The 72089-nt window shown below is 44.9% G+C and overlaps 1 protein-coding gene and 1 pseudogene across 3 annotated transcripts; one reads left to right on the top strand and one right to left on the bottom strand.

Moving 5' to 3' along the window:
- Positions 1 to 11897: 11897 nt before the first annotated feature.
- LOC147885733 (selenoprotein O) lies at positions 11898 to 67540 on the top strand. 3 transcript variants are annotated; one of them, XM_087396612.1, is made up of 10 exons: positions 11898 to 12227; positions 14335 to 14702; positions 17968 to 18077; positions 18513 to 18569; positions 37487 to 37543; positions 37657 to 37956; positions 54100 to 54359; positions 65837 to 66143; positions 66363 to 66636; positions 66851 to 67540. In XM_087396612.1, the coding sequence occupies exons 4-10, from the start codon at positions 18538 to 18540 to the stop codon at positions 67103 to 67105; spliced, it is 1485 nt and encodes a 494-aa protein (XP_087252738.1). In that variant the 5' UTR covers positions 11898 to 12227; positions 14335 to 14702; positions 17968 to 18077; positions 18513 to 18537; the 3' UTR covers positions 67106 to 67540. The 3 variants fall into 3 exon arrangements, with proteins under 3 accessions (XP_087252738.1, XP_087252737.1, XP_087252736.1); XM_087396611.1 differs by lacking the exon at positions 18513 to 18569; XM_087396610.1 differs by lacking the exons at positions 14335 to 14702; positions 18513 to 18569.
- LOC147885734 (citrate synthase, mitochondrial pseudogene) lies at positions 60239 to 61099 on the bottom strand (annotated as a pseudogene).
- Positions 67541 to 72089: the final 4549 nt, after the last annotated feature.

Here is a 72089-nt window from a genome sequence, read left to right as displayed (position 1 = left end):
CATGTACCATGAACCACAATTGTTGTTTTAAAGCATTTCAAGGATTATCACATATTCAATCACCAAATTAATGTAATAGTCTAGCCTTGAATGCTAGTCCAACATTACGATGTTGTACAAAGCATATGTTTTGTGTGTGTGTGTGCACACGTGCGTGTGTGCACGTGTGTGTGTGTGTGTGCGCACGTGCATGTGTGTGCTTCATTTTATCTCTAAAGTTTTAGGTCTCACCTTTCATTTCTTTGAAGCCATGTATTGTAATGCAATGATGCAAGATGCAAACAACTCCTTCCATTTTCTCTCAAAATTAATATAGTTGAGCATGTTGGACACTTGCATCAGTGACAAATCATCTGGAAGGTAATTAATGCATTAGTGAGAGCTGCTAGCCTTGCCAACAAAAAAAATGCCACAATAACATAGCAAAGAGTTAAGAAAGTAATTCAAGAAGGAAGAACATAAGGGTGGACATAGAAATTGAAGGGAGATTTATTTTAGGTCGATATGTGTACCTTGTACCAAGAAGATAGCCTACCACCAATTGCCATAATTTATCCAAAACATGCTTTGGAGAAGTACATTGAACTTACATATCATAAAGTCCTTTGATGGGTAGCAAACATGGATGTGAATAGCAAACATTGTTGTGAATGCCACAAAATAGTTTGTTTTACTAGGAGTAATGAAGTGTAGTGGGTTTCAGCTTGATAAAGAATATGAAAAATCAAGAGGCTTAAGAGGATTGAATAACACTCTAAATCAATTGCGAGGAAGGCAAGGTAGAGGAGAACATGCAAAGGCCTAGCTCAAGAATGCCAAAAAGGAGATCACTATGCTAAAATAACAGCTAGAGTAGTCTATGGACATCAATTGAAGGCAAAAACATATGATGAAAGAGGCATTGCAAAATCTTAATGATATCACTAAGCAAAACATGGATCTCCAAGCTAATGCATAAGTAATCGAGGCACAAGTGGATGAGGTAGAAAGGGGTGCCTGCACGAGGTACAAATCAAGTTTACCCTTGATGCCACAAAAGATTTTGATAGCATTTGTTAGAAGTGGACAGAGCTAGATGTAGAGGTGAAAGAGTTGCTCCAGCTACTATTGACAAAGCCACCTGAACCTACAAATTTTAAAGAAATAAGATGGGATGACCAAGATCAAGATTTGTCACCTAGGGGATTAATGAGTAGATTGGTGCAATAAATCTCTAATGAAAGCCTTAATATTATGCCCAAATTGGACACTCTAGTCTCCTCTTTATATGCAAAAAACTTAGGGGGTAGGGGCCTAAGGGCTTTCGCTTCTAGTAGATCAAAATGCTAACCATGAACAATTGACACCTTTGAAGGGAATTGATATTCACTCAATGAAGATTGAATGGAGCAAATAAGAGTGACCAAGCAAACAACAATGCCTAGAATTGACCGCATGTAGAACTTGCATGTTGAGGATTCCTAAGAGAGATTATTCCTAGCCTTATGCAAGTACAAGTGAAGCACAAGCCGAGCTTTGTCGCTACTCTACACACACATTTTGTGCTACCTAAGTCCATGTTGACACAGAGACAACATACTCCTGGATCCATCTTATTACCCATCCTTGAGTTATGGCTTATTGTGATCATGGAGTTGGGATGCCATGCGTGTAATCCAGTGGCTGTGGAACTTGTGGCATGCTAGTCAATCCTGCTGTAAAGCCTTGGCACCATACACTTTTTGCTTTGTTTCCAAGTAGCCTGTATCCACCATTTGTTCGAACACAGATATGTGGCGTGCTTCTAAGAAGATGACTCTTTGATAGAGTTGGCTTGTAATTTGAGCATCGATGTGTTCATTGGGATTGAAACTGAGTGGAGGCAAATGGTAGTCGATGTGGCTGGGGACCTCCAGAATGTATTCCAATGTTCTGCAAAAGGTAGCACTTTGGTGAAGGATGCGGTCAATGTTGCCGCGCATTATTTTGCTCGTGCTATTGAAATGCTCGGATAAGTGTGCCTTGGATATTCCATTCCACACCAGAGTATGGCTCAATCATTGGCCAATTAATGGTGCGATCTTCACCCAAAGTGTGTATGTTGGCTCCCATTTGTGATGTAGTCGAACTGCATAAGTCTTGGGATGGGTTATGAGACATGGAGGTGCATGCAGGTACTCTTTCAAGAAGATTACATCAAAGAGCTTGGGGTGGAACCAATCAAGTTGGGGATCCAACTCGCTTACCCAATCTTCACTAACTTGATGATGAAGGTTGGTAGGGAAGTTGTCCAAGGTCCATCCACCTTGAGTTTTCATATCAGGATATTTGCTCCAGAAATTCTTGATGGGGTTAATGGGAAGTGGTATCACATCAAAATCGTACCCATTATTGGAATTTGGCATGGGAGTGCGAATTGGATTATCCAGATCTTGATATTCAAAATCAAATACTGGGTCATTTTCTGATGATGGCAGCACAAGTAGTGTCGGAGGTGATGATGGGGCAGGAGAGAATCTGGGGACATGGGGGAGAAATATGGAAGAGTGTTAGTTGTGGGAGGGGAATTAGAGGGGAGGGAGGGAAGAACTGGGTAAATGGTTTGAGCAGCTTGGTAATCCTCGAGGGTGGGATTAGCAAGGGAAGGGAGGAAGTTAGGTGTGAGGAGCTAGTAAGTTTGTGAATGTTGGGTTAGTTGAAAGTGGTGAGAGGCATGAGCAAAGAGACGATGAAGGGAGTAAATGTTAGGCTGGAGCTCAGGGAAAGTTAAGAGGGTGGTAGCAGCAAGGGTAAGTGAGGTTATGAGGTTGGCATAGAGAGTGGTTAGATATGGAAAGTTGGATGTGAGATAGGCCCTGTCATCCTTCAACACTTCTTTTTGCTGGTGTGATGGGATCATCAACTCTGCTGCAAGGGTGGGATGTCGATTATGTCATGCCTTGTAGATAATAGTAGTGTGATGGCCTTTGTAGCAATGGTAACAAACCAGTAACCCTGAGGGGAGGACTACCCATGAGGCATACAAGCATCTGTCCTGAGTGCTATAAACCTGGCATGTGTAGATAGGCAAAATATATTTTTTCCATCTTCGGACAAGTCTTAGAAAATTATGCATAGAGTTTTGGCCCTTATGGAACGCTCCTATTTGATTGTTGGATGAGTGGATATGATCCTGAGTTGGAGTTGCTTCCATTGGATAAGCACTCGTGCTTTGAGGTGATCTTTCGCTTGTAGAGCAGCCATAAGCTCTCGGTACACCACGTTTGTGCATTGTAGTGGGACTTCATTGGTGTTGTCTTCCATTGCCTCATTATTGTACACTAGCAATTGGAGTTCAAGCTTGGAGATGACTAACTTTTGGGATTGCATCTCATCTATTTTTTCTTTATACTTATGGTAGATGGATGTATATGCCTCCTTAAGCTTTTTCATTTGGAAGGTGACCTGTGCTTGTTGCTGAAGGGTATTGGACCATTGGTCCAAGACTTGTGCTTGAGAAGTGTTGGCCTCTTTAGCAGTAGCAAGTTAGTCCTTTAAGATTCTGCAGTCCCTTGTAAGCTCTTCAATGTTAAATGTGCGTATTGCCAAAGACTATTGCATGTCTTCAAGCTTTTCTTGGCAATCCTGGAACTCTTCTTCTTTGTGGATTAGAGTAAGTCGAGCTTATGCCAGTTCCTACGTCTGCTGAGCATGTGCAGAGGTCAAGTAGTCATAGGAGGTCTGTAGGATTGCCGTAGCTTGTACTGCTGCTAACAGCTATATTTGGTTTTGGTGGAGGTTGGAGGTCACATCCCTCACTGCATTCTCTTGAGCTTGGAGAGCTTCGTTCATGCACACTTCGTAAACATCTTTCTCCTCTATTTGCGCCTGAAGTGCCTTGACCTCTATGGTAATTCCATGGAATCGGTCTTCGATTGTTGCTACAGTCTGTCTTTCCAATTCTCGTGCATGTTCCTCCTTGGCCAAGCTAGTGAATAGTTCTGACATTTGAAGCATTTGGCTAGCTTGATGATGGAGAATGATAGACGGTGATGAGGATTGGCAATACTGCTGATACAATTGGTGGCCATGTAGCCAACTTGATGATTCCATAGTACTTGTTGGGGGTTGTTCCAATGGTAAGTCAATCCCTTGGGTACAGTAGTCACATTGTTGATCTGGCACTAGCTCCCCTTGTGGCTCATGGACTGGCATGGCGTTGATGGGTAGTGTTGGTGCCGATGTAGCCTCAAGCTTTGGCTATTGCTATTGTTAGAGATATATTGGTTGTAGTTGTGCGCTAAGTTGTAGCATCTCGTGGTGGGGCAATTCCTCAATTTCGATCTCCAGAATAGGCATTTCTTTTGAGGTATCAGCATTTGCCAATGTGATAGTAGAAGAAGTTGGTGACGGCTCCCATGCTGGTGAGAAGGGAATAGGTTTTGGTGACTTTGGGGCAAAGTCATTTCTCGTTTTTGTAGCTCTTTATTGATGATTACAGCCAATAAGCATGGAATTTTACATTTTTGGCCTGATGAACCATCAAGTATTTTGGTGAAGAAGATGACTAAGTGCTGGATCCAGGGTCTTCCTATCTTGCTTTAGCTTCCTACTCAGCAAAACAAATGTGCGGAGTGGAAGGGATCGATTCTTACCGCACTTAACCCCCAGGATTGTGGATAGGAATTGTGTTGCTTCCTTGAGGTGAGGGTTAATGATGGTGCGAAGTAATATCCCCTATGGAACTTTGTGCCCTTGGCGAGGAGAGGTGGTATTTCGAGAAATTTAGTGTCGACAAGCCATGTAGGGTATTTTGCACCTTGAGTTGGGAGTGAGAAGGCCCTTTGAATTACTATATTATTGAGGATAATGTTGAGTGGGCTCTGATGTACAGTGATGGTGCCGTACTTGCCAACCTGTGCATCGTTGAAGTAGTAAGAATGGAAAAAGTCCGTAATGTACGTGGTCATTGTAGGATTGTCCTCCAAGGATTTTAGGCTCTCATACAAACTACCTAAACCCCTTTTCTCTAAGAAAGATGTTGTTGCATCGGAAAGAGCATAAGTTGATGTGGGTGGCAATACAAGTTCCAAGGACAATGCCCTGTCAATGGTTGTGTTGGCCGGTGTGGTGAGTGGCATTTGTTCTTCTTGTGTTTCCATGTCATGCATAGAATCCTCCTCAGAGCTATTGCTCTGAACCACAAATGCATGTGGTCACCGTGGTTGAGAGGAGGTAGATGGCTGTGAACTTTGGAGGGGGTCTCGTGGAGGCGGTGGGCTCTTTCTTCGCATCCTCTTTAGTGGCAGCATTGTTTTTGAACCTGCATCCATGTACATATGGTGTACCATTGATCATTAGATTAGTTGGCATGCAAGTATGACATTTGTGTGTGTATTCTGAGAGATCTTATTTTTACACATGCTTTGAGAGTGTGGAATGAAAGTGTGTGGCACAATTATTCATGCAATCGACTATGTGTCTAATCGAAAGCGTGTGAGTGCACGTGACCTAGTAACTAGGTAGAGACTAGCTATATGCTTTTTTTATTGTTGCTGGGATTTCATAGGGTAGCTAGGACTCATGCATCACTTCTGAGCCCTAGGTTGAAATCGGTTCATGCTACCTATATGTGCAAAGACGTACATATGCAAGTGAGTGCTCATGATACAATCCAATACTAACTAACAAAGACTTGGGTTTCCCAAATCTTAATTTTTGTCGAGAATAGCTTGCGTGTTGATGTAGTAGCGCTTCAGTCGGCTCCCATTTATGGTTGTGTTGAATTGGACTCCATCCAATGTTTCTAGCAGCACAGCTCTGATGGGATTCATTTTTCTTACTCGATAGGGTCCTTGACCTAGATACTTGAGTTTTCCCTTGTGTACTTTGGCATTGTATAACATGGACCAGGTCACCTTCCTTGATGTCTTTGGCTTTAAGATTTCTATCAAACCGTGCCTTTCTTCTGTGTTTTTCTATTATCATGGCATGGTAGGCAACTAATCTGGTCTTTGTATGCTTCTCCAATTGATTGAGTCTTTCTTTCAGGGATGCATGATCTCCCAGGCATTCCTGTACTGCTATGTGTTTACAATTTCTAGTGGGACCACAACTTTAAGGCCGTACACCAATTGAAAAGGTGTATTCCTTATATTGACCTTGAGTGTGCTTCGGTATGCCCATAAGGCTGCATTTAGTTTCTCTGCCCAATTAGAACGTTGTGGCTCTACTACCTTGGTGAGGATAATGCATAACATTTTATTGGTGGATTCGGCCTATCCATTCCCTTAGGGTAGTAGGGTGTGCTTTTTCTATGGATTACCATAAAGCTAGACAAGAGTTCTTAGATTACCTCATTGACAAAATGCATGCCTCTATTTGACACAATTTCAATGGGGCATTAGAATCGGGTGATCACATTCTCGTATAAGAATCTTACTGTGCTTCCGGCATCTGCCTTTGTGACTGCTTTAGCTTCAGCCCATTTAGTAAAGTAATCAGTTCCCACAATGATGTAGCGTGCATGTGTTCCCTTTGCTGCTGGGTGGATGGGATGCACATAGTCAATTCCCCATTTTTCAAATGGTTTTTGTGCAATAACTGTTGTTAGGTGATTGAAGTCCTTGTGTTGTGGTTTAGTAGTCCATTGGCATACATCACAACCTTTGACATATTCATAGGCATCTGCCCAAAGTATTGGCCACCAGTAGCCTATGAGGAGGACTTTTCTTGCTACGGCTTCCCCTTGGAAGTCTCCTTCTATAGTGCCTTCATGGACTTCACTCAAGATTGGCATGATCTCATGAGGCATTACACATCTTCTTAAAACCTGGTCCTTGCCCATCTTGTACAGTTGTCCTGCAATGAGTTGATAGGGTGCAGCTTTTAAAATTAGTTTTATGGCATCCACTGCTTTCATTTCAGGGGGTGGTCTTCTTGCCATAACGTACCTAATAATATATGCACACCAATCTTGAACAACATCTATCTGAAATAGTGTGGCATCTGGCAAGTCATCTTCTACTCTAGTGGCTTCTTCTCCAAACTTGACACGAGACATGTGATCGGCAATGTAGTGTTTGGCACCTTTGCAGACCACTATTTTGAAGTTGAATTCTTGAAGCAAGAGGAGCCGTTTGGTTATTATTCCTATTGTACACGGACGGTTCCTATTGAAGCAATGCTTGATGGTCAGTGTAGAAGACAAAACCATTTGCCGATAGATAGTGCCAAAATTTCTTAACACTATACACCATTGCTAGGGCTTCTCTTTCTTTGCTCGTATAGTTGATCTTTGCATCATCGAGTTAACGATTGGCAAAGTAGAATGGGTAGTCTTTCTTATGTTCACCAGGTTGACAAAGCACACTCCCAATTGCATACTTGGTTCCATCAGTATAAACATGAAAATCAATATTGATGTGATTAGGCACCACTTTAAAATCTCAAAGGCTTGGTTGCACTCATCAAACTTTGAGGCTCTTGGGGACTTTCTTTCTCTAAAGTCTCTTGATCGAGCTTCATCCACACATGTGGCTTATACTTTCAAAACTTCTTACGTTGGGAACTGTGGGGTAACTTTTCCACTGGCAAAGTATTCCCAAGAAAGGGTTCATTTGTTGTGCATACTCCTTCAAGTCGATCAGGGAACCATTCAAGACGAGGTGCCTCATATTTTAAGGGAGCTGGCTTGGTAAGATGTTTGGACTTGTTTGAATTCATTGAAGTGTTCGGCCTTGGCTTTGTAGTGATTTCCTCCTTTAGCTTTCTTACGGGATCTTCTGCTTTTATTCAACTTTGGGAAGCTCGACCACCATTAGGGCATGTAGAATGGCTAAGTCATTGTCAAAGACTTGATCTTCAAATTGAGCCTTCTCAGCCTCAGTTTCAAGGTCCCAATGAAAATTTGAGTTCTTATTGGTATGGGTACCTTCTTCAGATTGACGGGACATTCATTTGCTGTATGATTGGCCATGCAGTGTGGACACCATATATTTTCTCACCGTGGATAAGTCTGAGGTGGTGGCTGAGACATGTGAAGCTTTTGTTCCATGGCCTGCATCATTTCTTCTTTTAGTTGGTCATGCCATACTCAATGCAATGGCTGCCACATGAGCAGCGCTGAATGTTTTGTAACTGCTAATCTTTTTCATGTCTTTGCGGATTTTCTTCCTAAGCGTTTCATCTTACCCAGGTACATGTGTACATCTTCTCGCTAACCTTGTTCAAGCTTGCTTACTTGGAGAGCGGGATCATCTTGTAGTCTCTCTGTTTGAAAGTGCCTCTTGAATTCAGTTTCCAGTAGGTCCCATGTGGCTCTTTCTTCCACTAGGAGGTCTAGGTACCATTCTGAGGCTTCATCAGTTAAGGCCATGGGGTGGGGAACGAGGCGACCTTGGTTTCATTGAATTGATCTCCACCCGCTCATCATGCGGCATCAAAATGCTGGAGGAATTGGGCTGGATCAGAGTTAAAGAAATTGTTTCCTGTGCTTCAAGTTCAAGGTCCCTATCATCGTGACGATGCTCGGCCATGTCGTGTCGCGGAGGAGTCAAAGGGATTTTTTGAATTTGAGGGGGGGAATTCGAGGCAGAAGGTTGTCAGATGCATTATCCAAAGCGTAGTTGCATCCAAATTTGGGGAGAGGTGGAAGGAGCGCCTCTGTCGCCGCAAGTGCAGGTGTTGATGTAGGTGTGTTAGGGGGGTTAAAGATCTATGAGTGTTGTAGGGACCATTGTGTTAATAATGTGCCTTGGATTGTCCCACGTGAGTAGGGAAATGTGCCGGTGCAGACGGATCATCAATCGAAGGTCACAACAAAAATTTATGAGCGAATTAGTGTGAAAAGGGGCCCACATGGGGGCACAAATTAACGAGTGCTAGGGATGCTGAAATGGTGTGCAATGGGCTGGAAAAATGCCCCATAGCGTGGTGTTTTTGTGAATGAAATTATGGTTCAAATGGGGTCCAGTTTGGGTGCCAAATGGATTAGTTTTAATGCGTTAAAGTAGAGGTAAAATGGGGCTCTTTTTGGTGTGTGTGTGTGGGGGTCCCTTTGGCCTTAAGCCTAGTGTGAACAATAGACTAGTTGTGTAACTAGTTAATGACAGTAACTAAAGTAATTGTTAGTTAATGTAACTAGCCTAACTAACTAGTTAGCCTAACTATGTGCAACTAGCCTAACCTAGCAGGTTAGTATAACTCACTAACCCTAGTTTAGACTAACCTAATGTGGGTCAACTAAACTATCATAGAGTTAACTAATCTGACTAAGCTTAACTAACCTAACCTAGGGTTAGCTTAGTTTTTTTTTTTTAAAGGTGGAAAAAATGGGGGGAGGGGTGCGGGGCTATTAAGAAGGTTGAATGTCTCTCATTTAAGAAGAGAGGTTTGAAGAGTAGAGTCATAAACCTATCCAACGACCCTAGGAAGACATTTCTATTTATCCATGCCTTCCTCGCCATGCTCACTATATAATACTTGTGCATCTATGATGTGTTTCCCTTGAAAGTTGACTATAATTTGTACAGAAATCCCACATATATATTCATTGGCTTTGCCATCTAAAAGTTTTAACTGAAAGGTACAATATAAAAGTCAATCGTGGTTGGAAATGTTTTAAAGGATCCAAAGTATAGGAAGATTGTACGTATCAATAATACCGATTCAAACCCACAAGCAATGAGGTGATGAAAATCTCTTAAGGATCCAAAGTATAGGAAGATAGTACGTATCAATAACACCGATTCAAACCCATAAAAGCAATGAGGTAATGAAAATCTCTTTCATCATGTGTTTGTGCAATTTAAAGTAGCTCCGTGTATTTGAACTTGGAATTAAGCTAAAGTTGATGGTAGGCATTGGTGAGTATTAAGTCTGTCATTTTTATCATTGTTCATAGCAATCAATCATAACGGCAAGGATAATAACTCATTACCAAATGCTCTAATCCATTCCAAACAAAAAGTAAAGGTGCATGTTACTCAATCAAAGACTTTGAAGATATACATAAAGTTGTCACAAGAATATGGCCTAGATGGGGTAGCTAAATTTAGTGTGTCACTTGAAACAAGAAGGTGCGTGTGGGCATGCTTATGCACAAAGATGTAGCATAATTTTTATTTCAACATCTTCTAGACTCACATGTATAAACTTGTTGCTTTTAAAGAAATGATGGAATCATCTAATAAATCAATTAGAATTCTAAAATAAACTTTAGACATGGCACATTCTAGTTATATCCCTTCAGTACATTATGGAGTTCCAAATGTATATGAGAATGACAAAACTTTGATTTTCATAGCCTTAATTCCAAAGATTCCTCTTCATGCATGTTTGAGGCCATGGTCCAAATGGCAACGTGTTATGCAATTAAAAGAATCTTTTTTCCTATTTTGAAGAATTCGACCAACTGTCGTGCCTCATGAAACAAAGAAAGTGTGAGCTTTAATAACCCAATCTATGATACATACCCATTCCTATGGAGTTATCCCCATCCCACTTAATGGTCCCCACATCACAATTTGGAATTTTAAGAAAACTAGAGTAATGTAGCATCAAGAGTTTATAATAGCTCCCACATCTTAATGGTCCCCTTACATCTTAACGGTTTATAGTAGCTCCCACATCTTAATGGTCCCAAGATCATAAATTGGTGTACAACTATAGTAATTGGATACAATTCTTAAAAAAACTAGAGTAATGGTAGCATCAAGAGTTTATAGTAGCTCCAACTATGCTTTTATTTATTTTGTCGTGGATTGGAATTGAGTTTGTACCCAAGAAAGGGTGTGTAGATAGGGAGGACTAGCTTGGTAAGCCAATTTATAGGTCGTGCTATAAGTCCCTTGATTGTTGTTGGGGATTGCATGATCTTGAATCGTCCTCAAGCAATAATTGAGACTGTTACATGAGGGGAAGAACATTTTGGGTGTTTTTGAAGAATTCATTGTACTGCTAGGGCATTGACACTTGAACTTCCTCTTGGAGATATATGATGGGATAGGTGAAGGTGCATGCCCCTCCATGTAATTTTCAGCTCCCCATTGAGGGAGATGCTTCAGATGTGTGAAAAAGAAAGCAAGAAACAAAAACTAGGAGTGAATAATTTGAAAGCAAAATAAATTAAAGTGAAAAACAAGCAATGAGAAATGAAATATTGAATAAATAAATTAGTATGAACACAATTGCTTTATCCCTCTAGCTTGAATGTGCAAAAAGAGAGAGAGAGAGAGAGAGAGAGAGAGAGAGAGAGAGAGAGGTGCTTGATTAACACATTAATGTGATCCCTTTGAGCTTAAAGATATTTTGATATAGACATAATGTCTGTGTGTGTGTTTGCATTTGTACGTATTTTGGCACATTGATTTGATACCTTAAAACTTGATGATATTTTGATGTAGACATAATGTCTGTGTGTGTGTGTGTGTGTGTGTTTGCATTTGGATGTATCAATTGTGCTTTCTAAGAGTGAGGTGAAACATATGTAGACCTGCACTTGTATTCAACCCCCCGTGCCCCCCTCCCCCCCCTCCCCCTCCCCCCCCAAAAAAAAAGAGAGGGTGTGTGTGCATTATCTATGTAATCTACATTTGTGCTTTGTGAGAGGCAAGCAGAGTCATTTGTGCATCTATCTACATATCTACATTGGTGCTTTGTGAGAGGCAAGTCGAGTGAGTGGGGAAGTAATTGGTGAGGGGAACAACCCTCTAGATTAAGGGTGAGAGGACTTTGATACTTGGGACGATGGATCCCTCTCGAATAGTAAGTACCCTTGTGGAAAGAGGACCCTATGGAAGAGAGAGTGCAGCTTTGGGGTATGAAGTTGAAAATGAATGAAAGATGATGGGGTGTTAAACGTGGAGGGTGGGAATTAGGGAGAGTTGAAGAGGACTCATCAAACATTCAACATCGTGAAATTTTTTATCAAACAAACACACACACAAACAATGGCACTCTGTTCCTACACAAGCACCTGTTGTTCCTTGTTAACTTTGTCCTCTCGGAGCTTCCCTCTGTCGCTTCCCCTTCCCCTTCGCCATAGCCATCGCCATCGCCATCGCCACCCTCCCTTCCCCCTCCTTCTCCCCCTCGCTGCCATGTCCCCTCAGCACCTCCAACACTCCCCCCCCTCCTCTCCTCCCCCTCCCCCCCTCATTGCCACCCCCCCTTCCTCCCCCAGAATCACCCTCGACCACATCAATTGGGACCACTCCTTCGTCCGTGAACTCCCTCCTGACTCCATGGAAGCCGGCCCCGTTCGCCAGGTTCGGATCTGCCTCCTCTCCACATCGCCCACCTCTCTTTTCCTTCCCCTTCTCGTGCTCCTGCCTCTGCCCACTTACGCAGCGGTCCACTTGCCCCGTCGTACGCCACAAGATTGCAATTTTACGTGTGTCTGGATTGGTTTCCTCTAAGCTCGATCATTACTTGCAATATCATATATCGATGAAGCTAAAGAAAATGTTCAATTCCAATCTGTCCACACAAGCTATCCTTATTTCGACGTCAATATTGCGATCACGTTCAAAAGAAGTAACTTTGAACGTTAAAAATGGTATGCTCAAGGTTAATTGTCAAATCGATTGACGTTTTACTTGTTCCTCTCTGTTAGACATGTGGCCTTCAAGAACTGGGCAGACTTTGCCTTTGATCGTCTTTCTGTCGTATGAAATATGGTGCCAAGAGAGCAATTGGATAGAGCCTCTTGTAGCTCTTGTAGAAAACATGAAACGATTCTAAGTGTAGGTGTCTTTGGGCTATCGTTGTTATGATCATGGCCAGCTCTGTACAGATTGAGCTTCTTTCCCTGGATAGAACTGCATGCTCAGAGATTGCTGGTGGCGGCTAAGCAAGTAAAAAAGAGTGTCGTTAGAAATACCTAGACACAATCAGGAAGTCCTTCCTAGTTAGATGTGAGCCAAAAACTGATCTTTTTGAGTTTATCAGTTTGTTCCTTTGAAGACGGAGGTTGAGCCAATGCCATTGTTTTGAAAGGGATATATTATTAAATCAAGCCTTGGATTGTTTATTCAAAATTGCAATGGGTTTTCTAACACTTCCATCCTAAATGTAGCAGCGTTTACAGATCTGGCTGCTGCTTCTCTCTCTCCCTCTCTCTTCCCCCCCCCACCCCAACACACACACACACACACACACACTTTTTTTTGGGGTGAAACCACTGTATTTATATCAAGAAAAAGTTTACAATGAGAATAGTCTAAAGAAAAGACATGAAAAGCAGTGGGAAAACACATCTAAAGATGATACATCCAAGTCATCATGATGACAAGCATCATACAGAGATTGCTGTAACGATGCGCTAAAAAACTCATAAGGTTGGAGCAATGGCTGCCCCAAGAACAGCTGATTCCTCTGCTTCCAAATGGTCCATAGTGCCCATAATCTGACCCAATGAAAAAAGAGAGAGTATTGGACCTGTACTGTAGTAAAAGACAGTGGGAAATACGGTCCAAGAGAGCTATGGAATGAGGACAAAGCCATAGAAGATGTGGAACAGTCTCAGAAGAACTGAAACAGCTCAAACAATCAGGATTTGCAATCCTGCGCTTAGCCAGAGTGACACACACCCACCCACCCAGCCACCCACCTGTTGACACCCACACCCACACCTGCACACACCTACATCCGGCAGCGGGTCACACATGAGACTCTCTCTGTGCCTCTCTCTATATACATGTATGTGTTTGTGTGGCCAGTTGTGGCCTATCTGTATGGCTGGAATGTGGAGGGGAATATTGGAGGTTTCTACATACATCAAGCTTCTGCAACATTCAATCAAATGTAGTTTGAAGTCTAGAGCATATAAACTATTTGCCATCTCATCTATTGTACATCTCTCATAATAGTGTGTGGTCTTGGGATTGAGTTCAATGCTTGTTGGTGCAAAAATTGGCCCTCAAAGCTGCATTTTGGCCACGTACCATCAATGATGGTAGGTTAGGATATATGAAATTTGTTTGGCTTAACAGGTGATTGCAGGGGTCGAAATGAGCCTCTTTTTACCATGTATGCATTTTAAAATGCGTTATGGGCAAACTGGTGATAGGTCCATGTACATCCAGTTTGGGAATATGGACTAGTATAGGTCTCTCTTGTTTTGTTTGATGGACTGACCCCATCTGAACGTATGAGAGACTAAAGTGTAAGGAATAAGAAAGAGAGAGAGAGCAGAGAAAGGAAGAAGGAAGGGGGAAGAAGAAAGGAAGAGAATGAATGTAATGGAGAGAGAGAGTGGGTAGAGGTCTTAGACAATTGCAGGCATACTTGTTTTATAACTATTGTAACCTTTGTGATTATAAAGACAAATTTTGATTCAGGCCAGTGACAAATGTGAAGCATTGAATGAGCCAGGTTGTGGTAGATCATGCACATGCTCTCGTTTGGTCTCCTGCAAATGGCACAGTAAGAGTGGAATCATGGTGGTTCTATGTATGGGTACTTGCCAGATACATTTCCAGCACGTAGTGGAATACTATCTGTGCCATAGGATTTTCAGAATTGGTTCATGAAGCTATGCAACAGACAAACTGGGTGCACGTATCTTCAAGAAGGAATGCATTTCTCAGCCTTCTTTGCATGCAGTTTCAGCTGTTTTTGAGAAATTATGGGTACTAATCCACCAAGATGCAGGAAACATGTTGCTGGAAACTATGTCTAGTTTTGGTATAACGTTGCAAAGGAGTTGGTTGAGATGGATGAAGCCACCCAAAGGAAAACAGGTCCAAATTTTGTTGTTTTAGTAATCTATGATGGGCTGGTGTTGTTTCGCAAAGGAATCAGGAATATGCAGAGCTTGGCATGTACTTACTCAAGAGGGGCTTAAATTGAAATGCGTGAATGCATCTTGCCTATTGAGTCATGAATATGTTGGTCACACAATGTAATAAAGCCTTCTGCATCCTTGGAAAGCATTTTCATTTGTGAGCTTGCCTGTCATCAATCTTGCCCTTCAGGACATCCATTCTGCACATCCGACTTAGTTTGAATGCACCGCGGGTCTACACCGGTTCAGGTGCAACTTAAACATGGGAACATTGACGTTAATGCTGCTCCAAGCTTACATGAGCATACCTGTCAGGGCTGGTTTGTTTTTCTTGGATTATGTGGCTATTGCCAGATGCACCGTGTTATGTCGAGAGCATCTCGAGACAAATATTTGTCAACACCTGAAAAACATGTTGACACGTAATGAGTGGGAAGGATGGTTCAGAGCATTCTACCTGACAAAGTATGAGAGCAAAATGAAATGTGCTGACATGCGAAGGCCTCATAAATAGCTGATTGGTCAGGCTGGTTGCTGACCCAAAATGGCTGACTGGCCCACATCTGCAAACTAGGTCTGTTGCTTCAGACCCTACTATCGACTGCTTCCTACTGTGCCCTTCTGACCTATATAAGGCTCCTTGGCAGGTGCCTATTACTGGACTGAACCGGCCAATCTTTCCTTGTATAGGGCCCTTTACCAGTTGAATGTGCTGGCCTCTGCAGCCGCCTCTCTCTGTCCCATTGGTCTGACTCCCCCTTTCCCTCCTCATATGGTGGCTCACAGATGGGGAGTTGACCTCCACATTCCAATCCACTATTGAATATGCCATATTATGACTGAACTCAAATATATCCCATCTATCACCCCCATCAATCCCTCATGATCACCTGTAACAAGTAGTAAAGCTGCAGAAGTCAATCTACGTTGTGTGTCATAGATATTGTCGTGTGAAGCAAGCTATTGTTCAATATGCTAATATGCTTTGCTTGTCATGTCACCTTGTTGCCATGGCCTATAACAGTTTTGTTTAGTAAGTATGTGCACAACACCTAGAGGTGCCACTTTTGTTTAGCAAAGTGCTGATGCTTGTGTCTCAAGCTGATGTGCCAAAGAGGCACTCCTAGCAACGTGGGGATTGTTTTGCACACGCTCCCTTTTGTTGACAAGAACTTTCACTGTCATGACATTCTTGGCTGACTTCTTGACCTAAGCATCTGCTTTTGTGGATTATGCTGTGTGCTAACTGCATGAAAGTGGCACTGGCTTGCCTGTATCTGTTATCACAACTGTTGGGTAGATGAGTCAACTTCCCATGTGTGAGCCCACAGATGAGGAGGAAATGTGGAATTGGCGCCTGCATTAGGTATGGGGAAGAGAGGACTGCCACATGTGCAGAAACAAAGCATGCTATGTGGGCACATCATAGGGCTGATTGTGCCAGCACACTCGCTGCCACGTGGGCAGCTTAATGGGCTGCCGTTTGGGCAAATGACAGGCTGCAACATAAGCAGCCTGATGAAAGTTTTGTATTGAGCAGGTCAAAACAGTCCATAAGGGACTGCCATGAAATATGCTCACATATGGGGATGTCCATGGGCCTAAAGCAAGGCACAAAGACTGGCACATATGGCCCAGCATATGCTGGGTGGAGCTTTTATGGGCCACCATATTTGGTCTGGTCAGCTAGTAACAGTTTGGCCAGCTGCGAAGCTCAGTTATAGAAAGAGAGAATGGTGGAGGAGCAGGGATCGTGAAGTACGTCGATGTTATGTCAAAACTTCCGGTACAATGAGTGGAGGTGGACCTATATAGCTCTCATCTACACATCCCTTTTAGCCCCTCTTGGCCTAAACAACCCCTAGGCCAGTTAGTTGTAACGTCAGCACTTGGCCCTGTTTGGCTTTCACTACAGGAAGCATAGTGACAGAAAGAGAACCAAATAACAAAAACCAAAACCTATAATCCAGAGAGAACCAAATAACTAGAATCCAGCAGTACCAACTAGGATCCTGGTGCCTTGACAGTCCAGGAGTGCCTGTCATGGTGGGATATGAAGATATCTCGTGCTCGCCTCTGTTGGGTCGTCTCTCGGTGTGATGGGGGGTGTGATCTCTGTATCCAGTGGGCCATAGCAAGAGTGATAACTCGCCCTTGAGGGTACCCTTTGAGTAAGGCTGGGATAGACTGGACCCCATCGTGCGTGCTTTGGTCTGTCTATGTGCTGTGCATGGTCTTTGTGGCTCTGGCTCCATGCCGCACGGTTCCTCGTCTCCTCTTCCTGCTAATCCACTCTGTCCGCATCTCGGCTAGCTTCTCCTCCTCTCCCCTATGACCCTGTGCCGACTCGAATGCATAGAATTTTGTGACATTCTGTTGTGTTGGGTCTAGCTTTGTCTCCCTTGTCACTGTCTTCTCCTGCTGTTTGATTTGTCTCAATAGAGTCTCTCTATGTTGTTGCATCTCGATCAGGTAAAGGCCGATGCAGATCTTGTCATGAAAGTGAATCAGCTGAGATAGTGGTCAAACCCGTGCCCCTCCTGGAAGACGCAGTGATGTTACATCAAACTTCTGGTACAATGAGGTGAGGTGGTCTCATATAGCTCCCCTGTACAAATTCCTTTCAGCCCTGTATAGGCCTAGGGGAAGCAAAAGTGGCAGAATGAGACAGACATGTGAGAGGAAAATATGAGGTGTAAGTGAATGTCTTGATACTAGATGCTTTCCACTGCATGGGTGTGTTGGCCTACTTTAGTCTAACTACTAGTCTAAAACTATAAGTGCTAAAGCTGAGACAATATTTCGTTGTGGCTGTAGCTCATGGTATCCTAATTTGATGCCTTGAAAGTACACAAACACTGTACGTCTAATTGTGAGAGGAACTACTTTGTCTTTTGTTTAATCTCCCGAGTAGATTGCTGGAGAGCTTGTAAATTGGATGCTGCTAGTAATGTGCTTTTCAATACCATGAACCTGTGCAATGATTTTGGTTTGTTTCTTGAAGCAATCACGGATAGATGCACATTTGGACTTGCATGTGGGTGGTTGGGTCATTTAGACAGCCAAATGTGATAACTTTTGATATGATGGGGACTGACTTATGTTCCTGTTTTTAACATCGTAGTCAACTCCCAAGTCAGACATGATTTAATTTTATACTCACTAATGCAGGTGATTTGCAAGGGTATGGACTATTGACTCTTGGTTATTTGGGTGAACAGGTTTTACATGCTTGTTACACCAAGGTTGCTCCTTCTGCAAAAGTTAATAAGCCAGAACTTGTAGCATGGTCTGAAAGTTGCGCTGAGCTATTGGACTTGGATGTGCATGAGTATGCTTTCAAGCCTCTTGACTATGCTCATTTGAAGCGCTATCTTTCTCTCTGTGGGGGGCAGAACTCGGTACATCATGAAATGTGGACAGTGGGGGATGGATCGATGGTAGAATACAAAAATAACAAAATAACAAACAAGCAACTAAAAAGAACAAAAGAAAGAAAGAAAACACATGTGCACACATGCATGCACGCGCACATACACACACAGAGACGCACACAGAGAGAGAGAGAGAGAGAGAGAGAGAGAGAGAGAGAGAGAGAGCTCTTCAAGATTCTCAGGAGGTTTTGTGAAGTGAAAGGCAAACCTGATTAAAAACAAATTCTTGTCCTTTGTTTTTCAAGTGGTTTTTTCCTGTAAGAAAGCATCTCTTTGGAAAAATTTCCTATTTGCTTTGCTGGCTTCTCAAACGGTTTTTGTCATGACTTCAGGTCATGGACGTTGTAAAGTGCCTTGATGTGCCTGTATTTGCTGCAATATAGAGAAGAGTATGGGCTTCATCTTCCACCATAACATGTCTTTCCTATACCTGTTTCTACTTCCATATCATGAGAGGGTCAGCAAATAAACTTTTCTGAACACTCAATGATCTTTTTTGCAAGTTTTTGTTCTTTTTTGACTTCTGTTGGGTCCTACCTTAGGTTCTTCAATGCAATCCTGGTTCCCTATCTTTGCCTTGATTTCAGGCAGATTGTTTGGTTGATCCCAAAGTTGTAGATTTAAACCAGCTTTTCTCCTTCATTTCCAATATTGCTATATATGGAATGAATTCCAATGCATCTTTCTACCTTGCATTTATAGTTGAAGTATAGACATAATGCCTTTATGTCTAATGGGACCATAGGTTTCAACTAAAAAGATGTACCCCAAATTTTACTTATTTAATAAAACCACCGCAAGCTGTCATTGTAACATTATTCCCTCCTTATACAATGATTTATTTCCTCATAACTCAAACGTAGGGAATTGATTTATAAGATTGTTTATGATCGCCAAAGAATCATTGTCCTCTTACCTATCCTTCCATTCGAGCAAGTATTCTTAGTGAATTTTATTATGATGCTGACGTTCTGTTACAAATTCAAGTTCTACTGGAACATAAGTGCTCGAACCCTCCAATTGGACCAGCTTGTCCTCGAAGACTAAGCTATCCCTGCCACTAACCATTTCTTTGAATCGTCTTTGTGAGCGCATCCTTTATCGTCTTTACGATCAAATGGAGACACAAAAGCTACTTTGCATAGACTTAGAATCCTTGAAAATTTTGAATTTTTTTATCTACTTACATGGCTGGATTTGGAATGTAGGTGGTCTATCATGGTTTGGCATAGTATTGTGCCCTTCTTGAGTACTAGCATAAAGGGGCTGAATTTTCTTGCTGAATCCTTATTGCTATTAGATAGGAACTCAATGACTTGAAATGCCTTTCCCACTTCAAATGTGTCATGGATACAGATGCCCAAAAGATATCTTCCATGGTCAGATTGATCATTTTGTTTGACCATATGATTGAGGATAATCTCTTGAGATCATTCTCTTGACCATATGATTGAGGATAATCTCACTGGCTCGGCTAGAGAGACAGTGCTTTCACTCCCACTTCTAGGACCCTCGGACCAAGGCTCTTCTCTTCGACTCCTTGGTCCGACCAGCCGGTATGTATGGCAGCCCTTGTTGGCGGCCTGACATGTCAGAGATAGAGTGGACATGGGTGGAGCGCTTGTAGATCCTCATGCTCTCATGGATGATCCGGGGGAAACCGTCTGTACCACATCACATCATTCAGGCCGAGTTTGGTGCTTCTCCACTCCAGCTAGATGCAGCCTTTCAGACCATCACATATCTACACCGGGTTAGATCATATGGGGACTGCACATCAGGGAGATAGAGATTGCCATGGTTGGCTCTCGATTCCTCCATGAGGTTGGCAGAAGAGGGAGACGAGCGATGTTGGTATGCACGGACTCATAGATGGTTTGTGAGACTAGGGTTCCACATCGATAGGATACCTCCTTTTCAGTATAGTTTAGATGACTCCCATCCACCATCCCGATTGTGCCACATACCAACCAGGTCATTCGAGAGGATCTCCTGCAGCTACACACCTTTAGGACCTGGTTGGAGCCGAGGGAGCTTCCAGTGAAGCTGAGTTTCTATAGAGATTACTGTCTTTGCATTTCGGAGGAGGGATTCATCACACCACCGGGATACACTGAGCTTTATATGCCTCACTCACTACGGATCTCCATCGGACAGTTTCGGGTATCATCACACCGCCTCCGCATAGAGAGCGACAGAGCAGAGGGGATTCCTAGGGAGCATTGCTTATGCATATTGTGCGACTGTTAGGAGGTTGAGTCGGAGGAGCATTTTATTTTCAGGTGCCCAATGTACTACGAGATCTGAGGTCGCTATTACTGCCTCTTCAGAGACGGCTCCAGGCTCCTTTCCAGATTCCTTGCCTACCCAGAACAGAGATGCCTCGCGGCCTTCATTCACGAGGGAGTCCGACATAGAGAGTACTTACTCACGCGACAGGGCTTGGCCACATCATCAGACACCTCTCTAAGCAGGATCACAGAGTTCTTCCCATCAAGTGACATTGATCGTCCAATCTCTAGCCGCAAACGTGACAGAGACCCCGGCCCGACGATCGCAACACGACACACGAGACATCGAGGGGACACAAATCACTCTGGGGGACCTCCCGTCATTGTTTAGACCCGGGATACGTCCCACGGGAGTCACGGTGGCTCTGGTCTTGCGTCGAGCCTCGTCCAGGAGATTGGACGCCCTTCACTCCTTGACGGGCACCAGCGTCCCATCACCAGCTATGCACCAGCCAGGGCGACATGACATACGGAGGATTCCGCTCCGCTCTAGTCCTTTTCTTTTCATTGCTACATCCAGATGTATTTGATTATGTATGATCAGACTTAGGATTCAGCATGGGTGATGATGCTCGTTTCAGTAGCTCCACCCTTACTGTGATTTGTATCAGGTTTTCTTTCAGTCTCATAGACCCATCGATCCTTCGAAGACTCTAATAAAATTTCTTTCTTTCTTTTCTTTCTGAAAGTACTTTCAATTGTTTGGAACCATGACTGCCATTGTGTGCATATCATGACCATTGACAATTTCTAAAGGAAATCCATTATGGCCAAGAGACTTCAGCAAGATGTACATGCCGAAAGCTGAGCAGCGCCCTATCGTAGGATTTCTGCCCCCGCAGCAACCTCACACACAAATGCTCCCCTCTTAGGGTTGACACTCTCACTGGCTTCCTATCAGAGTTTGTTTCCTTTTTATGTACTGATGCTGTTATGGGCAGGATTATTGTATTCGTCCTGGGTGTTGATGCCCGTCTAGTGTCTCCACCCATGAGTTCATTGTATCAGCTTCTGTCTCATAGATCCTTTTTGGTCTTTCGAAGACTTTAATTCACTCTTTCTCTCTCTCGCGTCCCCCTCCGTCGATGCCTCTCCCTCCCCCGCGTCCCCCTCCGTCGATGCCTCTCCCTCCCTCGCCTCTCATCCCCGCTCCCTTCCTCCCTCCACTCCATCCTACTCCCCTCCCTCGACAGCAACGGCGACTGCCGTAATGGACATCTTGGCCGCTGCCCCGGCATTTGGACGGGTGATGATAGGAGATTGATCTTCGTGTTTGGGGGGTGGATGGTGGTGGCAGGGGGTATACAGGAATCCGTTTGAGCAACTGGGTTCCCAAGTCTAGCTACGCCCCTCTCTCTCTCTCTCTCTCTCTGCCAGGCAAAATTCGCGTCACTGTTTTTCTCCCAGATTTCGGCTGTCCATAACTTTTTGCTCCCACTTCTGTTCCCCAAAAGGCTCTAGGGTCCCATAGATATGAGATAGAGGCTTTGTTTGAGCCTAAGCTTGCTCCATTTGGAGCTCTATACGCGAAATTGTGGGCAGTTGCTCCATTTGGAGCTCTATACGCGAAGTTGTGGACAGTTCTCTGCCAGGCGTCACCAATTTCTTTCTACAATCTGGCATCTCCAGCCCTCAACAGCAGAATACTACACAGTGGGCATTCCTCTCACTCCACTCCCATTCTGAAAACCAGTCAAATGGGAAGCTCTGGAACAGTGCCAAAAAATGGTAAAGCAACAATGAATGCAGCCTCAACAAAGACAATGCAGTCTCTGAATGCAGCAGCAGTACCACAATCCCCAACAACAGAGGTAATTCCTTTGGCATTAGATGAAATTGCAGTCCCTCTCATTCCATCACAAGGAAGCATTTGGACATTTTTGGCTACTTTGCAAGCAACTATGGCCCAACAACAGCAGGAACTAAGCAACCTTGCTCTCAAGTGCCAAGAGCTTGAATACAAGAATACAAACATTGAACAAAAGAATGCAAATCTTGAACAGACTGTGACTATGCAGCAAGCTAAAATAGATCAGCTACAACAGACACTAGAAGAATTCCAAGGGACACGATGCATGCAAGGATCTATCAAACAGCCCACTAGTTGGGCAGATGCAGTGAAAACTGGGAATACCACTGCCAGTGAAACTGTAATAGAGGTTTCTAAGAAGCATAGGCAAGCTGAGGGAGATCTGGACGAAAAAGAAATTCTTGACAGAGAAAGAAGGGCACAGAACATTGTACTAAAGGGTATACCCGAGCAAGAAGGCGAGTCACCACTGTCCTTGGCAAGGAAAGTAACAGATTTTTTTACTGAACATTTTGCGATGCAGGATGTAACAGTTTTTGGGGCACACAGAGTTGGAAAAAAAAAGGAAGACAAAGCCCACTATCTAGTCTATTTCTAATGTACTTCACCTACTACCAATCCTAAGCACATCTCTTTCTCTTTTGAATAAGGAGAAAGGCACTGTGACGTATTATCTCTCGTGCCTCCTCCTTACTTCCTTTCCCTTGCGAAAAGAGCTCCAGCCTATATCTTGATATGGAGCATACTCCTGGCGATAGGACCCGACAAACTAGTATGTATATGTGTGTGCGTGTATATATACACACCTCAAGTGCAATAGTTCAAATTGACGCTCAAGTCTTGTAAAGCCTATTCTCTTAGATACAAACTACGCAGCAATAGCTATTGTTATCGTAGTAGACTCAGGAGGCACAACGTACGCATAATGGTATGCCCTCCTTTTCTTCCCGAGGTGTACTCGGGGGAGAAGTGTTCGTGGGTTTTATGTGCGCTCATGGCTGAGTAGGTGGGAGGCACATTTTTCCATAATAAATTACCTTGATCATATTTGTGCTACCCTTGTGGAGATGTACTCCAAGGGAAGGCCTTTTTGTGGTGGCAAGATTTGACGGTGGAGCCTTCTGCATCGACTACTTAGGCAACGCTCTGTCAGGCTTTCATGGTAAACTTTTATTGACTTGGCATTGTTGACAGTTTATCATTTGCATGATGTTGGATGCTAGGAAAAGAGCAATCATCCTGGACAGCAGTAGGATATACCTAAGAGGGACCTCTTTTTTTGTCACTGAGGATAGGACACCTAAACAACAGGCAGAGAGACACAAATTTTATGAAGCACGTACAAAGGAGCAAGAGGTAGAGGAAGCTAAGACTCTCTAGGTGCACGCAGCCCATGGGACCCAAACAATGCTTAAAATAATGTTCTGGAACTGTAGGGGTTTCCCATGGCATAAAGGCTCTGGTCTCAATGATGTGTTAGATGATGCAGAGATAGTTTTTTTAGCAGAAACATGGGAAAGAGACGTGCAAAGATTACCAGCAGTTCAAGGATACATGGTACATTCACTATGGCAAACACGAGCAGGCACTCGTGGGCAAGGAGGGATTGCATGCATGTACAAGGAATGTTTACAAGACATTGTTAGTTTATGCAAGGATGATCCTTACAAAAGATACATATGGATAAAGATAGAGATGATCCCACAATGCCATTATACATTGTGGGATGCTACATCCCACATCGGGAATCCCCATACTATCCACGATATGGTAAAGATGCCTCAGACCCATTTGGAGATCTATGCTCAGATGTGGCCCACTTCAGCTCCAAGGGACGAGTAATAATAATGGGAGACATGAATGCACGAATTGGAAATGCCCAAATTCAGTCATTGACAGGACATGAATACAATAAAGAGAAAGAGATTGAAATAGACACTAGTTGGCATCGATGCTCTCAAGATAAGGAGACTAATGCACATGGGGAAGCACTTATGAGTCTGATCAATGGCCTTCAAATGATTGTGTTAAATGGAACATCCTTATTTCCACGTACAAAGGTCCCGACCTGTTTCCCAGCTAGTGGAGGACAAAGTGTGGTGGACTATGTTCTAGTTTCCACAGATACAATACATCTAGTAGCATGTTACAAGATAGGCTCAAAAATGCCTGAATCGGATCATACCCCTCTCTACATCGAGATGCACATACCCCATTTGGCAGAAGTTAAAACAGCCACAGCAGAAAACTGGTCCCTCCGCATGGACACAGACAAAAGGGAATATTATGAAGAGGCTGTAGATACATTGCTCAAGAACACATGCATGCTAGATTGGAATAGAATGAGGGAAGCATTATTCTCTACTGCACAAACAGTTTTGGGGCAGAGAAAAAATAAGAGAACATGTACAAAAGGGCTACCATGTAATCGGTGGTTCGATAAAGAATGTAAGAGCACCAGACTGAAGATAAAACATATGCCAAATGGGAGCGAACGTAGAGAAGCTGAAAGGCTCTTTCATGCCCTTAACCGGAGGAAGAGAAGGAAATACTTAGAGTTTGCAAAGAACCCGAAAGGCACTTGGAGGAAAACAAAGGGAAGAAAAAAGGATGTTCTGGGAGATTTTACAGCAAAGGAAATGCTTCAATATGTGAAGCAATTATACATGCACCCAAATGCCCCACCTAAGGTTGTTGAGAGGTTCTTCTACAACGGTCCAGACATTTTCACTATAGATGCTGTAAATGAAGGTCTTAAAAAAATGGCCAATGGGAAAGCACCAGACACTACACATTTTCATACTGAGATGATCAAGTGGACGAAGGATTATACAAGAGGATGCTTAGCCCACTTGCTTAATGATGCAATTAAACATGGTTTCCCACCAGACTGGCAAGATAATTGGATAAAACCCATCTTTAAAGGGGGAGATTGCAGTCAGCTCACCAATTACAGGACTATCATGGTAGGATCCATTATGGCAAAGCTCTTCAGCACAATTATCGAAAATCAGCTGAGTCTATGGGCCGAGCTGAATAGAAAAAGAGCCATTGGACAGGCAGGCTTCAGGAAGAACCACAGTACAGCTGATCATTTGATTACTTTGAGGGTACTAATGGAAGAAAGCAGGCTACGAGGACAGCCCCTTTTTTGCTGCTTTATTGATTTTACAAAAGCATTTGACACTGTCCCCAGGAACCATTTGTGGGAAAGATTGGTGCATTTAGAAGTGCCTGATCATCTGAGAATGGCAATCTTCAGAATGTATGAGAAAGTAGCATGCCAACTAAAAGGGAATAATGGGCTGTCAGCCACATTTTATAGTAACATGGGAGTCAAACAAGGCTGCCCATTATCCCCAACATTGTTTGGTCTATGCATAGACAAGCTGGAAGAGTTAATTCATATGATGCTACAGGGAGAGCAGCCAACGAGTCCCCAAATATGTGGATATACCATTCTACTATTGCTTTATGCAGATGATGTGGTCTTCTTCTCTTACACAGCAGAGAATATGCAGCAGATGATGCACACCCTCCATAAATTTTGCATGGAGAGTGGTCTAACAGTTAATGTCAATAAGACCAAAATGATGGTAACAAAGACAATACAGCCAGCCAACATCCCAAGCATTATGTGTTGGAGATAAGTGCACACTAAGTGTACTATTTCCCTAGTCTACATTTGTCTAAGTCTAGTCTAGTCTTTGTGTCTTGAGTGTGTGCCATGTGGCACCTCTACAATTATCCCATAAGCACTCTTGCTTTATGTCTTGTACTTTGGCCCATATATTCATGGGTCACATCATTGCAATCTATCTATCTAGCTTGTGTCTTGTCTACACTCTTCTCAAGGTACTTCTTTGTCTTTCAATCTTGTTCTTATTTTACTTCTAGTTTTCTAGTTTCTAGTTCTTCCTTTTCTATTCCTACATGGTATCAGAGCCACGTTGATCCCTCTTCTCCCCTCTCAGTCTGCTGTAGCCATAGCCGCCTTTTCTCAGTTTTCTGCCCCGCTCAGCTGGTCACCATCATCTCCGAAACGGGCTGCTTCTGTTTGCCCTGCCACTCTCTGCGCCGCCATCTCCATCTTCTGCCCATCTTCTCCACTACATGGTATTCAGACCGTCACCTCCAGCTGCTGCCGTTCCTGTTCAGGTTGCCGCTGCAGATCTGCCCGCCTCTTTTTGCCCCGCCATCTCTCTGCCAGATCTGCGCCACCACATCAGGCCGCCATCTCTCTGCCAGATCTGCGCGCCAGATCTGCACGCCATTGCGCTGCCAGATTTGCTGTGCCTTGATCTGCGCGTCAGATCTGCACGCCATTGCGCTGCCAGATCTGCTGCGCCTTGATCTGCGCGCCATTGCTGCGCTCAGCTCGCCATTGCTGCGCTGTGAGCTGCCGCCCTGTTCATGCTGAAGAGCCGCTCCATGTTACTGCCCACGACTTTCTGAAGCTGCTGCCCGTACCTTTTTTGTTCGAAACAAAGAAGGAGCTGAAGTTGTCCTAAAGGTACTGTGCATTGTCTCTTCAGTTTGCTGAGCAGTTTTTTGTTATCCTCATATCTGCAAACTGCTAGTTCCTCCTGCTTCGATGGGCTGTCACATGCTATGGCCTTGACAAAGTGGTGAGAGAACCGGCTTCTTGGATCTCTCCTTTCATTTATTTCTGCAATATTGTAAGGGAATAGACACTGCCCTTGCATCTTAGCAAGAGGTAAGACCTTCCCACATGGCTTCTTCCTCTCATTCTCTCATGTCTATCGACAAATTCAATGGGTCCAACTTTCATACTTGGCAAATCAAAATCAAGTGCCATCTTATGAAAGAAGGTCTTTGGGACGTTGTTCACCGTGCTGCTCCCGAAGATCCCGACATTGAGCAAGTTGTCACTGCCAAGAACGACAAAGCCTATGCTATCATCTTGCTCGGTCTTGGAGATGATTACATTCATCACATCTCCGACATACAGTCTGCTCCTCAAGCATGGATCACTTTGGATATCCTTTTTGGACCCCGATCTAAAAACTCTAAGATTGCACTTATGATCTCATTCTTTGATCTACATATGCAGGAAGGAGCTACTATAGCCTCTCATGCCAATTATCTTCGCAGTCTTATGGTTCAGCTTGCATCAGTAAAGTCTCTCATCTCCGAAGATATTGCTATTGCTGTGCTTCTCAAAAGCTTACCTGACACCTATGCTACTCTTGTCACTACCTTCAAGTATCACAATAATCCTTCTCTTGAAGGTATCATCAATGCTCTCCAAGAGGAAGAAAGAACTCAACAACGAAAGGTAACTGACACTGCTTTTTTAGCAAAGAAAGGAAGTTCTAAGGTAAGAAAGCCTTGCACCCATTGTGGCAAAACTAATCATATGGAGAAGGACTGTTTCAAGGATCATCCATGCACCATTTGTGGCCGTGATAATCACCGGGAGAGGGACTGCTACTCCAAACCCCCTACATCAGCCCCTGCATCTACCTCAGCCCATGTTGCCGCAACATCTCCATGAGCAGATCCTGCTGTTCCTTCCTCATATGATGAGAAGTGGGCTTTCTGATTACTTCATATTTCTTGTCTACCACTTTGACCACCGATGATGTAGGTCAAGGGGTTCTAGTGTCTTGGTCTTTCTGTTTGTCTACAGTCAGTCTTCTGTCTATCTAGTCTTGTCTGTCTGTCTATTTGTCTATCAATCTGACTGTGTTTTGTTTCAGATCCATCTTGTCCCTACCCTCGTGGACCCATATGAGGATATCACTTGAGGAGGGGTGTCTCAGGATCTTTGTCTGTCATGTCTTCTATCTTGTCTCTCAGTCTATCAGTCTTTATGTCTGTCTTCTAGTCTTGTCTTTCTTTCTTCCTCCTAGTGTCCACTTAAGGAGGGTGTTGGAGATAAGTGCACACTAAGTGTACTATTTCCCTAGTCTACATTTGTCTAAGTCTAGTCTAGTCTTTGTGTCTTGAGTGTGTGCCATGTGGCACCTCTACAATTATCCCATAAGCACTCTTGCTTTATGTCTTGTACTTTGGCCCATATATTCATGGGTCACATCATTGCAATCTATCTATCTAGCTTGTGTCTTGTCTACACTCTTCTCAAGGTACTTCTTTGTCATTCAATCTTGTTCTTATTTTACTTCTAGTTTTCTAGTTTCTAGTTCTTCCTTTTCTATTCCTACATTATGTATGATAAGAAGGAAATCGAGAGGGTGCAAACTTTCAAATACTTGGGGATAGATGTACCATCTAACCATAGATGGGGAGATTGTGTTCAGAGGAGGATTGATGCAGGATGGGGTAAGTACTACCGCTTTGAAAATGACTGCAGAAACAATGACACCACGAGATGGGATATTAGGCGTGTGCTATTTGATGCGTATGTCATTCAAACAGTGCTTTACGGTGTGGAGGTATGGGGAGGCAGCATTTCAGCATCAAAATGGAATGACATTGAGAAATTGCAGAAGTCATTTCTCAAAAGGCATTGAGGAATTAAGTCCACCACACCATACTCAATCATGCTTCTTGAAACTGGTTGCAGACCCATTGAGCTGAGAGCACTGGAAAGAGTCTTCAAATATATAAAGAGGATTCAAGATATGCAAGCACATAGGCTACCAAAGAGAGCATGGGAGGCAAGCAAGAGACCTCAAAAAACAAACAAGAGCAAGATGCTATCATCTGGATGGGGGTATGACATTAAAGGCTGGTTCCAAAGATGGGAAGTTGCTTCTTACCTAGATGCAATGTCAAGGGAAGAGGAGAAAAGGACATTTTCTACAGCCCTTTTAGAAGCACTACACAGTAAATGGCAATCAGCGAAGAAAAGGACCAAATATGAATATTATTGTGAGAATATCAACCCCAACTATTGGACCACATACTCTCAGAAAGAGAAGAAAGCACACAAATATATATGCACACCTATCTCTCTCAGGGCAAGAAGAAGCATCGCAATCATCAGAACTCGATCACACTCCCTAGAAGTGGAGAAAAAAGCATGGGAAGGAGTATCAAGGGAACAAAGACTCTGCCAGCTATGCAACTTAGATGAAGTGGAAAATGAGGCACATGTTCTTTTGACATGTCCGCGATATGAGCATCTAAGAGAAGATTTCAGCAATGTCACGCAGCATCACAACAGTTTGGAGAGCTTGCTTTCCCATCCTCACCTCGCAGCCTTGGGCAATTACATGACCAAGGTCTTTGCATACCGTGACCAATGTATTACACAGGTAGCAACATGCTAGCTGTCCACTCCACCCTTCTTCAAAGAAGGAGACTTTTTGTAACATTCCATTGGGTCCCATGGGTTGATTTCAGGCCCCCAGAGGACGATAATAATAGTTTCTTCTTCTTCTTCTTCTCTCTCACGAGGCTTTGCCAAACCAATCATTATTTCAATACGATAATGATCAAAAGATCCAGGCTGGTTATCCATCCAAAAGGTCGAGGATGCCAGAATTCTTAGTGAGGGTAAGATACGGCAAATTGTATATTCTTTATTAATGTTACGACGTTCCAAATGCTTGACATCGAGACTAGATAGTATTGATCAGCAAGACTCACAGAGGTGGCGGCCACCACAGGGACCCGAGCTAGAGCCAAAGACATGCGAGAGTTGCGAGCGCACGAAGGCACAGATTGCGCCATGGGACCTTTCCTCCATGCTTATTAGACTAGACGCACGACCCACAGGAGTGTCTATGGCACATGTTCGCCACAGGGCTTGCATGTTGGATTTAGCCAAAAACACTTTATTTGGACAAAGATGGAATCCTACATAGAAGATTATGCGGTCTTGTGTAAATACTGTAGCTTAATAGGACGGATTTCTTGAAAGCAAGAGACATGTTACTTCCAATTGAGAGTCCTCGCAAAAAAGGAAAAGCATATTTATTTAAAATTTTAGGGGATTGCCGTGGACCAAGGAAGGTCATGATGCTATTTTGGTACTCGTGACCCCAACACCACCCACAATAAATTCTGAGCTTGCATAGGAAATTGGAGTTGTTGAAAAACTCGGTGATCATGCTCTACGTGGAGCCTAGATGTGTGGTATGATCTCCCCTACGTGCTTTGAGCAACAGCTCCTTGTGCCGTACGGCATCATGAATGAAAGCTGCCAAATATCTCTGGTTTGGGTAGGGAGCTGTGGTCTCGTAGTAGACTAGACACCTGAAAGCGAAATGCTCCTTTGACTCGATCTCTCGGGAATCGCTCGCATAGGGTACAGATGCAGCCCTCTCTGGGTATGCCCTCCATTCGACCACTCTCTATACGATATGTGTGTGTGAGAGAGAGAGAGAGAGAGAGAGAGAGAGAGAGAGAGAGAGAGAGAGGTGTATTAACATCTTTAGGAGACCTCGAGGGTTTGAGACAAGATACAAGATACAAGATACAAGATATATGTAACCCATACTAGCCATTGTGGGCTGAAGCAAAGGTCTCACTAATGCCCTTGCTGAGTGGTAAGTGCTAAGAATGCAAAAAACTAGTACGAAATATAGTAGGAAAATAGAGCAATCAACTGCTTAGAGCCAGAGCTCCAAGTACATGTGGAGGCTCTATATAGCCCGGCTCCCTGATGGCCCTCTGATGTGATGCAAAGAGCTCACGTATCCGTGTCTGTCGGGCTGTCTCTCACGGTGGCGGGGGGTGCGCTCTCTTGGATCTATGTATCCGATGGGCTACATCAAGAGTATTGCCTTGTCTCTGGTGGTCCCCTTCGAGGACGGCTGAGATAAGTTAAACCTCAATCGTGCATGCTCTGGTCGCCCCACGTGTCGTGTGTGGTCTCCTTGTCTCTCGTCCAGCCACATCGTGGTGATGGGTCTCATTGCTGATCCATAGTGCTCTCGTCTCCGCGAGCCCCTCCCCCTTGATCACATCTGGTGTTGACTCAGATGCTTAAAAATCAGTGACACGTGTCTGTGCTCGGTCTAGCTCGGTAAAAGGATGCGATCTCATTAATGTATAGCCCGAAGAGAGTCGGTGAGAGAGGGCAACCCTGCTTCATCCCTATGGTGCGCTCAACCCACTCTGATAGCCCCCCAGGAACGCGAACTCGCCCTCTGACGGACTCGTATAGACTCATCACTCCCCAGATCATGACCTCTGGGAGATGCAGCTCCTAGAGTGAGGGATTGTGTCAAAAGCCTTTCGAAAGTCCACAAAGCAAGTGTAGACCTTCTGGCGTCTCGACTTTTCCTCCTCGATGATGGCTCTTAGGGTAAAAATATGGTCCAGTGTGGAGTGTTGTCTCCGGAAGCCTGCTTGCCCAAGAGCCCACTGTCCATGGTCCTGTGTATAACTCATGATCGCCCTCTCTAGTATCGATCCATAAATCTTAGCCAGAGTGTGGCCAATCATGAGAGTGCGGTAGTTCCCAATATTCATGGGGTCCCCTGCCTTATGTATCGGTACAATCGTGGTAGTGCTCCAAGTAGGTGGGAATCCGTGACATTGCATGGTTGAACACCTGCGCTAGAACCGGGGCCAAGACCTCCTGTCCATATGCGAAGTGCTCTGTACGTAGCACCTCGTGGTCTGGTGCTCTTCGGTTGTGTAGACGTCGGACGAAGGAGTGTAGACGTCGGACGAAGGAGGGCATTCCTCACGTTTTGCGCAGTGAACAAGTGACAAGTAGTGGGTTTGGGCATAGAGGACATATCTGGTGGCATCTGATCGGGGATGTCGTATAAGGAGCATGCATATTTGTGCCAAACCTCTGGGTCCGTGATGGGAATGGGCCGTTTCCCCTCTGATAGGATTCCCTAGCTGATAGTCGGGTCTCCCCCTCGAAAAGAGCCGACCACCTCATCAATCCTGCGAGTGAGAAAAGTTCGCTTCTTACGTTGTGTCATCCGATGTGAGATGCGATGCGCCTCAGATGAGGTCAGGTTTTCCAAGGTGTGCTCGTGTGTGAGGTGAGCTTTCATCTCCTTACACTCATCATCGTACCAGGGGTTCTGAGGCATCTTCCTAGTCGGGCCATGTGTGGGTCAAGTCGTAGGGAAAGATAGGATGGCAGCCTCGTGTACCACTGAAGCCAAAGTGGCTGAAACCTGAGCAAGGTATACCACCGCTCCGTGTAGGGTCGGAAGTTCTGGAGCTAAGTGACTCACGTAAACTGGATCGAGAGTCCGGTCAAAGTGAACATGGGTCATTGAGGACTCTCTCTGTGACTGGCCTGGTAGTGGAAATACAGAATGTTAGGTATGAGTGATTAGCACCGAGTGGGGGAGGGGGTACTACAAAGTCGTGAATGTGAGATGCGAAGGCAAGGGAGCCCATCAGGTAGTCCATTGTGCTTGTCCCCCCTCCATGTGGGAAAGAAGTGAGTCCACTGGATGATGGCCATCTCTGAAGGCCATTGTATATGATCAGATCATATACTGCTCCCATAACAAGTAGGTGCCGTCCATACCCTATCACATGTGGATCATCTGCTGAGTGTCTCACTATCCCGAGCTCAGTTGCATCTAACTTTGGTACTATGAGGGAATCGGATACAAAGTCAAGTAGTCCCACCTGGTTGTCCCTTGTGCGTGCATTGAAGTCACCAAGGAGGAGGGTGTCACCCTGTCTAGAGAACTCTGTGATATCATCATGTATACTCTCATACGGGCTGTTCCCTTCTGTGGCAACCTCACGTGCATAGGATGATGTATCCGGAGGAAAGTAGCACACTACAATGAAGATCGGTCGTGCCTCTGGTATCTGAACTCTAATCCACATGTGCCGTGCATGTTCCTCTTTCCTAACCACTGAAAGGAGTGGCCTCAGAGCTGATTTGAAGAGGACAGCCACACCCCCGTACTCCACTATCCCTCCTCAGTTCCCTCCTATGGGCAGACTCCCATGTGTATCCTGTCACGGTGGGGGCCCTCTTTCTGGGCTCTCGTGTGTTTCGGTATAGAAAACTATGTCCCTAGCAGTGTATGTCTCCAAGAAACCTCTTGGGTCGGACCAGAGGGTGCCATTGCAGTTCCAAACTGCCATTTTCAAGCCCCCTTGTGCCCTCTTCCCCTGGGTCTGACACCGTCATGTGCTGTCTATTTCTCCTTCTTCTCTTCCTTCCCTTTCTCCCCTGTCTGCTCTCTCTCTGATAATCACTTTTCCATCCCTGTAGGCAGCCCATTTACCTGCGTCTCTTGCTGCCATAACCCGAACCATTCCCTCTCTCCGATGTTCCTGCTGCAGCAGTGTGAGGTCATCATCCAAGTATATTCTGGTCCCCTTCAAGGTTGCCCTCATACTCATGAGGGTAGACCTGTCCACAGTTGTTCGGAGTTTCATTACAAGGGGTCTTGTTGGGGCCTCAACTTTACCAACCCTCCATGCTGTCTCGCATGTGAGGTTGACTCCCATTTTGGTGAATGAAATCTTGGCATCTGACATGGGGGTGTCTCCAACTGTTAAGCCTCTGACTAAGCCTTGCTGTTCCTTCTTTTCTCTTCCTCTAGAGCTTCCGAGATGATCTCTTTCTTGGGGGCTGCTGTACCCTTCTTAACCACATTCTTCCATTCTAGCATATCTGCATTCCCTTTAGTGATTTGCTGTGTGAACTCAGCATGCTTCCCTTGTATGGTAGTTTGCAAGGCTGCCATCTCCTTCTTGAGCTTTTCATTCTCAGATTTCAGCACTTCCATTGCATTGCACACCCCTTCCGGTGTCCCTTGCATGTCCCTCAGCTGCTGTAATTCTGTCCCCATGGCTTGCATTTTGTCATTGAGGCTGTTCTTTTCTGCTTCCCATGTTTCTTTCTCCTTCTCCCATTCATCTTTCTTGCTTTTCTCCTTCTCCCATTCCTCTTGCATACGCCCTCCTTGTTTCTTGATTTCATTCAATTTTTGGTCAATGTGTGCTTTTTCTGCCAACAGTTCCACATTGGTGGTCTCGAGGCTATCTACTTTCTCAATCAAAGCCATACAAATTTTACTGAGGTGAGTCAAGACCTCAAAAGTATTCTTGGGTGGTGAACCTGCCATGTAGACTGTCATTGCACTTTAGAGAGCTTTTACATAGCTCTGTGTCGTCATGATCCAACAGTGCGTATGCTGTTCACTGTTTATTTCATATTCCAGAAAGATATAATTAAGGAAAAGATAGCATCCCAAATGTCCTGCTCTCTGGCAATTTCGAATAGCAGATTTTACTGATTTTTCTGCTCTTTTTTGCAGGTCCTTCTTGGTTGGACTCTGTGGGTTTGTTCACAACCTAAGGGCTGCCCATAGCAACCCTTGAGCTGCCAGGAAAACAGTTGGGGGGGCTGAGCAGTTGGGGGGGCTGAGCAGGAGCAGCAACTCATGGGAGGGGGGGCTGGAACCCCTGGCGCAGGTTACGACAGCTCACAAGGAGCTCACGGTTGCTAGGAGCCCCAGATTCGATCGCGTGGGGGGCATAGAGCCCTGGCGCAATTGGCCTTGGGGCCGTGTTGCAGATCGCGGGGGACCTCGGGGCCCTGTTGCAGGTTGCGGGGACCTTCAAGCCCTGGTGCAGGTTCTTTGGAGGCGCACACGCTGGAGCCAGCTCCGAGAGCTGGTGAGTTGCTGGCGGGGGTATCTGAGAGCTGGCGGAGATCAGGAGGAGGTGTCTGATGGGGTGGCGGAGGTAGCTGAGGGGTGGGAGGGGTAGCTAAAGAGCGGCTGAAGGCTGGCGCGGGTGGCGGGGGGGGATGAGGTGGCTGAGGGGTGGCGGAGGGGCTGAGAGAGAGAGAGAGAGAGAGAGAGATTCTTAAAACCAATGGGTCTATGAGATTGAAGAAAAACCTGATACAGTGAGCAAAAGGGTGGAGCTACTAAGCGAGCATCCTAACACATGCTAGAAAATTGTGTAGACATAGTCAGTGATATCATAGTACATGTCTGGCATCATCATCCTCATGTGGAGACACAATCTGATCCAATACAATACAATAGGCATATAGAACATCAAGATACACTCGACGGCGGACTAGACAGTGCAGGCAGGAAGCCAGTAATGGATCACTATCTGCTATCTAGATGAGTAACTTGTCGTGTCCTGGATGAGTAACCTGTTGTGCCACTGTAACCCTGGTCGGCTGCCTCCTAGGCTTGAGGAGAGAGGAAATGTTAGTGAATGTGATATGTGCGTCTATCCTTTGCCTGGTGTGTCACGTCTCAGTCTCAGGGTCTCTGCCTCTTTTGCTAACTGTGACAACAACCTGCTTTGCCTAGAAGAACTCTGTGATCGTACGGTGGGATGGGCCGGGCACGGTCCCCTCCTCTTGTCTCCTTGATCTGATAAGACGATCTCTATGCCGGACTTCTGCCTCGTGAATAAAAGCTGCCAGGCATCTCTAGTCTGGGTATAGGAGTCTGGGAGGCCCTCGAATTTGCCTTTGAAAAGGCAATGGTATCGTCCATGAATCTCATAGTAGACTAGGCAATGGAAAAGAAAGTGCTCCTTTGACTCCACGTCATGGCGCTCACACAATGTGCAGATGCGACTCTCCCTGGGTATCCCCTCTGCACGCCCGCTCTCGATACGAAGCCGGTGGGATGATACAAGTTACTATCCAAGGGCAATCTTGAGTGAATGTGGTAGGTGGATCTGGGTGTATCCTGGTGGAATGATGAAACCCTCTACTGAAATGTGCAAGCAGTGGTCCTGATAGAAGTTGAGCTTCACAGGGAGCTCTGTTTGTGCTAGCCATGTCCTGAATGTGTGTAGCTGTAGGAGATCCTCCCGGATGATTGGGTTGAATTCGGAATTGGATATTGATTGCTCCCAAAGGGGGTCACCAAGAATGTCCTCTTCTCAATCAGTCCATCAAGGCATATTTGACATCTAGAGTGACCATGCGGGTCCAAAATGGCTTATGCATGGGACTAAAGGCTTTGTGTCATATTCTTTGACTAGATAGTGTTTCAACCTGAAGAGAATGGCTACCTTGCATCCTCCACTTGGGCATAGCACATAGGAACAAGTTGAATTGGAGAAACCGAGGAACGAATACTGGATTGGATTGATCTGGTTGCCTTGCAGTCCTTATGTTTGGCGAGTCTGAGTCTCCCATGTGACTATTAATATCAAAGTTGATGTTGGGGTCGGGATCGTCTATTTACAAAGGGGTTGTGTGAGATTGCAGATGCAAGTGATGACAATGCCTTTTGGCCATGCTCATGAGATTGATAGTAGAGGTTTTGATGGTCTTGTGAGTGCTATTCCTTCGGGTTGTCGTTTGGGTTGACATGTCGTAGAAATGGAGGCTTAGATCCCTTGTTGCTGGCCTTACCTCTTTGACTCTAGTGCATTAATTAAAATTTGGGCGAGTGCCAAGGCTTCTTTCTATAAGAAAGCTTGAACCCTTGACTGTATTACCGACCTTCTTGATTCCATGGACAAATTTGTAGAGCTTGGCCTCGTTCTGTGAAGCTAGGTGACCAGCTATGTGAACCTGTCAGCATGATGGTTCATGGAGTCTGCTCAAACATGCTAAATACCAAGATGGTTCTTGAGTCATTGTCAAGATCAAGGTGGATGAAACCACTTCCTTGGATCTTTGACAAACTGATTACACTCTTACTTCGAAAGACTCGTCGATATCACTATACTAGGCCCTACTTGTGCCACACAGTCATATTAGATTGAACAATGAATCTTAGAGGATGTTCTTTCCCCTTATAATTAAGCTGTGCTTCCTTTATATAGCCTCACTCCCTTGCAATATTCCTTTGGGCAGCAAAGCAAACCCTAATTGGCTCCCTCTAGGGGTTTGTCAACTGCTTAAGTCTATCACTGAAGTCAAATACATGATCCTACCTGAAGGTTCCCTTGAGCTCTTACTAGGTACAAGCCTAGCTACTTGGGGTGTAACTGGTTGCATGAACATTTTTTTTCATGCTGCTTTTGTGTAGTGTCTTTGGCAATTCCTGATGTCATATGATACATCTGTTCTTCAAGGTAATCTTCTGATGAAAGTCCTTTCAACATGTCATCATCGATTTTATGTCCAGTTCTGTTGTCCTAACAGAATGTCATGGCTTCCAGTATTGTATGCAGGTTTGAAGGCCATTTTTCATTTTCTCGGTGGCAATAGGTCTTTGTGAATTGAGGACCTGGCACTCCCTGTGTTGGAACAATACATAATCTTTTTAAGTTAAACTTTGATGAAGGTCCTTTCAACACGTTTTCTGGAATTCAAGTCAAATTTTGTCTTTATCTGCAGGTTTGAAAGGCCAGATGTACCACAAATTTTCTCAGGTGCCACACAGCTGAAAGGCAGGTGGGATTCACACTGCAGTGTTTTGATGTTTGTTTGCAAACGTTCTTTTATTTGCAAGCTGGGATGAGGTTATGCATGGATGGACTGTTTCTAATGAACTTTGCATTGTGTAGCTCGCCATATGCTCAATGCTATGGGGGCCACCAATTTGGATTTTGGGCAGGGCAGCTTGGAGATGGAAGAGCGATCACACTTGGAGAACTTATAAATAAAAGAGGGGAACGGTGGGAGCTGCAATTGAAGGGGGCAGGCAGGACTCCATACAGTCGTATGGCTGATGGCCTAGCAGTTCTTCGCAGTACCATACGGGAGTTCTTGTGCAGTGAAGCCATGCACTTCCTAGGGATACCTACCTCACGTGCCCTTTGTCTTGTAACTACAGGCACTGAAGTTATTCGAGATATGTTTTATGAGTATGCTCAGCCTCTCTTCTTTTTAGACATGGCCACACATGTATACACAGCTGTAGGCACACACACTTTTTTTTATAGTAATATCCAGTGTTGTATTTATATGCTCATAAATTTACAAGATGGGAAGTCTCCAAAATGGAGAGTATCCCAAAGATCAGAAACATAAAAAGAAAAGCTCTATGCAAGAAGCATCTATATCACCCTCATGGCAGGCATCATATAAGGATTGCCGCAATGAGGCTCGGAAAGATTCATATGACTTGTGAATCTGCCGACCCAAGTATGCCAAATTATGCTCACTCCAGATTGTCCAAAGAGCCCAATATCTCACCCAAGAGAGGAATAGTGAGTATTGAGACAAGGACCTCATAAGTCTGCCAAATAGCCAAAAATGTTTCCCAAATCTGTGACTCGGGAAACGGAGCCGAAGATGATTTGAAATTCTCCCGAGGAGGTTCCTAGAACACGGGCAGTGCCAAAGCAAATGAGGGACAGTCTCTGAAGGAGCCTGACATCTTAAACATGTGGATGGTGCAATGCGACATTTGGCAAGTGTGACTCCCACTGACAATGTGCCTGTCACGCATCTCCAAAGAAAAAGTCTTTGTTTCAAAGGCATTTTACACTTCCATAATATCCGGAGATTCTTCCGCCACCATGAGAGGGGCTTCCTGATATGCCACGGAGTATTAGCATATTGCTGAATCCATGGAGCAGGCTGAAGAAGCCTATAGGCTTTGATGGAGGTCAAGGCAGGCAGAGGAACATGATGAGAGCATGTAGCAGAGGTTACAATTGCCAATCCATAAGCCTGTTTGTGTCAGCCACAGGGGGAACAGGTAGAAAAGGATGTAACAAATCAGCAATTTTCCTCCATATCGACCTATGGTGCATTCCCAATGCATAGGAAGCAGTGGCCTGAGGAAAAGATAAGACATAGCCCTGATTATCTACCACATCATGTATATATCTAATTCCCAATTTCATGAGATTGTATGCCCGAACAGGTTTCTGTAAAGCGAGTGGAATGTCAAAGATGGCACTCGAATGAATACGTTCTTTCCTCATTGAGTTTGTCCCCGAGCAATTATCAGGAGCCCATTTGACCCTAGAAAGTACTTGTTTCCAGTCAAGTATCAGAGCAGTAGAGAAAGGACAGCGAGGTATCTTCCCTACAAATCTCCCAATGACAACCTCCCAATGATCAGTAGTCCAATGACCATAAGTAGAAGTCCTCATGTTGACACACATGGATGCTATCATACAAGTCCATGGCTGTTGTTGGCGGAAAAAAGTATGGAGCATAGTTGCCTTCCTTGCAAGTACATGATATCTTATATTGAGGATATTAAGTCCACCATGCATCCTAGGAGAGCACACCATTTCCATCTTCATCAGTCTCAATGCTTTCACAGCAGTTTTTGTCCTCCATAACATCTCCATAGCTTGAGACATAAAGGATGAAATATCTCTGGAGGACCAATGCAGCAAAGGCAAAAAGAACTTTTATAGGACATTACAATGGAATGTACTATTTTGAGCCTGACATGAAGTGGCCAAGTAGAAATTTTCGAGTATTCCAGTTTATGTTGAAGTCTTTGGAAGATCCATTTTAACTGCTGCTTCCTGGTGATATGCCATCCTATAGGATATCCCAAATGTCCGACTACATCTTTGGAATGCACCACCTGACTTGGCCAAAGAATAAAATGCCAATCACATTGTTTTAGGGGAAGCAATTTAGATTTGTCAAAATTGACATGCAATCCTGCTGCTAATCCATACAATGATAGAGTGGTCATAAGCATGTGAACTTCCCGGGGAGAATTCTATGGCATAAAGAAGGAATCATCAGCATATGCTTGTGCCAAAAAAGATGCAGCCCCAGGGATTTTAAGACCAGTCATCTGTCCTGTGTTTGTAAGATGATCAAGATACATTAAGAGGGGATGGGTCTCAATGGCATAGAAGAGAGCACTAAGAGGGCAGCCCTGTCTAAATGATCTACCCAATGTCCATGACCGAGATAGATGACCCCTGATTTGAGATTTGAACAGTGTCAAATGCCTTAGCAATATCTACCTGCAATATGAGCACATCTTGATGCGAGTACTTAGTATATTCAATTGCAGTCAATGCATTGGAGATATTGTCATGGATTTGTCTTCGCGGCACAAACCCATACTGATGAGAATGAAGGCCCGCATTCAGTATCCCGTGAAGCCTATACACAATCATTTTGGCAATGAGTTTGTAAACTACAGGCATCAAAGTAATAGGCCTCCAATTTGACATATGGTCACACAGATGTTTTTTGGACACAAGTTTGACTATGCCATGCTTCCAAGAGTGCGGTAACCGATTTTCTTGCCAGGCAACATTGATCATTTGCAAGAGGACATCTTTCAAATCATCCCAAAAAGAAATATAAAATTCCACCATAAGGCCATCCCAGCTAGGGGACTTGTATTTGCTGAGGTGGAACAATGGATTATCAAGTTCTGTATCAGTAAAAGGTCTCTCCAAGGTAAGAGCATCATCCATTTCCACTATTTCAGAAACATATTGGAGGAATTCAGTCCTCGCATCAGTCATTTGATTTGATGGGGAACCAGGAGCAGAGAACAATTTCTGGAAATAATTTTGGCATTCATCTTGGAGATCAGAGAAAGAGTGCGTCCAAGAGCCATCTAGCTTCCTTACCCTTAGACATGAGTTTTTCTTTCGAGTAGCATGCAGTCCCTGGAAAAAGGCTTTTGATGAGCAGCCCTTATCCATGAGGGGCTTCATTTGAGTCATGGATTCTTTTTTTTTTTGCAAAGAAAAGATTAATTATGAAAGAAACTCCAAGAGCAAAGCTTATCGTAGAAGAACACAATGCAAAACATGAGAAAACAAACAGTCTAATAGGGCAAAATCAAGCTCTTAAAAGTGAGCTAGAAAAAATCCAAGGTTGAGGTTGAATGTGCCACCTCAACCATGCGGAGGACTTCGAGAAGAATGGGGAGCCACTCCTCTCCCTGAGGAAAACAGTCCTCTTGGTAGAGGCTGTGAGAACTGCAGCAGGACTGAACAGAAATGGAAAGAGAGAGAAAACCACACACAAACTGAACTGGAAAGGAGAGAAAGAGACGAGAGAGACTACAGGGGTTTTCAACTGCTGGGGAAAACCCCTGCTGATATAGGCACAATTGGTGCGCCAAGAGATGAACAAACAAGTGAGGCAGGGGGACCTATATATAGGCAGCCAACCCCTAGTCGGCTGGTACATGTGCCGACAGTCCTAGGTGGGCCGACGCCTGCCCCAGGTGGACCGACTTCTCCTGCCCCATATAGGTGTTAGAGGTCAGCCTTGCTTGTGGTCATGCCCATCCAGTGAGGGAGGGTACCGTAGAGAGTGAGGGTCTGTGTTGTGGGTGTGCCCGCCCCCCGTGAGAGTAGGTTAGTGTGGCTGTCCAGCTCGATGGAGGTTCCCAAGTGGGGTACGGAGGTGTGTGGGCAGGTATGTCCTCTAGGGATGCCCTTTAGGCACCTCTTAGAGCCCCATTTATGGGCTGTGGAGCAGAGGGTGGGCCAACCTGCACTTGCTGGCTTCCGCCCTCCATGGGCTGGGGGCTTGAGGCCTATATATAGGGCAGTGTGCAGTCCTGTAGGTGGGTCGGCCCACATACTGCATGGGGTCGGCCCCCTATAGGCAGCTGGTCAGTGCCCTACTAGGCTGGCCGACCAGGGGAGGCTGGGCTATATATATGCATCACCCCTCCCATCATTTGGCAGTTCAGTTCACTGCTTCGTGGAGCAGCATAGCCAGCCCTGTTGAGCAGCTCTAGGGCAGGGTAGTGGAGCCGTTCATCCACTCCCTTGTGCTCCAGCTGTCGTGGTTGTTGAGCTGTCTGGTTGAGCTCTCAAGCAGCCTGTTTGTTCCGAGGTTTTCCCCCAATTGTAGCAGGGTTTTCTCCAGAGATCACTTGCAGTTCTCTTGTGCCTCTCTCTCCTTTCTCTCCTTCTCAGTGTTGTGTGCGTGTGAGGTGTGCTCTCTCTCTTCTTCAGGAGAATAGTTCGAATGGTAGAACAATGGTCTTCAAAACCAAAGGTTAAGGGTTCTCTCTCTTCCGTTCATTTCCGCTGCACTTCTCACATGGTATTAGAGCCACGGTTGGCTTGATACCCGAAGAGCGGAGGGAGTGTTGAGCCAGCACACAGAGAGGATGATTAGGGTGCTTTTCGGAGGTGTCTTTGAGGAGGAGCGTGTGAGAGGAGTGGACTGTTCGGGTGTCTAGCAAAGGGTGACTTTGAAGGACGTTTTCAGATCAGAGAGGAGGTGTTCCCGAGGGACGGATAGCAAAGTGTGTAGGTACATTGGGCTGTCAGCCCCTTCATCCTCTTCCCCAGCCCTCTCCTTTTTTCAACCCTCTGTCCCATCCATCTTCTCTTTTAGTGCAGCTTCCTCTTCACTCCGACATGGCAACTCTGTCTGAGATGGCAGAGAACAAGACTAGAATTCTAGTGTTGCCCACGTTCCCGGTTGATCGGTAGTTGGATCGGCTCAATTACAGCATTTGGCAGGTGATGATAGAGTCTGTGTTACAGTCATACGACCTGGCATATTTCATCTTGATAGGTGTTGCCCGACCAGATTCCCTGGCGAAGGACCTTGGCATCCTGGAGCAGAAGGAGGCCGAGACCCTATCTCAGCTCTGGGACCGTGTCAATGCTAGGGTAAGATCATTTATATTTCTTAACTGTTCTCCTTAGGTGATTAATCCTACGAAGCACGTGACAGTGGCCCAGAGTATATGGGAGCATTTGGCGTCCATGTATAATCGCACCTCTCCCATGAAGAGGGTTTCACTAGAGGTCTAGATGCGGTTGTTGGATCCCAAGGAGTCTTCATTGATGCGGGACCACATCAACAAGTTACAGGAACTTCAGCAAGAGATCTTCCAAGTAGGGAAGCAGATTTCATCCGAGGACATGGCCATAACTTTACTATCCTAGTTATCGTCTCTGTACGGGGCCTTTTATTCATCCTTGATCACCAGTGGAAGGGTGAATGAGTTGACCTGGGAGGAACTGGTCCCCATGGTGCTTGACTAGGAGGAGCGCTTCGTCGATTGTACCAATGACAATCAGCCTGAGGCTTTGACAGTTAATCAAAAAGGCAGAAAGCAGACGACAACTGAGGAACGAGAAGCTCTCAAGGCATCTCATACATGTAACCGATGTGGCGAGAAAGGTCTTTATTGGCGTCAGTATCCTCAACGGAACATTGAGGGGTCTAGTAACCAATTGGCCAATAGTGTTACTGCTGCAACGACGTATACTCCAGCCTTCTCGTAGCATTTGATAGGCGTTGCCAGTAGGCTTTCCGGATCCAGATGGAGGATTGCTTGCTTGTTTGTGGCAGTAGGTTCTGCTGATGAGGTGCACCGAGCAGGGAGTCATTTATTGAGGCAAGCTTTCAGGTAGATCTCGAGCCACGAGGAGTTGTCCCCACTGACTCAGGTGGTAGTATGTTCCCAGTTTGTATTTTGTTTGGACGTTATGACATGGCAGATCCAGAGGGGGTCTCCTAGTGTTCTGCTGCAGCAGGAGCCCATGCAGGGAAGCAGACCTTGCACCGGTGGCATATTAGTCAGATTATTGTTCCAATACCTTCTGTTGGAGTCATGTACCAGTACCAGCAGTTGGATTGTTGTACCAGATGACATAGTGTATCATTACCAAACTAGAGGAGTGTACTTGGCACTTGTGGCCTGGGAGCTACAGTTCCAGGTTTCAAGTGATCGTGCTGAGGCGGTTCATGCCAAGAGGGGGCTTCTTCGACAGTCCCTGTGGCGGTCTTCAGCGGTGGAGTATTACACGATGGATTCCTCCAGTTGTTCTAGTGGCACACCCAGCTCCCTGGCGTTTCTGTTCCATCTAGGAGCTGAGAGGGGGTGTTAGAGGCCAACATCTCCAAGTGTCACCTAGAGAGAGAGGGCCTTGCTTGTGGGTGTGCCCGCCTAGTGAGTGAGGGTAGCGTAGAGAGTGAGAGCTTGTGTTGTGGGTGTGCCCCCCCCTCCCCCCCCGTGAGAGTAGGTTTGGAGGTTCCCAAGTGGGGTACGGAGGTGTGTGGGCAGGTATGTTCTCTAGGGCTGCCGTTTAGGCACCTCTTAGAGCCCCATTTATGGGCTGTGGAGCAGAGGGTGGGCTGACTTGCAGGTCGGCCACCTTGCTGGCTTCAGCCCTCCATGGGCTGGGCTATATATAGGGCAGTCTGCAGCCCTGTAGGTGGGTCGGCCCATAGACTGCATGGAGTCGTCCCCCCTATAGGCAGCTAGTCGGTGCCCTACTAGGCTGGCCGACCCAGGGGAGGCTGGGCTATATATATGCCTCCCTCCTCCCATCATTCGGCAGTTCAGTTCACTTCTTTGTGGAGCAGCATAGCCATCCCTGTTGAGCAGCTCTAGGGCAGAGTAGTGGAGCAGTAGCCTTTCGGACATCGCAAGGGCTCCACTCCCTTGTGCTCCAGTTATCGTGGTTGTTGAGAAGTCTGGTTGAGATCTCAAGCAGCCTGTTTGTTTTGAGGTTTTCCCCCTGTTGTAGCAGGGTTTTCTCCAAATATCACTTGCAGTTCTCTTGCCTTTCTCTCCTTCTCAGTGTTGTGTGTGCGTGAGGCTCTCTCTCTCTCTCTCTTCCGTTCATCTCCGCTGCACTTCTCACAATAGGGGCTGCCACAAAGCCCTATAAAGGGCTGTAGCCCTGCCTCTAGGGCCGACTGCCCTGCTGCAAGGGACCGACCCCCTTGTGCCCGATACAAGGGCTGTTGCACAGCCAAATAGGGGCTGACCCCCCTGCCTAGAGGCCAACCAGCAGGCCTAGGTGGCCGACCAGCAGGTCGGCCCACCTCAGCCTATAAGAGGTCTCCAAGGACGGGTCTCTAGCTCCATGGGTGGCCACGCAGGCCCCCGCACCTGGCCAGCACAATGCGCCTCAAGAGGAGCTGCCCTGTGGCAACCAACAAGCCCAGATGGACTGCTAGGTGGGGCCACCACAACGTGCAGGTCTGCCCTCTACTCTACCCTCACTGGGGGTGGGTACACCCACCACAAGGCCCTCACTCATGACCTAACCTAACCTGTAACATCAGGAGATGCTGACCTACAACACCTCTCTCAGCTCCTGGATGGAACATGATATCTAGCGTGCCACTGGAACAACAAGAGGAATCTGTCGTGTGATGCTCCGTCGCTGAAGACCACGACAAGTACTATATTGAAGAAGCCCCCTCTTAGCACGAACCATCTCAGATGATCATTGGAAACCTAGGACTTATGCTCATGGGCTACAGGTGCTAGGCATACTCCTCTGATCTGGTATTGGTACAATAATTTAGCTGGTACAATAATCCAACTGGTACAACCATTGGTACAAGGTCTGCTTCCTTGCATGGGCTCCTGTATCTCAGAGCTATACAGCCCCCTCTCTCAGCCTTTGTGCTCTAGAAATAATGGGCAGATAACAGCTCACAAGGATCAATGTGTTGTGTCTGGATTCCCACACTGGCAATCATCTGAACCATCTGGATCTCCAACAGCTCATCAGACAACAGCTGCAGCAGAACACAAGGAAACCCCTCTGGATCTGCCACGTCATGCCGTCCAAACAAATACACACTGGTAAACATACTTCCACTTGAGTCAGGGGGAACAACTCCTTGTGGCTCAAGGTCCTGCCTGAAAGCCTGCCTCGTAAAGACTCCTTCACTACTGCACCTGTCTGGCAGGTTCCGCTGCCACCACAAACAAGCAAGCAATCCTTCATCTGGAACCAAAAAGCCTGCTGGTAGCGTGTCCTGCCGCGTGCTACTAAGAAGGCTGGAACAATTGACATGACGCCCGCTGAACCTTCCCTCTGCTTACTAGTCCCCTCACTGATCCTCTGAGGACACTGTCGCCAATAATGGCCACACTAGTTACATGTACACGAGGCCTTTAATGCTTCCCTTTCCTCAGTTGTCAAGTCCTTCCTTCCCTTCTGCTCAGCTAACGAAGCCTCTGAGTGAATGTCATAGGTACGATCCACAAATCTCTCCTCTTGGTTGAGCACCATCGTGACCAAGTCCTCCCAGGTCAACGTATTCATCCTTCCACAGGTTATCAAGGAAGAATAGAATGCAGAGTACCGAGAAGCTAGGTGGGACAGCAACATGATGGCCATGTCCTCGGATGATATCTGCTTCCCCGTCTGGAGAATCTCTTGTTGAAATTCGTGTAACTTATCGATGAAGACCTCATGGGATCCAACAATCTCATCTGGACTTCCAAAGAGACCCTTTTCATGGGAGAGGTTCGATTGTACAAGGACACCAAATGCTCCCAGATACTTTGGTCGACTGTCATATGCTTCACGTGATTAATCACCTGTGGAGTATAGTTTATGAATATGAACGACGTAACCTTCTCATTGACACGATCCCACAGCTGAGACAGGTTCTTGGCCGCCTCCTACATCAGGATCCCTAGGTTAGACGCAAGGGGATCAAGCATGTCAACTCCCACTAATAGGAGGTTTGCCAAATATATGATTGTAGCATGGACTCCATCATGGCCCGCCAGACACCATAATTGAGGCCATCCAATTGAGCACCAGCTGATATAGGCAAAACTGGTGCTCCAAGAGATAAACAAACAATTGAGGAAGGAGGGGGCATCCACCCTCCCTAGTCGGCTTGTACATGTGGGCCGACCCACCACCTCTAGGGCTGATTGCCCTGCTGCAAGGGGCTGACGCCCTCTTGCCCTGTACAAGGACTGCTGGACAACCAATAGGGGCTGACCCCCCTGCCTAGAGGCCCATCAATAGCTCTAGGTCTATAAGAGGCTTCCAAGGGACGGCAGCTCCACGGGTGGCCACGTATGCCCCCACACCTGGCCAACACAATGCGCGTCAAGATGGACTACCTTGGTGACAACCAAAAGGCCTAGATGGACCCTCAAGTGGGGCCACCATAATGGGCAGATCTACCCTCTACTCTTCCCACAACAAGGCCCTCACTCATGATCTAACCTAGCCATGTGACATCAAGAGATGCCGACCTTTGACAGAGGCTACCCAGGAAGACCCCTGCTTGCTCCCCAAAATGGCCACCAAGGTGTGTACAATATTTGTCTAAATACTGGCGAATGTGTGTGCGGGGTGGACCTAGGAACCATCCAAGGCCTCTGTGCATCTGGATCTCCAAATATGCCATGCTCATATGCTCACGAGAATCTCAAATGAAGTATCCACAAAGGCATGTGCAGGTCTATGAGGAGAACGTCATCAAGAGAGCATGACTCAACCAAGTGTTGTTAAACAAAGAGAGCCTAAGAAGAGTCATGTCTCTCATAAAACACTTGAGGCGAGAAAGTGAAGCCAAGCCACTGAGCCCCAGGTCATGAAGAGAGGAGAAGGAATAACGGTGCTCAATAGGGTAGCAATCCCTTTCGAGATGGTCCTCGCTTGTTCATAGTCCCATACGCAATGCCAAATAGATTTTTCAGTTGAAAGGCAATGAATACAAGTAGAGTCTGCCCGAACATGGACCTCCTGTGGTTCACTTCAATCCCTCCTTGAATAAAAAGCCAAAAGAAAAGAGTGACTTTTCCATTCTTGGGGGATTTCTAGAGCCTCTTCCAAAAGGAATTTTGCAAGTTAGCAGAAATTTGAGAATTCTCCCAATGAGGAGCTCTGTGGCCTTCTAGCCTTTAAGGCTGACTTGAAACTTCTTGGCATTATTGACTGTGTAGTGAAAGACGGGGAGGCTTTTCTCTCGGTGCTCTGCATCAATCCATTCCTACTCCTCGGGGTCCCACTGCAAATACTCTATGGGGACACCTCCATAGAGCCAAATCCTTTATAAACCAAGGGAATGTTATCTGCGTTAGGGCAAAGTACTGCTACACATGACCTACAATCCTGACAGGCTGAAATGCAATATGCATAAGGATATTATACGTAGACTTGGACAACCTGCCCCTAGAATGAACATCAAAGAGCAAGGCATCCTCGTCTTATCCTCGTAGTCCTATGACCTGAAGTGGGATCCTTGATCTCTAAAAGGCCCCAAGCCAAGTAGACCGAAGGTGAGGCATTACTCTAAGGGTGACTTACTAATTGGAGTCTATGATCAGCTAGAAGGTTTTTTGAAATCCTTCCAAGAACTCGCATAGGAAGTGAGACCTCTCTCCCATCTAGACCACTGCGTATAATAAGAAGTACCAATGGTCTGCCATAATCATCAAGTATGCTATCATTCCACATGACGTAGTGCCTAGCAATCTTTTCTCAAGAGGAAGGGAGAACTCTCCAAAGTGTACTTTTGAAGCTGACCCAAGCTTTTAGGATAGCAGTCACTAAAGGGGAGGAGGGAGCCTTGAAATAGGCTGAGGTAAAGATCCACCTAGTACTCTCCATCCAATCTCCATCCGTGGAAGGAGAACAAGACTGTATGCATCGAATGAAAAATCCTTCCAAGGTTCTTGTCCTAACAAAAGACCTCTGATGACCACCTTGCATAATAAGGCTTTGCTCTACGAGTCTGGATCTATTATATTGAGGCCTCCTTCCCGCGTGGGGACTTGGGAAGATCAAGGTCTCCCAAGCCACTGTGGCTCTGGTGTTTGCCGAACCATCTAGTCCGCTCTAAAGAAAATTCCTTATCTGTCTTTTGAGTTGCGTGATGAAATCCTTAGAATGGCACCAACAAGAGCAAACAAACCATGCTGTGGCCAGCAATACTTGTTGATGACCACTAACCTAGATCCAAGGTCAAGTTTGGCTGAACTTCGAAAGGGGTTTTCTCTTGATACTCTCCAACATAGGGGCAAATTGTTGTGAAGGAGAGATGCCCATGCCGACCTGGCAGCCCAAGTATCTGATAGAAATACCCTTCTATCCAAGTAAAACTGAAATCAGCCCTGTCCTTGTCTTAGTCCAAAAGTCATTGGATTTATTTCAATCATTATGTGCACCTAGTGCAAAGCAAAATAAATCCAAGGCTGCTCTAAAAGAAGTGAGATTCTGCGGAGTGGCACAAAAAAAAAGCCTGTATCATCAGCCAGCTCACTATCCAAGAGCTCCCCATCTTGTGAAGTCTCAGCCCAATAATGTCTGCGTGAGATCTCACAAATGTGCTTATTGCTTCAGCCACAAATGAATATAAGAAGGGGGCAAGAGGGCATCCCTGGCGAACTGATCTAGAAGTCTGAAACCTCTCTCCCCTATTGCCTTTGATAAGCACCTGGCGGTGGGCTGATCTACACAAAGAGGAAAGTGCTATGATCCAAGCATCTGAAAATCCAAAGCGTATATGGGTACCGCAAAAAAAAAACCAATCTACTTTGTCATAAGCTTTCTCGAAATATAGGAGTAGAATTGTAAGCGCTGGCTGTTCAGTATAGCCCAATGTGAAGCCTCCCAAAAAGATAAGGTTTTCTAAAATGCTTCCAATTGCAAGGCGCTGCTCTTCTGTATAGCTCAATGTGAAGCTTCCAAAAAAGATAAGATATGATAAAGTGCTTCCACCATGCACCGAGCCCGTTTGTGTATCTTGAATGAGATATGAAAGAATGGGTTGCAAATAGCTTTGGCCAAAATCTTATAAAAGGTTCCCAAAAGAGTGATGATGCCCACATTGGAAAATCAAGTTTCTACAACCTTCCTTTAGGATAAGATGAATGAAACCTTCTATAATTGACTCATGCATAGTGCTAGAATCCCAAATGCCCTGTAGGGCTGAGGTAACATGGTCCCTAATCATGTCCAAAAAGCACTAAAAAAACCTATCTAGATCCGGGCATTTGCCCTTGTGAAGGCGAGAAGTGCAGTCCTAAATTTCGGATTGGTGACATGTGCATCAAGTGAGACTTTCATGTCTGGTTTCACTAGTGCTGGAATACCCTACCAAACCTGTTTGGCATGATCTCTGGCAGGTGTTGCAAGATCTACTGAGAGAAGGGAGGCATAAAAATGTGTACATCTCTGACTTGGGTAGGACAAGTGAAACTGGACCTAAAACCCTAAAACGAATCTGTATTCAGCTTTGAAAACCTAAACACGAATCACTGCTGGTAGAAACGCAGCCTGGATCTTCGATTTGCAGGAGATAATAACCAAGGTAGATTTCGGATTTCATAGATAACAGGGAAAAACAACATCTAATAGCTTCATCTGACAAGGAGCAGCAACAGATTTCTTCTAGGACTGAGAGAGGGAGAGAAAGAACAGAGATTGCTACTTCCACGTAATATTTTTGCAATATTTCACAAGACTTCGCGATAGAAATTGAAGAACACAAACTGAAATGTGAAAATCAGAATTGCAGCACTTATCTCAAAGATTCTTCACGATAGAACAGAGGGAGAGAAGAAGGAGACGCAGCGCGCGCAACACTAGGGCCCAAAAATAAGGGCTGGATCCCCCCGAAGGTCTTTATTGCAATAGAATAATACTTTGTACAGCTGGCTCTGAAAAGAGCCTGAAGCTGAGTACAACTCTTGAATGAATCTGGGAGGCCTGGGGCCTTTCTTTTATAGACTAGGCCTAGCAAAAAGCTAGGGCCTGCTTTCTAAACGCTACTTTTACATAAAAGCCAAACATTTGATTTGCCAAATTTCGATAGTTAAACGACTCAAAGGACCATCAAAACCGCTGAATTGAACTACAGGCTTCTTCAAATGGTTTAAAAAGTTATTGGGACTCCATCGCAGGTGTCATGCTACGGTTGTGTGAGAAGTGCAGCGGAACGGGGGGGGGGGGAAATATATATATATATATATATAGAGAGAGAGAGAGAGAGAGAGAGAGAGAGAGAGCAAACCTCACACAAACAAAACTGAGAAGGAGAGGAAGAGACGAGATGAAACTATGCAGAAAACCTCTGTTGTACAAGGCACAACCGGTGCTCCAAGAGATGCTCTAAAAATGTGGGGAGAGGCCTATATATACTCCCAGTCGGCTCGTCTGTGGGGGTCCTCCTTCTAAAGAGGCGCCCCCTTGTCCATGCTTTTAGGCCTCGTGGGACGTGCTTTTTTGTGCTTTTCTCCCCACTCTCGGGTCCTTTTTGCACTCTCTTAGGTCCTACACATTGCACAAACAAGTTCCAACACTTTAACCCATTAGAGGTTAGCAAAATGCATGCATTCCTAGTTCTTGGACTAATCCTAGTCCCTCGTGGGCGTCCCCATAGGTCTTTGCTACTAATTGCAAAGCAAAAGTAAAACAAAGCTTATTCTAGTCAACCAAAGTCAACTTTCATGACCATCGTCAATGCAATAAAGATTCCTCTTCATGTCTTGGGAGAAGTACCAATTCAGTGACAACAAGAAACTAGATAGGGGTCCGAAACCGTCCATAAAGAGACAATGGTAGCGACCTCACATCTCATAGTATACAGGGCACCTGAAAGTGAAACACTCCTTCGACTCAATCTCCTGCTAATCACATAAAATGCAGATGCAACTCTTTCTGGGTATGCCCTTCGCCTGTCCACTCTCACATAAAGGATAGGACATCTCTAATGTTAATGAGGCACACTTCTCCCACCATGGTTGATCCTTGGTGTAAGTCTATATGAAAATAGGAGTAAAGTAGTACTCAACTCTTGAATAGAACTAAACCTAGATGAACCTAGTTTCCATGGCACAACATAAATAGTAGATGAAAATTCTATTACATAATTGATAAACAATACAACATATGGAAAATTCTCAAAACTAATCCATAGAGATGTGAAAGTTTTACCCAGCCAACGCAATCAAGCCACTTGATGTTTTTTGGAAGAAGAAGACTTTAAGTCATGTGCAGACCAGCTTCCACCACCACTTGAACTGCTGCTTCCATTTCATGCATGTGGAGATCAGCTTCTGCAATGAAAGGGACAAGGGGCAGATAAGAGGAGGGAGAGATAGGAAGAGGGAGAAGGAGAGAGAAGTGCGGAAAGGGGGAAGAGGGAGAGGAAGAGAGAGATTGGGAGAGAAAGGAGAAGGAAAGAGAGAGAGATAGAGAGAGATTGGGGAGAGAAAGTGTAGGGAGCACGTAGGAGGAAGGAGGTGGGAGTAGATAGGATTAGAGGTCACATAAAAAAAGTACATAGTAGGGGGTGGATTGGGACTTATATAGTCCTTCCACCATTTCCATCTAAAGGACCTCTAACTTGGCCCTTTTCCCCCTTCATTACAGCTTCCATACAAGACGACATTAGGATTTGTTTGAAAAATGCCGTCAAAGTCAATAAAGCTGAGAAACACATTCTCTATCGTAGAGTATCTTTGAAGGGGGGGGGGTTGTGCCCAATTATTCCCTCGATGACGTGTACTGTAGTCATTTACTTAGCAAAGAAAACTTTGGCAAGCAAACAAACTCTGCAATAGAAGTTTGGTATTTAAAAAAAAAGCAAAGAAAAAAGAGCTTTCTATTAATGCTTGAAAACAAAACCATACAAATCAAGTGTCCCGAAGGCACTGATTGGAAAAACCCTCGAGCCTGCTCAGGCCAGCTTGCATCCCTGAAACCCAGCTCATTGCCTAGGGTATCTCCGGGACAGGGGCTAGCAACCAGGGGGTTAAAGAGTTTGGAGAGGCCCCATTCGTATGAGAGTAGGTTGGAGCGTAGGTTATGGCTTTAATCTGTGTGCTCCCTTACTCGAGCCTAGTCATCTTTACCCTTGCTCAATGTTTCATCTGGTTATTATGACTGGTCACATTCCTCCTCCAAATCCTAGTTAGTTAAGTAATCTCTTCCCTAGTACAGCTCAGCAAATTCGTGTCCATGAAGGCAATTGTGCTGACTCTCACGAGCCTCCCGTTGATTGGAGATGCTGTGCAGATAAAAAAGAGTAAGCTTTGTGTTGCTCCAAAAGATGATATTTTACCCTCACAAAATAGAAGAAGGTACCACAGGCTTTTTCCATAGAAGCATGCTAAGAACTGAACAAGTGCAAAAGTCTAAAGCCAAGCTAGAAGAAAAGCCGTTCAAGTTGAGTAAGTGTAAAGGTGAAGATCGACAGGAAGTTTTGCTATATTGGCCTTGGGATCTTGACTACTTCTTTGAAGGGGGACGCCTATAAAGAAAAAGCCAACGTGGGATTGTAGCTATTCCTAGAAGATCATGCTCATTCTTTAAAGAAGTTTAAGAAGCAACTGCCGAGTTACTACAAAACAGATATAATGTGCAATGGGAAACACTTTGGCAAGACACTCCAAATGGCAAGACATTCCAAGCCTCATTAAGCGAGCACTAGGAGTTTCACATACATACGTACGTACATACATAATTGTATGCATATGAATGTATGTACGTACATGCACATGTATACATGTATACTCTGGATGGGGTGTGTGTGCGTGACGATTATTAATGAAGAGTAGAAAATTTTTGATAGAGCGATAGAAGAATTTACTTTCAATGCAAATCCTCTTGATATCTTAGCTTGGGATGGAGCTAGTCAAATGATAGGGGTAGCTTCCCTTCTTCATATAAGTGATGTCTATGTACGGAACTGCAATACCTAATGAAGCAAATATAAAAAGTGGTTCAAAATCCCAAGCTTAGACAAGGCAAAAGACGTACAATGGATCTATATTCTGAAGTTATGTATCTACAACAAGGGTAGTAGGCAAAGCTCTCATGCACTTTCTTTAGCGATGTCTTGTTCCATGCGGGCTAGAGTTTATATTGCAGATGTATAGCTAGAGTTTGACGAACCAAGTCCTTCCTTGAGATACAGATTTTGAGAGGGTACGACAAAAATTTCATACAATTGATGCTTGGTTTTAGTTGTTTTAGGCTTAGTGGTCTTTGTAACTAGATGGTCTGAAAATCAAAAGTTTATGCACGTTTTGATGTTTTTATCTTGAAATTTTGAAGTTTAGATTCTTCCAAGCTGCTCAGTTGTATCAGTTGGTCTGAAGTGTCTAAGTATCTCAGATATAGAAGCTGAGAACTTTAACCATTGAGGGTTGATATTATTTAGTGCAAAAATTGCCTTAAGGCCATGGAGAATTGTAAGGCCTCTATCATCAATTTGTTTTGTTATCATTTAAGCCTTTTTAAAAAGTTGATAAAGATTTTTGCATTCCTTTAAAACTTAATTGATTTTTTTTCGTTACTTTGTTCTAGTGGCAACCCAAAAGAAGAGCCCGGTGCTATAGTTTGCCGTGTGGCTCAATCTTTTCTCCGGTTTGGATCTTATCAAATACATGCAGCAAGAATGAAAGAAGATCTACAGATTGTTCGACAGTTGGCAGATTATGCAATCCATTATCATTTTCCACATTTAGAAAAACTACCCAAGGAGCTGCAAACAATTCAAGGCAGTTCAGATTTAGTAGAGGAGACAGACACTTCCAAAGTCGTTTTGGAAAAGAACAAGTATTTAGGTATGGTGGCATTCCTAGCTCTGTGCAACAGTCACTCAAACCTCTTATTGATTTAAGTATAGCTGCTTCTCAGTTATTTGTCCAGTTGTAAATATGTTTGTTTGTTTGTTTGTGTGTGTGTGTGTGTGAGAGAGAGAGAGAGAGAGAGAGAGAGAGAGTATTAATGTCTTCAAGAGACCTCGTGGGTCTATGAGACAAGATACAAAATATACGTAACCCATACAAGCCACTGTGGGCTGAAGCAAAGGGCTCATTAAGGCCCTTGCTGAGTGAGAAGTGCTAAAAATGCAAAAAGATATAGTAGGAAAAAGAGCAATCAAGTACTGCTCTGAACCAGAGCTCCATGTACATGAGAGAGAGAGAGAGAGAGAGAGTTGTATTAACGTCTTCAGAGAGAGAGAGAGAGAGAGAGAGAGAGAGAGAGAGAGTTGTATTAACGTCTTTGGAAGTCCTCGTGGGCATACGAGGCAAAGTATAATTAAGAAACTAATTCATGCAAGCCACTGTGGGCTGAAGCAAAGGGCTCGCTAGGACCTTGCGGAGTGCTAAGCTAATAATCTCAAAACTTAGACATGTAATGCTAGTGCTCCAAATACACATCCGGGTGCCTGGCGGCTCTCCGATGGGATGCTAATATGTTGCGTATCTGCATCTGTCGAGCCATCTCTCACTGTGGCGGGGGGCTTGGTCTCTGTGATCTGTGTATTTGATGGGCCATATCAAGAGTGACAGCTGGGCTCTGAAAATGAAATCCCATCAGAGGGTATCCGGCAGCGGAAGACTGATAGACAAGCCCATGCATTACACTTATATATTTCCGTCCATCCACACACTGGATACAATACATTACCAAAATGTCCTCCTACTATATGCCTGGCACCTCTAGATCTCTGAGCCTGGGTGCTCCACTGAGCTGATGTAGATCCTTCCACCTTGCTGTCTGGAAAGCCAGCCTAGGTGGGCTGCCACTCTTGAGCTAAGCCTGCTGCCTATTGTAGGTCTTCTTCACCTCTTGAACATAGGCCCAAGGATGGCTACCTGCTGCTCATAAATTTATTAAAGAAGGTTGATTGTAGGTATAGATTTGATCTAGAATTTGGAGAATTTGTTCTTCCATCTGTGTCTACTATCATGAAGTTTCCACCTGGAATTCAAGACTACGAAGATGTCTTCATTGCCGTTGATAGGGGTAGGAATGGGTAGCAGCGGAGAGGTGCCAAGTTGACTGAATTCTTTCTGGTAGATCAACACATATCCTGTCTTCCATTGTGTGTTTCCCTTCCACAGAGCTAATCTAGACATGGCTAATTCTGCATCTTGGTTTGTGAGCCTGAACTCCCTTGTAATGGCAAACCATGTCTCACCTCAAATTTTCCTTACGCCACATTTGGCCCCCGCATTGGAGCCCTTTCTTGAAAAGAGCTTTGGATTTGGGCAGATCCTTGTCTTCTATATAGGCATCTTTAAAAATGACAGAGAACCAAATGGAATCCACGTTCATAAAAGTTTCTTTGCCAGTGAACATCAGATGGCTCTTGATGGCCTGATAGGAGAGAGTAGCCCTTCCATTTTGGATCCCTAAGCGGCCTACCATGTTTATCATTTAGTCGTGGTACGTCTCCTGGTCGTAGCTTTGTGTCTAACCAAGGCCACTGTGATCCCCGTCGGTCGGGCTCCAACCCTAAACAAGGAGGGGATATCCCTAAGTGTGATCTGTGAGTCAACCCTCTGCCTGAGTTGTCGGGTCACAGGCTCCAGCGGGTCGCGGTCATGTTGAGGTCTCGCCTCATGGGGGTCTATGTGGTCTGGCTGAAAGAACTCCGTGATAGAGCTGTGAGAGGTATCAGTCAAGGGAGAAGTCTGCTCCTATCTCCGTGCTCGGAGTATCCTATCTCGGTGTTTGAGCATCTCATGAATGAAACCAGCCAAACATCGTTGGTCTGGATAGGAGAGGACACGAGCCAACATCCCATAACTATCTCTGAAGAGGTAGTAGAAACGCCCTCGGATCTCATAGTAAACAGGATACCTGAAGATGAAATGCCCCTCTGTCTCAACCTCTTGCATGTCACACAGTGTGCATATGCGCCTCTCCCTGGGTAACCGCTCTGCTCGGCCGCTCTCGATACGAATTCTGTGTGAAGAGACTCGGAACTGTCCAAGGGAGATCCTCAGCAAGTGGGGTAGGTGAATCTGCGTGTATCCTAGTGGATCAATGAACCCCTCCGCTGTGATATGTAAGAAGTGATCTCTGTAGAAGCTTAGCTTCACTGGAAGATCACTCGGGCCGAACCAAGTCTGGAATGTGTGTAGTTGTAGTAGATCCTCACGGATAACCTGGTTGACCTCGTGTGATAGGAGGGGAGAGAAAGGAGCATCCATGTTGTACTGGAAAGGGAGTAGTCTGTCCATGTGGAGCCCTAGTCCTGCAAATCATCTCTTTGTGCATGCATACCAACACCTTCGATCTCCCCTTGCTGCAAGTGCCATAGAAGAGGACAGTGCTAGCCATGGTATCCTGCTACGCTCGGATGTGTAATCCCATACTCCCTGACTCGGTACAGATATGTAATGACCTGAAATGCCGCATCTAGTTGTAATGGGGTTGACCCAAACTCCACCCAAGTGAGGGACGGATGGCTAAGCACAGATCATCCGTGATAACATGAGAACCTGTAGCCGCTCCATCCTTGCCCACTCTATATCCGACAAATCTGGCCCCCAACATGGACTGCCATACATTCTGCAGGGCGGACCAAGGCGTCAAAAAGCAACCCTTTGGTCCGTGGATCCTGAAAATGAGAGCGGAAGCACTGTCTCTCAAGTCTAGCCAATGAAGCATATCCTCTGCTGAGGCGCGCCTGCATCACGGGTCTCATGGTGAAGGTGGGTCCGGAAAAGATGACCCCCAGATAAGTGTATGATGAAACTACCTCAACAGGGGACCCCTCAAAAGTGAAATGCTCATTGCGCATGACGACTCGGGATGTATTGAAGATCATAACCTTGGTTTTACCCAAGTTGACCTTCAAATCATGAGACTCATAAAAGGACTGTAGTGCGTCAAGGTGTCTCTGGAGCTCCTTTGCTGAGGACGTCAAGAGAGCCACATCATCTGCATATAGTAACATCCGGATCAGCGTGCCCGCGAGAGAGCAACCTACCCCACCCTGTGCTTGCATCATTGTCTCGAGCTCGTCGATGTAGAGGTCAAACAGAGTAGGTGATAATGGGCACCCTTGTTTGACCCCGATAGTGCTCATAATCTCATCTGTCCATCCAGATCCTATCCGGACTTTGCCTGAAACTTGCTCATAAAGTGCCATGACAGCCCAAATGATCTCCTGGTCGTAACCTAGTTCTCGTAGGCGTCGTAAGAGACGGGCTCTCGGAACGGTGTCAAATGCTTTGCGAAAGTCCACAAAGCAATAGTAAACCCTCTGCTTCTGTGCCCTCGCCTCCTCCATGATACATATGAGCGCGAGAATGTGGTCCATGGTCCCATGATCTCGCCTGAAACCGGCCTGTCCCACTGCTCTGAGTCCTCGACACTCTGCAAATCTGCTGACCTCATCATCAAGTATTGATGCATAAATCTTGGACATGACATGTCCAATCATGATGGTCTTGTAGTTCTCCGGGTTCATGGGATCCCTTGCCTTGTGGATGGGTGAGATAGTGTTGATGGTCCAGGTGCGTGGAAACCCCAAGCAAACGGCTTCATTAAATAGCTTGGCTAAGATCGAGGCTAGGAGGTTAATCCCATATGCCATGAACTCAATGCATAGTCCCTCATGATCCTTCGCTCGGCCATTATGAACTTTCATTACGGCATCCTTTACCCCCCGTAGTGAAGAGGGTGCAGGATGTGGGACGTGGCATATGTGATAGGTTAGGGGCTGGCTGATTTGGGATATCATAGAGCGTGTGTGCATAATCAGACCACACCTGAGTGTCAGTGAGTGGTGGGGGGGACCGTCCCTCTAGAAATATCCGCCCTTGGAGTTGCCCAGATTCATTGCTAATCTACTCCTTCCACATCTCATTTAATATGAGAAGAGCATGCATTTTGTTGGCCTTTTGTGATACAAGAGTTTGCATTGTGTTGCACTTTGTTATTGTTAGTGTTTTTGTGTGAAGGGTTGGTACCCTTCAAAGGTAAGATCATAGACATCTTGTACTAGAAAAGTGATTAGAAACCTGCGAGATGATTTTATATCAGTTCGCCACTTTCAAACATGCATTGTTGTCTCAAGGTCGACGAGAGGAGCATGGGTGACTTGCGTTCCTAGGGTTCCTCCAATGAGGGCTTCCGATTATCCGAAAGAAAATTTCTAAGAAACACAGGAAACAATAGACAAAGCTTGTAAGCGCATAGAAGATTTTTATGATATGGCAAGGGAAGCAGACATAGTACTTGTCAATCAGGTCTACGAGCAGTGCCTTTGACGCACAACAAAGCTGAAGTAGAAACGCACAACAAAGTTGGCTATGCAATGTGTGTATTCTTTTCTCTTTCATTGGGGTGGCATGTTGGATGCCATTCCCACCAAAATAGGCAACACGTTGATGCGTTGTCTATTTTGATGGGAATGACATCCAAAATGCCACCCCAATGAAAGAGAAAAGAACATAATGTTCAGTAGCTCCTCCTCGTTCCGACGCACGAAGTCAAGTTTCTTCTTGTGTACTAGACGGCGGTACTCGCATAGCGTCGTTGATTCACTCAGAAGGCTGTTTTTTGTTTCGAATTTGAGTTGACGGTGTAAAGCCTTACACTCATCATCGTACCAGCTATTACATGGTATGGTTCCAGGGGGTGGTGGACGGGTGGTGTGGGGAAAGGCATGAAGAGCAGCCTCGTGTAGTGAGCAAGTGACTAGGGCAGCACGGTCTTCTAGTAAGGGTATAAAGTCAATGTATGCGAGAAGAATGTACAGACGACCAGAGTAAGTAGGTGAGTGATCGTGATCAAAGCGTATATCGTGGTAAGTGGAGTAAGAGCTCAACGGGGTAGAAAGTGCTGTGCGGCGGGGGGTAGAAATGCTAAAGAAAAGATAGGATGATCATGGGATCCCCTGCCTTCATATCTCGCATCACTGACTTTACCGTAGCACCTCTCCCTCCAGGGGCACTGAAGCCTCCCCCATGTGGAAAGCAAGTGAAGCCACCTGATGCGGGCCATCTGTAGTGCGAAAGTGAGGAGAGCCCATGAAGCTCTGAGGGGCTAGGGGAGAGTTGTGAGAGGTGGGTGGTGTGGGCAAGCAGTGATATGAGCAGAGGTTGGGCGGAAAGGAAGGCATGCTTGGTTTGCGAGCTGTGAAGGAAGCTTCTGTGCAAGCTTTTATTTGCAAATGGTGTCTCAGTAGTGATCATGATTTAACAATTGCTTCAACACAGTAATGGGAAGAACAGATTGCGGAACCTCAATATCCACGGGTTTCTTAGCCAAGTGACGATTAGGACATACAATACGTCCAGTTGCTTGTCGTTGATCCTCGTATTTCTGTTGCGCAAAAAACAGAGATGCATTTGAACACACCCTTTGTGAGAGAGAAATAGAAATGAAATTACATATTTTATTAATGTCATATGAAGACCCAACCGGATCATTATGGGGCAAACCACGCATGGCTAAACCAAATGATCTGCTGCTGCAGCTCTAAATAGTTGCACCACTCCTCCTGGATTACATATTCTTTATGAGAGAGGGGGAGAGAGAGTCTATGAATTTTTAAGCAGCTGCCTGCTGCCCTCCATCCGGTAACCAAGGTCGATTCTCGATTGCAGAAAAATAGAAAACACAGATTGATCAATATATCGACCAGGTTGAACAAAGCCGATTATTGAAATCTTACAGATTATAAAATCAAGACGATTCACAATTTCTTGTTCTCGCTCTCAAATTGCCTCTTGTAGAAATCCTCAATCCAATCAAGGATTACACTATTGGGCCTTTCCATCGAAAGGCACAAAGCTCTATCCCAAATGAGTTGGGAAAGCGCACCAGCCATGCCTAGAACAACAGGGAAAAACCGCTCCTCTACCAACCCGAAGTGGTTGAAGACAATCCCGATGATGGCATCCACATTGGACCAAGGGTTCCTTACTTTGCCCTACTGTTTCATTATACGAGGCACAATCTCTCCGAGCTTGACGAGCAGCTGAAATTTAGGCTCGTTGGGAAAATTGTTGAGACGGAATTCGTATAAACAAGTGTACCTGGGGTCTGTCTTCTTCAGTGTCGCGTGTCCAAATCCCAGGATGATCTTCCCAGCCTTAAGAGTCTTCCACACATAATCTTCAATCTCTTGAACCGTTAAATTTTGCCCAACGTCGGCGACGAGCTTGTTCATCCACCGAAACGAGTCCTGGATGGCAACTCCATGAAGGGGACCTGCGCATCCATTCATCCCAGCTACAAATGCACGGTATGGATCAGCGAGCGCACTTCCCACAAGTTGCACAGCGTGGGTACTCACTGCTCCCCCCTCGTGGTCGCTGTGAATCACTAGGTACATTCTCATCATCTCGTACATCTTGGGATCGTCATGTCCTAACATGTGGTAGAAATTAGCAGCAAAATCGAGAGTGGGATCTAGCGGAATCATCCGGCCATCCTTGCAAACCCTTTTGTAAATGAAGGCTGCGACTACGGGAACTTTTGCGATCAAATCCAAGCAATCCTCGAAGGCAGGCCGCCAAAGCTCTCTAGCAAGGGAGCCCAAATTCGAAGGCATGCGCGAATCGGATGTGGACCTACAATGCCATGATTCCGGTGACGAGTTGAGTCATGGGGTGAGCGGAGGGAGGGAGGGCAGAGATGGAATCGAAAGTGAAACCGGGGACGATGGAACGGGATCTGAGGTTGAGGGAGAGGCGAAGGCATTGGGCAGGGGAAGGGATGTGGGAGGTGAGGAGGAGCCAAAAGGTATCTTCAGGCAAGGGGGGGGGGGAGGGAGGAGAGGCAGTGGGGGATGGAGAAGCCTTTGTAGAGGATACCATGGTGAAGGTGAATTAGCAAATGAGCTTGGCTAACTTGTCGTGGATTTTGAAAATCTTTGAGAGGCATTATGAAAAACCTTGGCAAAACCTACACCTATTGTGGCAACAGTGTATCATTTCTTGACATGGTGAAATTCCTCCAACTTCTCCTCTGCATAGTGCAAGGAGCCGTCGCAACTCCACCCTTGCTACCTTTCTACTCAGCTTGATTAAGCACTATCTCTACCTTCTCTACCCACGATCGTGTATTAACGAAACTTCCTCACTAGCTTCCCTCTTCTTTTCCGGCTCCCCCTGCATGTACAATAGATTTTGACACAAGAGTTCGCCATACTCTAACCTCTCAGTCGACCTTGTTGTTTGTAATTGTAGTCGTCTTAGTGATCCCAAGCTTTCTTCATACACACACAGACCCTAGAGTTCTCTTCACCATGCTAACTTCCCTTACTATCCGTCGGCCTCCCTAGCAAAAAAAAGATATTCTGATTTGTTTTTTTTTATTTTAATGTTATTATTCCTTGTATATTGATATGTCTTAGTACATACACTCTATTCTAAAATGGAATGATGCGAAATCTTCGAGTTTCAGCTGTGTCTGTTTTTTCTTGGCGGCTTTATCTGTATCCTTGCCACCTTTTCCCATTTCGTTTTGATTGATCTGTGTTCGGTGCAGGTCTTATTGCAGGAGCGGGAGTGGGAGCAGGAGCATGACGAGCTCCCTCCCCATGATGGGAGGTACCCCGAGGGGGGCTGAAAAGAGGCTGAGGGGTGGCGGGGGGGCTGTAGGTAGGCTGAGAGCAGGCGGGGGGGCTAGTAGGGAAGGGGGGGGTGGCTGAGTGGTAGAGGGAGTAGCTGAGGGGTCGCGGGGGGGGGTGGCTGAGGGATGGCGGGGAGCTGAGTGGTAGCGGGTGGCTGGAGTGGAGGAGGCGGGGTGGAAGGGGAGGAGGGGGCGCAGAAGAGGGAGCTGCAGCAGGCGGGGGGAGCAGCAGCAGGTGGCGGGTGGCTGAGTGGAGGAGGAGGCTGTGCGGAGGGAGCTGCAGCAGTCGGGACAGCAGAAGCGGAGCAGGAGGGGAGGAGGCGGCGCAGCGAGGAGGCAGCAGGCGGAGGAGGGAGCTGAGGGGAGGAGGCAGCAGGCGGAGGAGGGAGCTGCGGGCGGAGGAGGGGGCTGCGCAGAGGGGGGAGCTGAGGGCGGAGGAGGGAGCTGCAGGGAGGAGACAGCGTGGAGCAGCCAGGAGACCATGCTCCAAGACCCTCAAGAAGTGGTCATGGTAGAACTGGATCTTGATGGGGGAACTCCTCTCCCCCCCAAGTCCTCGATGTATGGAGCTGGAGGAGGTTCAACCGTATGATACGGCTGATCTCATCTTGTGGGATCATCTCGGGTGGTGCATCCATGTTGTAGTGATGTCCATCTGAATGCCGTGACTACCAAACCATGTGGATATACATGCATACCATGCTGTATCAACACTGCTCTCTGCGAGTTGCTTGGAAGGCTCTAGTGCTAACCTCGGTAATCTCCACTGGAATAAGGCCCAGACTCTGTGGAGGAAAGTCACTATCTAAAAGATGGCATCAACCTGGAGCAGCGTCATGGTGAACTTCGCTTGTATGATATGATGGGGGACTGAGCGCTTGCTCCGAATCATCCTGGATTCCATAATCACCTGTAGCTCTCAAATCTCTTCCCTCTGCCGCTGAAATATCACACTCCCAGAAAGGTGCTGCATACATGGTAGTCGGTCTCACCAGTGTGTCAAAAAGCCAACCCTTCGTCGGAGGGTCTTGAAAGTGTGTCTGGAAGCACCGCCTCTCTAGTCGGGCCAAAGCACCCCGTCCTCGTCCGAGTTGTGCCGTACCTACATGGGTCATCGTGAAACCTGGCCCGATGAACACTACGCCCAAGTATGTGTAAGACTGCACTATCTCCATTGGCTCGTCTCGGTACGTGAAACTATGGCGGTGGGACACTGCTCACAAGGTGTCGAAGATCATAGTCTTTGTTTTCCCAAGGTTAACTGGCAAGTCCCTCTCTCTGCAGAACATCTCCAGAGCCTCTAGATGGAGAGAGAGAGAGAGAGAGAGAGAGAGAGAGAGAGAGAGAGAGAGAGAGAGGGGGGGGGGGAGGGGGGGAGGTGTTAACATCTTCTGGAGTCCTCACGGCCTATGAGACAAAGTACATTAAGCTCGTACAAGCTAGTGTGGGCTAAGGCAAAGGGCTTGCTAGGGTCCTTGTTGAGTGCTGCGCTAAGAAGCTGAAAAGCTCAAAAACTTAAAACTAGTACCCAAAATACAGAACTTAGAACTCCTGGGATGACAAAGGATGTGATCAAATGTCATCTGCCCTGGTGCCATGGTAGCTCTCTAGTGGGATACAAAGATATCTCGTATTTGTATCTATCGAGTTGTCTCTCGCTATGATGGGGGTGTGGTCTCCGTGATTGCTGGATCCGGTGAGTCATATCAAGATTGACATCTTGACTTTGAAGGTTCCCTTGAGGAGAGCGGGGATAGGCTGGACCTCCATTGTGCATTCTCTAGTTGGCCTCTACATCCATGATGTATGGAGCTAGAGTTCATCCAACCATATGATACGATTGATCTCATCTCTTGGGATCAAGGGGATGGTGCATCGAAGCTGTATTGGAACTTGGAAGGGGGGGAGGTGGTCCATTTGAATACCATGGCTGGCGGGATATATGCGCATACTGGGCCATACTACAGCACACACACATGCACGTACTCAGAGAGAGAGAGAGAGAGTCTATTAATGTCCTTTGGAGATCCTATCTATGGGACAGACCTAATTGCTTCAGGATCCTTTTGTGGCAGCCTATTTATGAGAACAAAAGAAAGAAAGATATATACATGTCTTCAAAAGGCCTCACAGACAAAGAGAGAGAGAGAGAGAGAGAGGGGGAGAGAGAGAGAGAGAGAGAGAGAGAGAGAGATTCTGTTTAATGTCCTTTGTAGATCCTTTCTATGGGACAGACCTAATGGCTTCATGATCCTTTTGTGGCAGCCTAGTTATGAGAACGAAAGAAAGATATATATATACCCGTCTTCAAAAGGCCTCACAGACAAAAAAGAACATCCAAATTCGATCCAAGTACAAGCCAGGTGCAGGGTATACTAAGACCGTTGCAACATGCTAAGTACACAAAAAATGACGCTAGTACAAGGTTACACTAAGACCTTGGAACTGAACATCACATGTCAAAGGAAGACATAGAGATAGAAGCGGGGAGTAGTTGAGGAGCCCCTTTTGGTGGGCACGACTATATCATGATGGTGAGATCCTCTGATGTGATATGAGGATATCACATATCTATTGCTGTTGAGTTCATCTCATCCAGCTTCTCTCCTCCCCTCCTCCCTATGGCTCAGCTCTCAGGAAGTCTCTGACATGGATCTATGTCCGGGCCATCCTTGTCTCAACTCTCAAGTGTCGCCGTCTCCTCTTGCTGTCTGATCTGCCTCAATAGGGTCTCTTTGTGCCTTTGTAGCTCTATCAGGTGTAGGCCGATACACAAACGATCAGGGAAATGATCAATTGAGTGGGTGGTCTAAAACTATGCCCCTCTTGAAAAAGGCAGTGATATTGCCGCCGTATCTCGTAGTATGCTGGGCACCCACACATAAATTGCTCCTTCGTGTCCACCTCCCTCAATGTGCATAGACTATATATCCTCTGCTCTCTGGTATGGCTGTTGCAACTCCAATTGATGGGATGATACCCGCAACTTCCCAATGGCGATTCTCAATACATGTGAGACATCAAGTATCTAGGCTGGGCAATCACTCCATCCTTTGACACCTTCAGAAAGTGAGAGTGGTGGAAACTTGATCCCCCATCATAGTCCGTGTCGTATGGAGTTGGAGATTACTAATAGAACCTTTGTCAGTTCTGTAGAGGCAGCATTGCAACATGCGCACCCTCCCCTCCCATCTTCTGACTTAATGAAAGACTTCACCTTGTCTTTCAAATACGAATTTCCAGACTAGCCATATTGTCAGTGTTGCAAATGCGTTCCAAACATTGAAGGTCCCGTATTTGCAACTTCTTTATCACTTTCAACTTACTGGATATGGCATTCATTTCATCCATAGTTTGTGAGAGTAGACATTGTATCATAGGTGGTGATTACTCTAGGAATGAATTTTGAGAAGGTAATTCCCAATCCTGACTGTTCTGTTCTAGTTTATGGCATGTGCACTGGTACCTAGAAACATTTTGAGACTTAAGTAGACTTCTTGATATTGAAGAAGCTCTAGTCTCAATGTTTTTGCCAGTCCACCATGGTGAAAAGGATCATCCCAAGGAGTTAATTTTATTGCTATTGAGACCTTTTCCTTGCTAGCAATGGTTTCTGGTGTCTAAGATTTATGGAATTTTACTTTTGTAGCTTGCTCACCGAATTTGAATGGATGCTCATTTGGCCTGGGTTGCCGTTCTTGTTGACCCTTTGCAGCTTGGTTTACTGAGGTGGCTGAAAAGACTGCCGTTCTTATCGCAAAATGGCAGGGTGTTGGATTCACTCATGGTGTTATGAATACAGACAACATGAGTATTCTTGGTTTGACTATTGATTACGGTCCTTTCGGATTTTTGGATGCTTTTGATCCAAAGTTCACACCAAATACAACTGACTTGCCAGGACGAAGATACTGCTTTGCAAATCAACCCGATATTGGTTTGTGGAATCTCATGCAGTTCGCAAGCACTTTGAAGGATGCTGAGCTTATTTCTGATGATGAAGCTCAGTTTGGGCTGAACAGGTATTTTGCCCATTTTGAGATCTTTATGTGGCAGAACAAAACTCCACCTCTTCTCCCTCTCCTACTCCACTTTTCCTTTCTTTTTTTGGGGACCAGGAGGGGGGATTTTACTTTTCACTAGTTGAGAACCTTCTGCCATCCTTTGTTCTACAGTTTCTTGCATGGTCTGTCATTTGGCTAAGTCAAGTTATCTGATTAACATCTCATGGTGTTTTATAGGTATGGAGAGAGATTCATGGATGAATATAAACGTCTGATGAGCAGCAAGCTTGGTCTAAAGGAGTATAATCGTGAACTTATCAACAAACTGTTGAGTAACATGGCCTTTGATAAAGTGGACTATACAAACTGCTTTCGTGCCTTAGGAAATGTCAAGTGCTCCCAGGATGCTTCTGATGAGGAGATTCTCAAACCTATAAAGGGTGTATTATTGGAAACCAGTAAGGAAAGAAAGAAAGCCTGGATTGATTGGATGCAGCAGTACAAACGCCAGGTATCAACTTATCTTAGCATGCCCTCTCATGGCATGGAAAGCATAGTACTTCGTGGATATGCATGAATTTTAAAGATGGAGGAATAAGTACATTTTCGACGAGACTTGAAAGGCTGCTTTTGTGCTGATGATGTATTCATGTTTTGGATCACATTTTAAACCCACCAAGCTGGTGAGATTTCAATGATTTTACTCTGCAAACTTCTTTCAACAGATATCAGCTGAAGGTATTCCGGACGAGGCAAGAAAGGCGAGCATGGATTTGGTGAACCCAAAATATGTCTTACGCAATTATCTGTGTCAGATTGCAATTGATGCAGCAGAGCAGGGCGACTACAGTGAAGTTAACAAGCTATTAAAAGTAATGGAAAACCCATTCAGTGAACAACCAGAAATGGAAAAATATGCGAGGCTGCCTCCTGCATGGGCATATCGTCCCGGGGTATGCATGCTATCTTGTTCGTCATAAAATATCTAGTTGAACTACAGAACTAGACTATTTGCCATGTTTTCACCAATTTGGGGGTAGTTCGAGGAGTCCCCTTTTGTATATTGTGGTGCAACCCTTACATAGGTTTCAATGCAGACAAATACAGGACAGGCTCCTCATGTGCTGAGTGTATATTGTTAGCAAGAAAGAACTTCAGGACCCAGGGCCCCAGGCATCTTCCAGAAATGGGGCTGCAGGGGTCTTATTGAGGGCTGTCGTCCAGAGAGCAAACACAACCCTAATTTAGTTGTTTGTCCGGTATGATATATATAGGGATCACTTTATATTTTGAGTGGTAATGAGCTTGACCAGCAAGGTGATGTGCACATGTATCAGGGCCAAAGAGTTCAGTTTCTTGTTCTAACTGAAGAGAAACTATCAATCTGCCATCTGCAATATATTTTTGATTCATCAGTCTTTTCTAGGAGCTTTGCCAGACAAATTTGCAGTCTCTTTTGACACCATATATGACATGCCACATTTTTCGCCAATGGCATGCTACATAGTACAATTAGGTTGTGGAAAAAGGGTGAATTTTAGTTGTGTACTCCTCGTGTGCTCGTCGGCAAGAAGGCATGCACTTGAATAATGCAGTCAACCATCTCTATGTTCTTGTGTGGGCCCCACATTGATGCATCTGCTTTGCACACCAAAATATCCAGTATGGTTTGAGGAGGTCATAAAGAGGGATCTTGCAAAGAGAGACTCGGGGGTAGAGCCGATATGAGTAATTCAAAGATAGCATTCAACGAAAAGTTTTGGCACTGACACGTGCACAAAATGTATTGTTAGTTTCCTTTCTGATTTTTTTGGAAGGTAGCACGTTTAATTCCTGAATCTTATATTGAGCTTCCTTGGTTGTTGCCATTGATTAAGCTTCCTTTGTTGTTACTGATAAATGAAATGCAAGTATTTCATCTTTGGAACATAATTGTGGGAACATGGCTGGACTTAGAAGACAACTCTACCACCATTTGAGGGGTCTTCTCCTTTGCTTCGAATAATTGCCAATAGGAGTTGGTCTCTCAAGATCTCTTGGAGACATGAGTTCCCATGTGTCTCTCTCAGCATGAGACATTGCGGGAAAAGGCCATGCTAAGCGTAACATCAAGTTGAAGAAGTGTTATGTACTTATCCTTTTGTCAATAAGATGTCATTCCATCCATATGGCTAATGAGCTACTTGCACAAAGGTGCACAACCAAATGCATATATCCACATATGTCATATGTTAATTTTTCACAATCGTCTCTTGCATATGACAATATGGAAATGTGCTATGGAACACATATACACGTATACCAATAGATGATTTGTCTTGTTGCTATGCATTTGACAACATAAAATATCCCCATGATGAAGTATGTCCTAGGAAAGACATAAAACCATGTACATCAAGTGTTTAATGCAACACACATACATGTATAGAAGGTGTATTATGGCAAAGAACACATAAAGACAGGTCCAACGTGCACTCACAATAAAATTTATTTATTATATGACCGTTAATGATATCTTATCTTATATATATTAAAACAAAATAAAATTGATCTGGTGATGACATATGGCAGAGGAAACCTTTTTGGGAATAGTAGATGTGTGTATTGCATACCCTTGGGTGGTGTGCTTTTGGAATAAATCATACCCACTTGCTCTTTGTTTGACTCCATAGTTGGCCAAGTTGCTATGCTCTAGGAGAAGCCCAACATAGTCGACATCCCCCCCTCTTGTATATGCCCAAGAGATCCTCTAAGCTAGCATGGTGCTACGATTGGTTTCTCATCTTCTCTAGGACTTATAGGCCATGCACTAGGTGTTTTTTTGAATCCAAGAAGCAGGTCCTTGGAGTTGAATAAAATGCCAAGATATGCCACAAAGAATCAAGTAGCTAGGGGTACGCAAATAATAAAAGAAACAAACAACAAGTAGGTGGCTCAACTAAGGAAACTCAAACCTTAAAAGGCCTTGAGCTTTATCAACAAGGGTTGAAAGAGCCCAAAGTTTCATATCTTCATATGTGATGCATCCACTACTCATGACTATTTGAAGCATAAACTTCAGAGAGGTCTAGTAGAGAAGCACTATAAAAAACGACACTCTTCCAAAGTAATAATGATCAACTATTGAATAATATGGGAAGATCATTTTTTGACTAAAGTCTTTGCGTCTCATTGCATTTACATTTGTAAGAGAAGTTATGAATTGGTAAATTAAAGTGAGGTTCACAGCACCTTAGGTCTTTATGATCTTGTTTTTCCAAAAATGTCATGCATGGATAACATCATGTGTTTGTGTCATTGTGTATTAGAGGTAACTTTTCTAATGGATGCATATTATATATTCACAGTGGGTATGTAGTTGTGTGTCCTATTAGTGCACCATCTCCTTGTTTTAAATATGGCTCTAAGCACATCATGGAGGACGTCCTTAAAATAGACATTTGTACATTGCAATGTGCACTAACACATGGATTGTTTCGTCATAGACATTACATGTAATTTGCAAACTTTTGCATGCAAATTTTTTTTGCAATATAGCATCATGTCAAAGTTCTGCTAGCTCTAAGGGCAAGCTTGGTGGTGTGTTAACAAAGGCTCAATGCAAGCTAGTTTTAACAAGGTGCTTTGAGAGCAACTGCTAGAGCAAATAAAACATGTCGGAGAGAGAGAGAGAGATGGAAGCCATAATAGAAAGCACTAATAGATTGCAAAATTTGAAGAACAAGGCTAGAGGACATAATGAGGTTGCTAGAAGTAGTTGCCAAAATAATGAGCTTGTTAGTATCATGATTTGGGAATTCAATGCATTTCTTTAGGTTGAATCCTACATTGGCACTATCATGATACCATTTAGAGAAGTATTTGATGCAAGACCATCATTTGTTGAGATGATATTAGTGCATCATAGATAGAAAGATGAGATTCAATATGGGCATTGCATAAAAGTAGAGTCTACAATCTAACAAGGAGAGTTGGGAGAAAAAGTTTGCCTTAATGTTAATAATTCATTGAATTGAGGTGTAGAGATGAGGGCAATGAAATCACTAGAGGACACATGGTACAAAGAATCAACTTCTTTTGTGTCAAAGTGCACCACTTGATCCATGCTCTCCTCTACTGGACCAACACATTTGCATCAGGCTCAATGGTGCCATACACTCTTGCAAAATGGGAACATCTTGCTTGATTTTACCCCAAAATGGCACATGTTTAGTTTGAATCATTGGGGAATGTTTGCCATGTATTTTAGGAGAGCGTAAGAAGGCCTTTAGAAAATGAAGCAACAATCACAGGAGATTCATAAGAATTAGGTAGAGTAGATTCTCAAGAATGATCAAGACCATCGTTGGAAAAACTAGTTTGTGCTAGAGTTATAGGTTTTTGTGACGTGAGGGACATACAATCTCCGATATGATGTGTTTACACTTGGTTGGATTATCAATGAAATGTAAAATTTTACTCAATGCCCTTAAATATTTCAAGAGCAATGTTCACATGCTTGATTATTGCTTATGAAGTCCATTGTGTTGCATATTGATGATACAATGATATTAGAAAAACCTATGGAGAGGAAAACACCTCAAGCTGCATTGGAAGCTCTCAAGGGGTTGGGTTGTGATGGGGAACTAGCCATCTAGCCCATTGAAGAGGTGAACCTCGCATTAATCTTTTAGACTAGTATAACTACAATGAGAATCACTCGTGGAACCTACAAATCATTGAAAAACACAGCGAAAACTATACACAAGAATATGCACGATCTTTCAAAGCTCACAAACGAAAAAGAAGACAAGCACACTGGGTTCAATCTCCCCCCATAGGAGTGGTGCTCATCTTCCACTTCCTATGCATTTGATTGATTCCAGAATTTCAAGCAACAACCGATACAAGCTCATGTACATCTCCTCCATGCACGAACTGGAGATTAAGCCACACACACACTTTCCAAAATAGCTTGCCTTTTCTAGAAATAGACTTTGCTTTTCCCACTATAGTTAATATGCTTAGGCTAACCTCTAATGTTCCAAAAATTAAAATATGTACATGAGCATTTTTAATTTCAAAAACTAGGCTTTCTAAAGTAAGCCTTGTTTATTCCCCGCATCACTGGTTGTGCCTTACACGCACAAAAATGCTTGCCACCAATAGCCATCGCTCAAATAATTACTCTTCCCCTGAATTCACAACATCCATCAATAATGCAACTATTTCAAGCATAAGTAACCTTGGAAACAATCACTAAATTATTCAATCTTTCAGCATTTAAGTGATGTAAAATCAACAAATCATAGATGGATGGTGCACACATGCAACACATACCATCGCATGGTGCACACAATGCTACACATGCATAAAATCATACGGATGGTGCACACAATGCTACACATATTATCATCACATAAGTGGTGCACACATTGCTACACATTCATATGGCCATAGCAAAATAAATCCACATATGTCGCTAATCGCGTAAGTGGTGCACACACTGCTACACAGTCATACAAATAGTGAGCACACACTACATCAACTGTGCAACAAAATGCTAGATCCCACAACTAAATACTGAAAGATTAAAAAATAATGGGATAATCCCAATTCTTGTAACAATAACCTATTTCCCAATTTAAAAAAAATTAGTGTACCAAAAAATTCTTTGGAATACACGACAAATTTAGATACATTTGTAATGATGATGTAAGAAAATCCACTTTTGCATCGCACTTTTTAGCCTCTCTAGTCTACTTCCCAAAAATTTCCATAATATTTGATTGTATGAGCTATATTTTTTATTGCATCCCACCATGCATCATATTATATCATATCATTTAGCATAGTCATGAGCATCATCATGTTGCATCCTTTCATTGCATTCATGCTTATTCACAATGTGTTAATAATGTTACATCATGGTTGTGCATTTGTGTCTTGTGCATACATGCATCAAAATTTTTAATGTGAAATGCA

The sequence above is a fragment of the Dipteris shenzhenensis genome, chromosome 25 (assembly GCF_047967505.1).
Source record: "Dipteris shenzhenensis isolate YYH24624 ecotype China chromosome 25, Dip_SZ_1.0, whole genome shotgun sequence".
NCBI classification, from domain to species: Eukaryota; Viridiplantae; Streptophyta; class Polypodiopsida; order Gleicheniales; family Dipteridaceae; genus Dipteris; species Dipteris shenzhenensis.
The sequence above is the reverse complement of the archived record's forward strand: the minus strand, read 5'-3'. Positions and strand labels throughout refer to the sequence as shown.

Bases quoted from the DNA above. Each gene is read 5' to 3' on its own strand.
- LOC147885733 (XM_087396610.1), top strand. From the start codon at position 11,910: ATGGCACTCTGTTCCTACACAAGCACCTGTTGTTCCTTGTTAACTTTG. The intron at 66,144-66,362 runs GTATTTTGCCCA...GGTGTTTTATAG, and splicing joins GCTCAGTTTGGGCTGAACAG to GTATGGAGAGAGATTCATGG. The intron at 66,637-66,850 runs GTATCAACTTAT...TTCTTTCAACAG, and splicing joins TGCAGCAGTACAAACGCCAG to ATATCAGCTGAAGGTATTCC.